Source organism: Populus nigra, chromosome 3 (genome assembly GCF_951802175.1).
Source record: "Populus nigra chromosome 3, ddPopNigr1.1, whole genome shotgun sequence".
NCBI classification, from domain to species: Eukaryota; Viridiplantae; Streptophyta; class Magnoliopsida; order Malpighiales; family Salicaceae; genus Populus; species Populus nigra.
Genome location: NC_084854.1, coordinates 10,325,884 through 10,397,972, shown reverse-complemented (window position 1 = coordinate 10,397,972; position 72,089 = coordinate 10,325,884). Strand labels below are relative to the sequence as shown.

The 72,089-nt window shown below is 32.1% G+C and overlaps 3 protein-coding genes across 5 annotated transcripts in view; all 3 read left to right on the top strand.

The window, feature by feature from the left end:
- Positions 1-4,004, top strand: part of LOC133689155 (replication protein A 32 kDa subunit B-like) — a 5,615-nt gene extending 1,611 nt beyond the window's left edge. The window contains exons 6-10 of the mRNA XM_062108932.1: positions 1,886-1,964; positions 2,105-2,182; positions 2,267-2,346; positions 3,569-3,634; positions 3,730-4,004. Of these exons, the coding sequence (XP_061964916.1) occupies positions 1,886-1,964; positions 2,105-2,182; positions 2,267-2,346; positions 3,569-3,634; positions 3,730-3,814 (388 nt within the window). The 3' untranslated portion in view covers positions 3,815-4,004. The remainder of the gene's footprint in view (positions 1-1,885; positions 1,965-2,104; positions 2,183-2,266; positions 2,347-3,568; positions 3,635-3,729) is intronic.
- Positions 4,005-17,783: 13,779 nt separating this feature from the next.
- LOC133688660 (AP2-like ethylene-responsive transcription factor AIL5) lies at positions 17,784-21,511 on the top strand. Its single transcript, XM_062108231.1, has 9 exons — positions 17,784-18,318; positions 18,429-18,822; positions 18,953-19,035; positions 19,414-19,422; positions 19,729-19,817; positions 19,931-20,004; positions 20,110-20,160; positions 20,267-20,343; positions 20,477-21,511. The coding sequence occupies exons 1-9, from the start codon at positions 18,177-18,179 to the stop codon at positions 21,193-21,195; spliced, it is 1,638 nt and encodes a 545-aa protein (XP_061964215.1). The 5' UTR covers positions 17,784-18,176; the 3' UTR covers positions 21,196-21,511.
- Positions 21,512-45,683: 24,172 nt separating this feature from the next.
- LOC133689198 (VIN3-like protein 2) lies at positions 45,684-50,957 on the top strand. Of its 3 annotated transcripts, none has more exons than XM_062108985.1 (5): positions 45,684-45,987; positions 46,208-46,287; positions 47,449-48,124; positions 48,836-49,155; positions 49,557-50,957. In XM_062108985.1, the coding sequence occupies exons 2-5, from the start codon at positions 46,269-46,271 to the stop codon at positions 50,732-50,734; spliced, it is 2,193 nt and encodes a 730-aa protein (XP_061964969.1). In that variant the 5' UTR covers positions 45,684-45,987; positions 46,208-46,268; the 3' UTR covers positions 50,735-50,957. The 3 variants fall into 3 exon arrangements, with proteins under 3 accessions (XP_061964969.1, XP_061964966.1, XP_061964967.1); XM_062108982.1 differs by having other exon boundaries at positions 45,684-46,015; XM_062108983.1 differs by having other exon boundaries at positions 45,684-46,015; positions 46,188-46,287.
- The last annotated feature ends 21,132 nt before the right edge of the window (positions 50,958-72,089 follow it).

Below are 72,089 nucleotides of genomic sequence, written 5' to 3'. Positions count from 1 at the left end.
GCTTTGTCGGACACTTATGTTCTAAAAGCTACTGAGATATTTGTTTAACTCGCAATTTTTGAATTTTTTGAATTACATTTATTTATCTTCCAACTGCACAACTTGCTCTATGTAATAATTCTCACTTTACAACGTTAAGTTTTTCCAGATTATCCCTATTAGGATCTTCACGTTTCAAAGTTCCATTACCTGGTCAAAGGTTCTTTCCTAACCTGTGGACAGTTGTTTTGAAAAAAATAGGAAAATTTGCGGTGTGATTCTTTAACATTAGTTTTGAACCATCTCTTTCTGATTTATTAGTCTTAAGGTGGGTCTTTCCATGGGTCGTGTTGACCTTTTGAGCTCATCTTTTCCTCTATATGACTTGAATTTGCACTAAAATGGCACGTTTTTGTTTGATTGAATGTACAGAAAAGCAACAGCATTTTAAGCATACTGTTTTATTTTGCATTTCTTTGAAGATAACACCCATAGTGTTTTCCCTTAACGAGTTTCTGAGATTTGTATCTAATGGAATACCTTTTAATTCTAATTCAAAGAAATTTGAGGGCAACCAGATACTCAATCTTTTGGTGCTAATTATACTGAATCAAGATGATTATTTGTTTTTTTGTAAAATTGTGGAACCAGCACCTGTCTCATTGCAAGTTTGATCTTGTGCATGCTCCCCCTATTCTTCCTGACTTGCTCTTTTTTATGGACCAGTCAATCAGTTTTATATATACAAACTATTTTCATGCATCACATGTTACAGCAAGCAGAGTATATTCAGTTGGGTGCAGAAAACCAAAAATCTTAATTGAACTTGGCTTCATTTTTATTCCCTTGCATCTAGTAGCAGTAAGTGTATTTTGCACCTGTAGCTTTATGGGAGAAGTCCAGTGAATATTACCTGCTCTCAAATCTGCAGTGGCAGCATTTGTTTCTTGAGTTGCAGTGTATGTAGATAAAACGATGCTGTTTGTTGTGTTGAATATATTATCCTTCCCCTGCCATCTGTACTTTCTTCAGGATCTACTGTTTTAGTTTCTCTTTCTTTTCTATTGTTAGGTTGGTGTGAGGTTGAGGTTGAGGTTGCATCATTTGGCAATTTCCTTTGAGGACCTGAGTTTAACTCATCTCTGAATTTTACCAATGAATCATGTGCGGGTCTCTTCCAGTTTTTTTTCTAGAGGAGCATAGATTTGGCTACATTGTATACTTGAGAGATCCCAACACACACACACACACACACACACTTGAGAGGGTTTAGTTTCATTTTTATTGCAATTATACTGAACTAAGTTCAGTGGTACAGTTATTTGCTAGCTTAGCCCTCCATAAACTGTGTGGTTAGGTGTCTTGATCAAGCAATTTCACATTTCTTGTCTGAATGAATATCCTTAGCATGATGTTTCCTTTTTAATACTCTAGTGGCTGACTATGATAGGTATTGCTGCTTTTGAATTTGGAGTCTGGTCAGGGCAAAAGATGACAAACTGGTCGTTTCACTATAGTTACCACTTCAACACTATTCTTTTGGCTCTCAAAACCTTTTCAATATTTCACATTTTAAAAATCAAAAGTAAAATTATTATATTCACTTATATAGATCAAAGTGAAGTTCTTGTGTTTGTTAGTATTAACATCAATGGACAAGATATTACTTTCTGGACATACTATTTCTTGGCTTAATTTCATTTATCTAAATTTTGATGAAAAACTGCCTATTTTGGCAAACAGGAAGCAATCACAGTAACACTTTTGTTTGTTCTATTTCCTAGTTAAACTATTTGTCTGAACAAAACTCATTTATTGTTAATTTATGCCACCGTTGTTTTTCAGACTATTAACGTGACAATTCTCTTTTAGAGTTTTAATCTCAAACTTTGGATGTGGTTTTCAGGCCTGTTACAGACTTTAATGAGGTTCCAAACCACTTCATTGAGTGCATATATGTCCACTTCTACAATACCAGGATACGGGTATTGGTCTAGTTATTGCAATGATGCTCCATTTTAATTTTTTTTTGTTTTAAGTATGATTTTGTAATTGATATGATATGGTAGCTTTGTTTATGTACTGCATTTTCACACTGAATGTGACCTTATGCTACTAAGTTCAGGGTGTCACTGCTCAGCCCCCAGTGGCAAATTCAACAAATACCTCTTTAAAGGGATACCAAGCTGCCCCGCCATATCAAGTAATCAATCTCACCCTGAGAATATTATTTTGCTCAATAGTTGAGTTAGCATTTTAGTGGCACTCAAATTTTCCTATTTTTCAGTCTTCTGCCTATTCCAGTGCCGATGGACTGAACAATGCTAGTCAGATGATATTAAATTTTTTGCAGCAACCTTCTTATCTGTAAGTTACATTTGATACCCTGAAATTCTTGAGTTTTTATTTTAATGAACGTTGCAAGACGAAATAGAACACAACCCGTTGGATATATGTGACCGCTCAGATGGGTGCCACGCTTGCACTGGTGCTGAGATTTTCGTTTCCCTTTTTTTATAGAACTTGGCTTGACTCGACTCTGAAATGAATTTTGTTCTCTTCTTAGTGTTGAACTCTCAATAGGGAAAGCATTTTTCTTATATTTCTACTTCTATCTGCATGCGTGCTTTTTGAATTTTTCAGTTTAACCTAGCACGTCATGTAACATTCTGGATGTGTTCTCTTGTTAATTGTTTATTTTTGAAATCTTTGGTTGAACACAGAACTTATGACGAGGACAATCTATAGGTAAGTGGTCAACTACTCATATCTACAATAGGGCCCATGATAATTAATAAGGGGAGAATAGTTGTAGCCTTATTGGAAACTTTCAGCTGTTACTAAAACTCCTTTCATTTACCCTTTTTCTTGTAACACATTACATACAAAATTTAACATACTTACAATTTGCAAGAAGAAAATCCAAAAAAGGAGAGCATGCCAATCCTTTGAACCAGCTTGTATCGATGAAGTTCCCTATTCAGAGAACATATAGTTAAGAAAACATTTGTCTATGATGGTCAATAGATGACTGGATAGAGAATGGAAATGTGCGCACTTGATAATATGCTCTGCATCCTATATTCCATTTACTTGATTTAATTATATGAAATTACAAGTTATGTGCAAACTCTAAAATTATGTTGGCATTGGTGGATAATGCGTTGTGATTACGTATAATTCAACATGATCTTCGCAAGGTGCTGTTGACCTACTAATTAATAAACTATAAAAGTGTAGAAATAAGATCATTCATTTTGTGGTTGATTTATAAAAGTTAGTTAATTCTCCTATGACAATATTCTGCATTTTTGTCTGCACAAATGTTCTGGCAAGTTCTTGTGTATGTGGAATTGATGCAAGCAAACTTGAACATGTCCTTATGCAGACATGCATTGTGTGTCATGCATGCTTTTTTGGATGTTAACAAATTTTGCCCCTTGTATGGTATCTTGGACTCAACGCACTTCGATTTGGTACACTAATAGTTTATCCATTGTTCAAGCTTTTTTCTTATTCATGCATTTGCTTTCATGCTCATTATATATTGTTTGAGAACTTTGACCCGTTGTGATCTTCAATTTTCTAGCACCACCGAGGGAGCTCACTATGATGCCATTGCCGGTCAGCTAAAGATTCCAACGGATAAGCTCAAGTCTCTCTCACTCAATCTCTCTCTCTATATCTATCTCTCTTACTTTGTTTTTTAGAGGAGAATGTGCTAACATCATCCTCCCTGGTCTTTGACAGGGAAGTACTACAGGTGCTTGTTGACAATGGCCTCGTTTACACAACTATCAATGATGATTACTATAAGTCCACAGTTAATGCTTGATATCTAACATGCTGCGTTTATTGTCATGCTGCTGTGTAGCGTCTGTGATTTGTTTATTGTCACTGATCTTTTTGAGATCCTCTGTCAATAAACTAATGCATCGTTGAGAAAAGTATCACATTTTGTTTAAGGTTGTCCATGGAATGTGCCACCGTTTGTTTACATGAAATGAACTGCTGTTGTGATGATAGTTTTATGCATGCTTTTCTCCCCCAACATTCACAGGAATGCAGCCCTCTTTTGCACTTGTCAAATGAAGTTCTCCGAAGTTCAGAAGCACAATCTTGGTATCGAACTCTTTTGTCCACTTGTTTTTCTACATTTGGAGGCGTGTAGCCTTGAGCTGCAACGAGCCCATTTTCATTCTATGGGTACTTCTGTCTCGCGTTCAAGTTCCAGCTTTGTCATGTGTAAATTCACCGACGATATCATTAAAAAAAGAAAAGGCAGACGACTTCCATGGCCCGAAAATAATAAATATTCGGCCCAGCTAGTAAGAGGCCCATGAATGATTATAGTATTTAGGAGGAGTAATTGTCTCTACAGGGACATAGCCGCACGTGTGTCAACTGACTATGTGTCGCTAAGTCACGTGCACTCACAATCCCACCGCTCACCTCGGCAACCGTGCAAGTTGTCCATCTAACCTAATAGAGAGAGGGCACGTGTATGTCTCTGACCACCCAGAAAACACATTGTTTAGCCGATGAATAATGCCACAGCTTCAATCAATCAAAAGGCCATCACTTCTTTCTTGTTCTTAAGAACAGGAATGCATTATTATTTTTCCTTGCTCAATTGAGAAATTATTTTACTAATCCGATCTCTCCTAACCAAACCAGCAATAGAAACATACAGATTTATGGACATGTCTTTATGGTAAGGGAATTTAAGTGTCTATATATTCAATATCTTTACCCACCAAGGTTTTTTTTTTTAAGTTTACAGTGAGTGTGCGGGTCAATTTGTGCGTACCTCGACTAATCTTATAGGTCCTGAAGTTAACGATCATGTAGGTCTTCAGTAATCATCATATGAGCAATCACATGACTCGAATATAAAAATACAAAGAAAATAAACTTTTTAATCCTAAATTCTTACCACTTGGATACTACCTAAATGATTACCCATCAAGCTCTTGTTTGGATTAAACTTGGCAATTACTCTGTTCGTGTCTGTACTGATATTGCAACTAAAATTTAGTTTTCCAGTTCAGTCAAATATATAAGCAATTTATACCGCGATTAAAGAATAACTGAGAATCATATATCAAAATATATGAATAATATCATTCATTAATTAAACTATATTTTATACGTTTTTCTCAGAGAACTCTGACAATTAGTAAAAAGGGTGGATTCTTCTTTTCTTTTCCTTTTGTTTACGTTCTTAAGTCTAGGGTAGGTCACCAACTTAAAGTTACATATTCAGAAACTTATAACCAAAAGGCAGTAAATTACGTCCTAGCTAGCAATCGGCACGTAAAGGGCCGCCAGTACATAAAATAAAATAAAAGGTACTGCGTAAATTGAAGCCTGTCGTCTCTCAGCAAAACCTTTGTCGATGAGTTCACAAGCCTTGACTCCATTCTGCAACACTGCAAGAGTCTGTCAACCGGGTGGTGCAGAATAATCATAACAAACCACACAAAAGACACATGCTCTAAATATAGAGAAGAACAAACAAAAGGCCTTCATCATATACAGAATGTAGAAACATTTAAATATAAGGAGAATTCAAGCGATGACAATAACAGTATCTGGCAATATGCAAGAGATTATAAGAAAGAAAAGGAAATCCCTCCAAATAAGATACAAAAGATGTCATGTGAGCTGTGATCATGAACTAATAATAAAAAAACAATAATGAAAGCTAAGCGAACGTGAGGAATCATTCGTTTCACTGACCACAAATCATACTTTATAAACATAGTTTGACCAGGAACATACATTTAGATGTTTCATCATTAGATGAGCTAGCTTTTAGTCTTACTGTTGAAGATGGGAACACACTCCCGCCGAACTCTCTGCCAATAATCTCCCTTTTAACTTGGAAAAATTGAAAACCACTCTCTTTTTGTGACTTTGCTTGGTGTCAAAGCATTTTTAACACTGTCCATCTAGCCGGGTTTTGAGGCCACCTTGTGATATTACCTAATCTTCTTTCATGTGGGTTTTGCTTGTCTTCCAGTTTTGTTAATTGGTTGGCTAGCTGCTTTGTTGTTTGGTCTGCAATGCTCTCTTAATCACTATGAGACAACCCTTCGTGTTACATGTGGACATGGCTTCCGGAGCGGTGGAGTGGGCAATTGTACAAGTGATGGGATCTTGCTTCGTACCTAATCTTATCCCGTTTGATGATATTTGATGTTTAAAACATTATTTAAATTTTAGTTTGGATTGGATTCATGTTAGCTTGTCTAGTTAATAATTTGCAAGTGAAATAACAAAATAAAATTATTTTGGAGTTTCTAGAATCTAGTGATATAGATTTAGAGTTGTTTAAAAATTTATTATAACTAAGAATATGATTTTTTTTAATTTTATCATAGACAGATTGTTATGCCGAAGCCATGTTAAAGAATTATTCATGGGGTATGTTTATCATGTTAAAGAATTATTCAAGTAAAGAACAAACAGGATTTAATACGATAAACATATTCATTTAAGAGATTTTTCACTAGTGATTCGTATGGGTTATCGTTAAATCATGGAGTATGTCTATCATATTAACAAATAATTTAGCTATAATTAGAGTATGTCTACCATGTTAAATCATGTTTGTTCTTTACATAATAGTTATTGATCATTTGAATAAAATTTGAAACTCTTTTCAAATATCATTCCACCTTAGTCAATAATTTCTCAGTCAATACTATATGAGAATAGATGAGTATAATATTCTCTATATAAGATAACTTAGTGATCTTAAGTCTAAGAATTATTTACACAACTATCACGTAAGTCTTTCCACAGACTTAGGTGATCTCTCCATATAAAATTCTTATGCGGGTCAATTCATGTACATGTCTTATGACAAGCACCTGCATATTTGTTCTGAATATCTCTTATACCGCACCTTATGAGAATAGTTGCTTCTTTTCATAAAAGAGAGAACATAATATGTACTAGTTTTTATGGCTATAATAAATGTTCAGTATTTAAGAGAGTATCGACTATAAATATTTTAGGAACAATGCTTTGACGTAATAGGAACCTTATAATTATAACAGCTTTATAATTTCATTTGTAAAATATTTTTGTCTCATAAATTTTATTTTTACTCTAGATTAATAAATTAAATATTAGATTCATTATTTGTAATATTATATGAATATTACAAATAATTAAATTAAATTTATAGTAATAAATATATATTGATATTAATATAATAATAACCAACCAATTAAACACACGATATATTAAACTAATAGTGCTATTATCACGATCGAATGTCATGGAGTGTTTGGAAAGCATTCGTGCTCGTGGAAAGTTTTGCGATCAAATTTTAACACAAGGAAAACACATACTACTGCTCGAACAAGCGGATATGGTTCATTATTTAGAGCAATTATTGCATATGGTAGTGGAAAACACCCGAACTGTAACACCAAGAATGTTCTCTTCTGTTAATTAGCACAATTCATTAGAAGGTGTGTGCTCCCATTTTCTTTTGTTTCCTTTTTTTTTTAATATTATTACTATTTACAAGTTGGAAAATGCAGGCTTCTACCGAAATATATAGTGCTTCCAACCTAACACTAGAGCTAGCTAGAACGCAAGTGAAGATCTAGTTGTTTCGGTTTATCAAGATTTCTAAAAGATGGTGATTAAATTCGCTAATTAATCATTTGCATGCAACCGTGATTGAGATAGAAAAAACTAGTTCCACATATGGTCAGGCAATTAAGAATATATATATATATATATATAAATATGATTGGTTCGATCATTAGACGTAGAAAATCAACTATTCATGACTTAATTTAGCCTGTATCTGATTTGAGTGACTAGACAATAATGGAATATCAGCATGCCCAGCAGAGCACCGCCTCGGCACCCCATCCATACTCTACAAAGATGCTAATCAAAATCATGGGTGCCTGGAATCTTTGGTGCCGAGTTGACACGTGTGGATAGCGAGTGAAACAACATGCTATCATAATGCACACGTGTCCTCTGAGCGACATGCAGGCATGAGGGTGCCATGAGCAAAATCTATCTTCTTCTTCTTCTCCTTCTCTTGGCAGATTGGTTAGAGGACAAATAACTCCAGTCTCCAGCGTCCAGTCCACCCTGCTACTGTATATTTTACTATTCCTGCGCCTGCCTAATTTATTCCGAAAGGTACGTGTCACTTACGTGAGAAACCCATTCCCACGCGCATCTCCTATTTGCCTTTGACTACGCTCCAATTTTACTATTACACAAAAATTGCCCTCTTGCTTTTTCAAGCAAACATTGTGATTTTTTTTTTAATTTTTCTGTTTAAGTATCTTAATTTTCATTTTTTTAAGTTTACGAATTTCTAAATCTTTTTTAATCAAGTATTTTATTTTTATGGTGACAAATACATCTTAACATTGTTGTTAAACTGATACATTAATATGTTTTTTTATTAACATGGGTGTTCGGATCAACTTGTGCGTACCTCGACTAATCCTACGGGCCCTGAAGTTAACGACCATGTAAGCCTCCAGTGGCCTTGAGATTTGTGAAACTCGAACTAGTGACATCTAGAAAGCAAACCTATAACCTAACTTGATGAGCTACACCCTTCAAAATTGATACATTAACATGTTGAAGTGTATGTTATGTATGAATAAACATTTAGCTTTATTTTTGTAATGACAAAAATATATCAGTAACATTTTCTCCATTTAAATTAACTAGCACGTGATTTGTAATGACAAAAATAAACTTTTATATGTTTAAAATATATATCTTTAGTTTTGAACTCATTAAAGTAAGCTGGTGGAAGTTTTTTTCTATCAAAATTTGTTATTTATATATAGAAGTTAGGCTTCCAAGTATTAAAACTATTAATTTCTTAACTGGAATCTAAGGTTCTCAAGTTTTAAGATTCTCATTTAGTTTTTTAATTAATTGAGAAAATATTTTAATATTTAATAAAATATTAATTATTAAACTCGATCTCAATAATAATCCAATCAATATTTTTTTCTGTGCTCTATAAAACAAGAGGATTTACTAGCAGCAAAACCCCTCGTCCACCTCGCTAAAAAGCTTGGGTTCGACTTGTTGTGTTATAGACCTTTGTCGGTGACAGTTCCACGCCCTACGTACAATTCTATTCGTGGAGGATTACTCAGTTTCTGCCCTAATATATATAGATGCTGCGAGGGTTCCTCCAAATACGTAGGGTATTGCAAGATTATTTGGTTGTTTTTTAAAATATTTTTTATTTAAAAATATATTAAAATAATATTTTTTTTATTTTTAAAAATTATTTTTGATATTATCGCATTAAAATAATCTAAAAATATAAAAAAATATTAATTTAAAATAAAAAAATAAAAATTTTAATTTTTTTAAAAAACATTTTTGAAACACAAAAATAAACATAATATATTGGTTTTTTTAGTTCAGAGTAAACTACCAGTGCTTGTGTCTTGTTGTCTTGTTTTTGTACGGAAAATATTTATTTTACTAACTATGAGATATAAATAAATAAATAAAAAGAATTGCATGATTTTAGTAGGAGAGATATCAAATTCAAGTACCATCAAATTACTGTTTTTTTCCTTTAAAAAAAAAAACAATTCAATGATCATAAATGCATGAGCAGCTAGCTCCTTCTCTTTGGTATGGTATTTCTTTTAAGAGATTCACGAATCAAATTTAATGGAGCCTCGTGCTGCTTAAAAACAAAAATGCTTCCCCGTGACCAACACGCTCTGCTAGTTGCAGTGGAGAAAAACCAGAAGCCGCATTCATGAGGCTGCCCGTCTGAGATATTGGAGATGAATGCCGGCAGGTTTTTCTCAAGCTACGAATGAGTGTACAGAAACGAAATGCCCTAACGAGATAAGAAAATAAAATTAAAATTAAAGTGAGAAAATCCTGCTCCAGAGGCGCGAGTTGTCCTTTGCTGGCCTTTTTCTTTCTTGTGATAATGATGAGTCAACAAAAATAAAATGAGAGGGTTTATTATTAGAGACAAAGACATGACACGCGGCACTCGTTGGGGACCAACTGTAATGATTCATTAGAATTAACACAAGATCCCCTTCCTTCATGGGTCACCGTGTCCCCCTTCTTCCCCCCTTGCCTCTCCACTTTCATACACCAGCTGTGTATATCTTTACACTCCATTTTCTCACTTATTTCCAACTCCTTCTCCTTCAAAAGTTTAATTTCGATACATTTGTAGTTATACAGAGCTAAGGTATATAGTTACTTCTAGATTGCTCCTACTCCAATTTTTTTAATTTAAATAATAAATATTCAAATTATGAAGAAATTTTTTTTTAGTGTTGTTGTTAAACTTCATCTAACTAATTAAATTTAAAAATAATTAATTTTATTATTTACCTAACACAAGTTTAAGATTAAATCACGTGAAAGTTACCATGAAGTGATCTGGTTAACTTGACAATTCAAATGCATCATGTACAAATGGTATAAACATGGTTTGGCTTGGAAAAAAATCAATATGATATTTTAAAACAATATTAAGATGGTGATATATTAGATCGATCTGGGCTCCGCGGCTTAACCTGCCAAACCTGTGACATATTTCATGGACTTTTTTTTTCATCTATATATAAGATGATGACCAAAAAATAGATGCTCATAAAATCAAGCATCAATTAAATATTAAGACGTTTATTTGAGACTGCAATAACCTTGTAGAAAGCAAACTGAAATAAATTATAAGACTAATTAAAAAACAACAAAAGATTGAAGGATAAAATTAAAAAAAAACATAAAAATATTCAATAAAACCCCAATATTCAATGATGAAATGAAAGACAATTGAAGGACAACAAAACAAAATTAAAAAAAAAAAAACTAACTTGAGCTTGTGGGCTTATGTGGCACAATATACCTGGGTCATCTTTTTTATTATTTTTTAAAAAGAGGATAACATGTTGTTCGCCCTTGCTTTTTCTATAAAAGAATAATAGGCAACGTGTCACCTGTTGCTGCCTAGAATTCATCCACTACTATAGTGATTGAAAAATCAAGGGTAGAAGGTTGCCCTAAAATTCTATTTTTTTTCAACCCATTTTCATGCAAAAAAACCTCCAAAACACCATAAAAACCCTTTATAAACCACCCAACAACCCCAAAATCTCTTAAAAAATTAAAAATCAAACGAATCCAAAAAATCCAAATTGAACTCGATCTATCATTCCTACCATGTTTAAAGGGGAAAACCACCTCCAACGAACACCTATATCAAGAAGAGGAACTCGTTGATATAAAAATTATTTTTTTATGGTTAGATTGTGGTCAACTAATAACTTGACTTTCTCTCTCTTTGTCATTATGTGAGTCTCTCTCTCTCTCTCTAACATATTGATTGATAATAAATAAAATAAATTTTTAGACCAAAATAAAAATTATTACGAAATGATCATATATCTTCTTCTTGTTTTACATGCTAGGCTTCTTTCTTTTATTTTTTTTCTTTCTAACATAATTTCTCATTCAATCTCATCTTCTTAGGTCATAAAAGAACTCAATTGAAAAAAAGAAAAAAATTAAACAATTAAAGGACAAAAACTAAAAATAAGGTGGAAATTAAGAAAGAAAAAGAAAGGAGCTTTATATTCCACAAATCAAGCCAAGTCTTTCAGTATTAGAAGGCAATTTTTGACAAGTGCATTTTGTTTTTGTTTTTTTATTCAGATCCTCATATATTTTGTAAGAATATTTTTTTAAAAAATAGGTTAGATCATATTTAAATGATCAACTAAATGTGGATCCGCGCTTCGTTGCATGGTTGGATTAATGTTTTTCATAAAAAAAATATATTTAGGTGTTGCAAACGCATTTAAAAAAAAATATGATCGGGTTATAGATTCGACTGGATCAAATAAGTTGGTTTTATTTTTATTAGATGATAAATAGAATAGGCAATGATAGTAAACAGATCATTTTAAAAAAATGATAACTTGGGAAAAAAACTTTTTTCAAAAGAAAAAAATGATACAACTCAATTCTTAGCCAATTAAATATAGAAGAACAAGTTGGGGTAAGAAAAGGAGGACACAAATGGCTCAGGTCAAACCGAGTTAACATGAAAAACCTGTAACCTAGGTAATAAGAGGCAACTCACCTGATTTAACCCACCAAACTCACGACCTAGATCATAAGATTAGGATAACCTGATATATAAGAAAATGAAGGAAATCACAATCCTCATTTTTCTCTTAAAAAACAATAACGAAAGATGACTTCAGAAAACAAAGTGATTTTTTTAGAAAAATGATGTCAATCTATGTTAATTTTTCAAACTCATGACCAGAGTCAATCGACCTTAAGCACCCTATCTGAAAAAACTATGAAGTTTAATCGTTAATCAATCAAACATTAAAGGGTGAAACAAAAAAAAATCAATTATACAAAAGGCTTCAAAACGAAAAATAGCAATTAAATTAACGAGGATCAAAACTAAAATTAAAAATAAATTAGAAGACAACTATAATTTTTTTTATCGAATGGTGGAATTAAAAAAAAGAATCAATTTAACAAAATGATAAAAAAATCAAAAGAGACGGGACCAAATTGAAAAAAGTAATAAATCCCAAATTAAGATTAATGGATAAAATTGAAAACAAATAAAAAACATTTACATAAAATCAAAGCAAAAAAATTAGAAATCAAAAGAATAATGACCAAATTGAAAAAATTAATATATCATAAATCTGGATTGGGGGATGAAATTGAAAATAAATAAAAATTGCACAAAAAAGTTAAGAAATAAAAAGAATAAGGAACAAACTAGAAAAAAAAAACAATTCATAACAAATTGAGATTGAAGGATGAAATTGAAAACAAATAAAAATTTCACATAAGGGTGAAGAAAAAAATAAAAAATTAAAAGAATAATGATCAAAGTTAAACTACCAATTGCTAAGAGGACAACTCTAAAAATTTGAACAGCCAAAGTGATTTTCGAGTGGATGAGAGAGAAAAGAAGGGGAAAAAAAACTTTGTTAGCAAACCGAGCCACCTCCAATGCTACACGCCGCCCAAAAAAAAGGACATTGTGAAGATTTCAATAATATGGTGGGAAAGAGTTTTTGGTTGCTAGGAGGCTCTACACGCTCCTCTAGAAAGGTACGGGCACCTTTCATGTACTAGCTCGTATATTGTATTTACTAATAACTTTTTTATTATAATATTATTTATGTTTATTATTCATGATTTCCCCCTTTGTTTTTGTTACTTTTTTCTTTCTTTCTATGGCTGAGTGGGTACGTGAATGTTTAATATTATGGTAGTTTTGTAGTTGTCGTTGTGGTTTAAAAAACTGAATTGTGTTTGTCAAATTAAATTGAAATTGTTTTTTTTTGAATTTTTTAGATATTTGGTTTAATAAATTAAAAAAATAAGTTTGGTTTGATTTTTTTTAGACCTTAGAAACTGAAAAACCTTAACCAGATCGAAAAAACCAAATTAGATAAAAAAACACATTATAAACTAAATGTCTACTAAACCAAAACTTGTAAAAAAATAACCCAATGCAAAGTTATATATATTAAATTAGACTTATTTGTTTTTTCAATATACAAAGTAGAAATGAATCAACTGGTTTGATTTTTTAATCTAATTTAGTTCAAAATCTTGGAAAAAATATTCAATTTGACTATTTTTTTAATCTAAACTAAACTTTTAAACCGATGCTCACCCCTAGAATGTTGCTTCTCTTCATTATGATGCAGTTTATGGACTTATGGTGTCGTTTATGTAAGAAACAATGTTTATATAAGATGTAACCATCTAGTAGGTGGCCCAGTGGTAAAAGCTTGGGACTAAGGGGTTTGGTTCCTCTGTTGTCTCAAGTTCGAGCCCTGATATTGCTAATATTGATGGCCACTAGAGGTTTGTCTGATCGTTAACTTCAGGGCTCGTGGGGATTAGTCGAGGTGCGCGCAAGCTGGCCCGTACACCCCACGTGAATAAAAAAAAATGTTTATATAGGATGGGCAAGTATGCAAATTAGATTGTGATGTCAATCTTGTAAAGCCATTGCAATTTTGTGAATACCTCTGCAAAACTTAAGATGAATAATGACTCTTAGTTTTATCTAAAAAAACATTTATAACATCTTTACCCTAGGGAGATGACTTAAAATGCTAAAAGAAATTTTTAGATTGAGCTTTCTTGCATGTAGGATATGATTTGCTTGCGTTCCTACATGTGAAATGAACTTTAAAGGTTTCTGCTTATCATCTATAGGAACATAATGACTTGGAATATATTTTACAATCTTAGCTGACAACTAATACATTACATTTTTATTTAACTATATTTAATTTAAAACAAAATCTTAAAATACAATTTAATTATGTAAATTTAATAATTGAGACGATGTTATTATGTTTTAAATCAATTGGCATGATGCTGGGATGTACTTAATTTGGATAGAAATAACATGAAATAATTGTAAAGTATGTGAGGATGTTAAGATGTTACTTGAATTTTTAAAATGATTTTAAATCAACTGGTTTGTGGCTTTATTTATTAATGTGTATTGTAGATAATAAAATTTTAGTTGGTCATCCATAAAAAGGAGATGTTGTTAATTTTTTTTAAATAAGATATAATAATAATGTTATTACCCTTTTTATACTTAATTTGATTAGATGATGAAGAAAAGGTCATTGGGAAGTAATATGGACAAGACTGCTACTAGTTTTTCTGGTAGTGCTTCTGATGACCATAAGCTGTTAGGTATCAATCATGACCAAACACATGCATCCTCTTTCAACCCCAAGCTTGTCAAGGGCGAGGCCAACTCGTAGCAGAGGTGTCCCATCTGAGCAAAATGTATTCACTAGAAGTATTTTTCTTAATGGAAGCCCGATCAAAACATGTGCGTTTGTTTTCCTTTCCTAAACAATACAAAAGTAAACAATAATAGATAAGTTCTTAATAATTAATTTCAATCAATAAATGAAAATTTAGGTTGACAAATGTGGAGGATACTCGCATGATAACATCAGTGATGAACTCGTTGATGGAAATGTCTTTATTTAAGTAGAGCTAGGTTTCTAAAAATCTTGAATGGAAGCCTATGATTGATGCTTAGTTCAGAAAGTTTAAAGTTAGTATATACATAAATATATATTTTTTAATTTTTAAGTTGTTTAGTTTTTTTATTTTAATAAACTAATTATCTTATGAAATTGACATGTAAGGAAAAATTTTATTGGGATAAGGCTGATAATGTTGTTGCTAGGAAAGTGTGAGAGAATCACAACGCCATTAAGTAAGACATGTTAAAATTTCATTTTTCATAATCTTAATCGGTATTTGTTTCTATGAACCATGTTGCGTGATTTCTGGTACAAGGTCCAGAAAAGGTCAAAGAAATATGCAAAAGAAAAGGGTTTTCTAGGCTAAGAAGACGTAGTCGTGTTGAGAGTTTTCAGACCTCTACACGTCTTGAAGGGTATCTAGGATGCTTATATTCAGCACGTAATGTCTGAGCATTTCTTGCAGCGGTTACAGTCTGGTGTGGAAAACTGGACCAAAGAGATTCATGTTCAATTACCATGCACACCGGTGGATCCATTCTGTTCATTTTGCAAGCAAAGTAGATGGTAAAATTCTGTTTTATAAGATATTTTTTAAGAACATTGTTGTGTTATATAAAAATATTCAATTACCAGTATGTTTTTTTTATATAGGTTATAATGTTTGGAAGTGATCCAAGACGGATGAAACTTTTTGTTGAAACCCACATGTGAAATGAGGACCGTTGAAAAGGAGTGCAACAACTCACTGATAGTCGAGCTTAGAAGTTTGTGGTAAGTTGGATTTCAATAATCTTTTTCTTAAGTTTTCTTTTTTTAATTTGATGACTTGTTTTTTTTTTTAAGAAACATATAATACTTGATTGCATGAGATATACGAGAATAATCCTTTGAGCCATCTAAAAATTGATTCAAATTTGTGGTTGAAGGCTGGATCTACCGATGGACCCAATAGAAATCAAATTTACAGTATCTTCAACATTATGACCGAGGATATATAGACAAGCTATAGTGTATTGAGCGTTGGTTCCTCACAAGCAAAATCGAGCCAGTAATCTTCGGTTATCTAGGTGATTGTACGAGAACAAGTTCAGGTTTAGACGACCCAGCTTAGTGTTGAGATAACTCAACTTGGGTATGAGATGACTGACTTGAAGGATAAAAGTACATGTCCTTAAGTAGCTGTTGACAACCCTTACTAGTACATGTGGTCAACCTCGTTAACCTTCTGGTTCTGGTAAAGATCTGCCTCCACCTACTCCTCCAGATTTTGTCCACTAGATAAATTGTATTAATAATATTTTTTAAATTAATAATAAAATTTTGTTTTTTTATTTAATTCTTTTTTCTTTTTTTAAATATTAAATACAATATTGAGAGAATTATCAAAGAAATTTTAATCAATTACGGAATAACCGATAAAATAAGCCCGTTGAAGATTTCATAGAGTTGAAAAAAAAATATTACAGGACTTATCATTGTTAGATGTAATTCTTTAACGGTTTAATTTTTTCAGTAATATGACCATCAATGAACTTACCAATAGTTCATTCTGTCGGTAATATGCTATAATCATCAGTGTATTTACTGATGGAATTAATGCTGGTAATTTTTTTTGTTTAGCGTACTATTTTCATCTGTAAACTTATCAGTGATTATATTACTAATAAATTTATCAACATAATATAAATCATTGACGATATGTTTTTCGATAATATTTTTCTATTCATGATTCAATTGATAAAGTTATTTTCAACTGAATCAATGTTTAAATAGTGAAAGAATATTTTATCGGTGATATATAATATTTTGGTAATGTGATTAGATGGAATAAATGATTGAGAACAAAAGAAGAATGAATATTTTAAGTTTAAATATGTAGATTGAATATGATAAAAAATTGCATCAATTTCATTGAGCATTAAAACTTTAAATAGGACAAACCTAGAAAATATTCAAATCTATAAAGAGGTACTCTTAGTGTTATCATCAATAAATTTTTTATATTAATTTTATACTAGTTTTTTTTTATAAATCTCAATTAAGAATTTCTATATATTCTTAAGGCTTTTCATTATATTTCCATCTAAACTGCATTTATTTTTTTAAAAAAAAGCAACATTATTTAGTAAGTAATCTAACGTTTCTGTCAAATAATTCTAAGAAAAATGTTAATCGAAAAAACAAAATAGTCTGAGAGTAAAATTAATATAAAAATAATTGAAGTATAAAATTAATACTACTCGTGACGAAGAAATCCGTACTTGAAGAAGCAATGGAGGATTGTGACGGAGTGCAAGTGATATTTTCCTTGGCAATTCAGATAAAATAAAAAATAGACTTAGAGGAGTGATGAAAGCTAATAATCTTCCTGAGAAGACAGCACAGTAATATGGAAATAGAAGCATAATACATGATGGATGATGATATGATCCACATCCTCCAAGTCGGGATATTATTATAAACGAATTGATGACACGAGCGGACCATATTAGCATGTGTTATTAATGTAGATCATCATCATCATCATACATCCATCATCATCATCATCATCATCATCATGTTAAGGTCGACCAGTCACTCACCTTCTTCAAATTTCAAGTAAAGGAAATGGCACTAATAATAATATCCGTAGTGTTGACGTAGGCATTTACTTTTGAAGAGAGATCCTCTTGTTATTGATAATGCTTTGGTCAAGCCATGAGAGAGAGACCGCCTTTGTCATCTCCATAGAAAGCTTGCACTTGCTGGGCTCCTCTCTCTCTCTCTCTCTCTCTCTCAATTCTACTCCATTTATTGTTGTTTCCCTTCCCTCTCAGTACTCTCGCAAGCACAAAAAAACACAAACCAAAAAAAAACTAATCCCTCCCTCGATCGTCGTGCATGCCTAAGTCTGTCTCTTGCTTGATATTCGTCTCTTTCCTCTTCCTCTTCCTCTATATTTGTGTCACCTTCTCTCCCTTACCACTACCATCAAAGCAAAGAAACCCCTTCTTTGACTCTCTCTCTCGTAAAACCTAAAACACTTGCTAACTAAGTTGTGTTGTTTCCAAAGACAAATAAAGAAAAGAGAAGCCCAATAACCTCTCTGTCTAGTACTGTACTCTCACCGATTACACCGCCAACAACATGGATTCTATTTCTCATCAGAACTGGCTAGGTTTCTCTCTTTCCAACCATCATCACATGAATAATACCATCAACATCCCTACCTCTTCTGATTCCTCTCACCTCTGTCTCTTCGAAGCCTTTAACACCACCACTACCTCAGGTCCCTCCCTCTCTCTCTCCTGATATCTTATTATTTTATTTTGCTCAAACTACGACTAGCTTTCTTTTCTGTTTTTATATTAACATTTTTTGTGGTGTTTATACATACAGCACAAGAAGTAAACGCAGTAGTAGCTGCTGGAAGAGCTACAGACATCTCTTTATTTACAGCTTCTGGACCAAAACTTGAGGACTTTCTTGGTGGTTGCACCTCTACATCACCATCACAAACACCACAACAGCAGCCACTGTGTGGTCAGTTCTCTACTGAGACACCCGTGACTACCACCGCTACTACTTTATCTGACAGTACTAGTTCTGAGATATATGACTCCGAGCTCAAAACTATAGCTGCTAGCTTCCTTCGTGGTTTTGCCTCCACTGATCATCAAAAAATCGATAGTACCCAAAAACATCAACAACATCTTGTTCAGGCCGAACATGCACCAAAGAAAACAGTTGAAACTTTTGGCCAACGTACTTCAATCTATCGAGGAGTCACCAGGTAAATAGTAGTTATAGACACCCTAAATCTTTAAGAAGAAAAGCAAGTGTATTTCTTCTCTTTTTTTCTTGAAAATAATTTTTAAAAAGCTGATTTTTTTTTTGATTTTTTTTTGTTGGGGTTTGTGTAGGCATAGATGGACTGGCAGATATGAAGCCCATTTGTGGGATAATAGTTGCAGAAGGGAAGGGCAGAGTAGAAAAGGAAGACAAGGTAATGAAAAGCTTTTCTCTATTCTATTCTTGAATATTTTTTCTTGTGCCCCTGTGCTGCGCATACCCTTAACATGTAGTATGCGAGATCTGGGATCGAGGCTCAGTGTGAAGTCCTTTGGTACAGTGGGGCAGAAATAAATGGTGAAAGAAAGAATATTGTCAAAGAAATGGACTGCGAAATCCAAGAGAAAATAAACCATTAAACTGTATAACTCAAAGACTTAGATCTTCTGGGATTTTGAAGACCATGTAGATTTTGTTACAGCGTGTGCATTTATAAAAGATTCTGATCTGCTTTCGTTTCTTTATGTGGCATGTACATGGCGAATGATTTCTGCTTCATGGAATGGAAAATTGATCATCATTGTCCTTGCAGTTTATTTGGGTGAATTCCTTTTCCTCTTCTGTTCTCTCAGTCTTATGATATTAAGTATGATTAAAATCATCATTATGTTTTACTTGACTCGAAGTATTTTTCCTTCATGAGTGTATGTATCATCATCATCATCATTATCTGCTACTTCAGATTGGACACTAGATTTTGTTCGCTGTAACTTAAGATTCTTTATTTTCCCATGAATATGTGATCAAGTTCAGAATCATCTATATATCTAGATTCTTATTAGAGTAGTATTGCTATTTTCTTTTAATACTAAATGCTTCTGTTTTTGTTTTTAATAATATTTTTTAGGTGGCTATGACAAGGAGGAGAAAGCAGCCAGAGCTTATGATCTTGCAGCTCTCAAGTACTGGGGTCCGACCACCACAACAAACTTTCCGGTGAGTGCTTTATAATATAATTTTTTAGATGCTGTGCAAGGGTATCCTTTTTAAGTGTTTTATTTTCCCCTCATGGAACTCTTTGATTTTGAGTTTTCTGTATTATACTTTAGGTTTCTAACTATGAGAAGGAAATAGAAGGGATGAAGCACATGACAAGGCAAGAATTTGTTGCGTCACTTCGAAGGTATTAAACATCTTTAAGCAAACCCAAGTATTCCTTTTGTTTTTTTTTTTTTTAGATTTTTATTGATGGTATCTCTTATCTTTTGTATTTTGTTTAATCTTGTAGAAAAAGTAGTGGTTTCTCTAGAGGAGCATCGATTTACAGAGGAGTGACGAGGTTTGTCATGTTGATATATACCCTCATTTATCCTATCTATTTTGGATATTGGAAAATATTCGACTGTAGAAAAATGATTGTATTTTCCTGCATCTTATTTGATCAGGCACCATCAACACGGTCGGTGGCAAGCAAGGATCGGAAGAGTTGCTGGCAACAAAGATCTCTATCTTGGCACCTTTAGTGAGTTTTCTAATCCTCCTTTCTGCCATCCATATATTGGCAATGGCAAGATTTCTCATTTTATATTAATGATTCCTTTGTTGTATCTTGTATGTACAATGTGATAATAAAGAACATTTCTTTGGTCAAACAGGCACGCAGGAGGAAGCTGCCGAAGCTTATGACATTGCAGCGATCAAATTTAGAGGCCTAAATGCTGTAACCAACTTTGACATGAGTCGCTATGACGTAAAAAACATAGCTAATAGCAATCTTCCCATTGGAGGAATATCCGGCAAGTCAAAAAATTCCTCAGAATCCGCTTCTGATAGCAAAAGCATTGATGGAAGCCGATCGGACGATCGAGATCTCTCCTCAGCATCCTCGGTAACCTTTGCTTCTCAGCCTGCAACTTCTACTCTTAGCTTTGCCATACCCATCAAACAAGACCCGTCAGATTATTGGACCAATATCCTTGGATACCAAAACACCACTACTATGAACAATGCCAAGAACAGTAGCAGCAGCATTGTTGATCCAAGCACTTTACTTCAATCTTCCACAAGCGGTCCTGCTTTTCAAAGCCCAACAGTTTTCAAAATGGACTTCAATGCAAATTCATCTGTCAATGAAAGCAACAACAGTGGGCTATTATTCAATGGTGGTTATACACAGCAGCAGATAAGTGGTATTGGTACATCATCACCAAGTTCAAATATCCCATTTGCTACACCCATCGCCTTCCATAGTAATGGTAATAGTTACGAGGGCAACCCAAGTTATAGTAGCTGGATTGCTCAACCTTTGCATTCTTTCCAATCTGCGAAGCCCAAACTCTCAGTGTATCAGACTCCCATTTTTGGAATTGAATGAGCTCACAAAAGAAATGCAAAGGGGAAATGAGAATCTGTGCAAGAATGAAAGTGAAAGGCCAGGTAGCTACCTAGCTAGCTAGCTAGCTCGATGTTGATGCCAGCATCCAATGCATTATGCATAGATGGATAACTTTTTTACTTTGAATAGATGAGTTGGGACTGACGAGCATTTCCACGGTAGCTGACATTAGTACTAACTGCAAGTTCTTTCTCAGTTTTCTGTTCTCTTTATCTCCTTCGCTTTTGCTTTTTCACTGACATGAATTTACATGGGTATAAAATGAAGGAGCATGAATATCATATCCTTTTTGCTATCTTTGATCTTGTTAGTAATAATAGATTATATATAATATGGATATGGAAGAGTTAATTTCCATCAATTTAGCACTTCCATTCAACTTTGAATACATGGAGTGGCATGTCAATATCAATTTAGCTCTTCATCTCTACCTTTCCTTCTCATATTTAGTTTTAGGGTCCTTTTAATATTCAGCACTATGAGAATATAGTAACAAATATTTTTAAAAATAATATTTTTTTATATCAGATCCAAAAATATAAAAAAATTCATTTTAAATAAAAAATTAAAATTTAACACGAACCCAATGGCCACCACAATCAAACAGGGGCTTAATTAAATTGGTTATCTAAATATTAAGGCAAATTTCAAAGTTTGAGGAAAGAATCCCGGAAAAAAAATATAAATATATTTGTTCGAAAGCCTTGAATGCTCCAAACACAGAAAGAAAAGGCAGTCTAAGGTCTTAATTAGAGGGAGGTTATACCTTGACCAAGAAAAAAAAAAGAAGGTGAGATAGCATAAAGTGAGATAACAAACTTTAACAAGATAATAATTCTCAATAGGACAGAAACAAAAACCATCTTCTAGGATATTGTCTGTAGGGTTTTTGGGCGTGTCCCTTTCCAAGCTCGAAAAAAAAAGAGAAAAAAAAAACCATAGAGTAGATTCAATTCAAAATTCTGTCCCTTCTTGTCTCTTACATTCGCTCTTGGATGATGCTGTCCTTTTGTACCTTTCGGCGATCTGAACACCCTCCCCACCACCGTGCCCCCTTTGACCACTGTTTTGACTCTATTATTTATGGTAATAGGATTCTTTCTCATCAACAAGGGAGGAAGCCCATGAACACTTTTTGGGTTTCGCTTAATCTAAGCACTGTTTTTGTTTTTTTAAAAAAAAAACTGTGGAAGAAAGTAAGTTTTCATATATGATTTAACCTTTTGTTCTTCCTGTGAAATATAAATCGATACATGACCTGCTAAACATTTCTTGCCACTTATCTTCGGTATAGTAACACAACAACAAATCAAAGCACCCTTTTCCCTTGAACTAACGCACGCATGATGGGTCTTCTGTGTTTTTAGCTTCTTCTCTTTTCCTTGATCTTCATCGTAGCTGAGTTCCAAATGGCTGGGTTAAATCATGTGATTATCTTCTGTAAACCATCAGATCAGTTATTCTAAGATGTTTTTAATTCGGTGAGAGATTGGTTCTAGCATATACGTGATTATAGTAGAGGATGATTGAAAGTATTTATGCCTTTCGTTAATTAATCCTCTGATATTCTATCGAGTAGTCTTCCCTGTATACTTGCTCTCGAGCTTTTCTCCGACAATCTGCAAGGCCCATATACATGTAAACTTTGTCCAGTGTCCAAGTGATTCACACAGTTACTTTCCTTTTATGGGGAGTAAATATTCGCATCGATCTTCAAATTAAGTTATTGTACTTTCATTGAGGAACGAGGACACGTCATAAGCATAATCTACGCCCATCCCTGTGAAACCAGCTCAATGATTAATTAATAATTTTTTGAAAGTTGAAGGTTTTAGTTGACAAAAATGAATACCGAAGGTATGAAGGAGGACTATCGGTACACACTGTTACAGTTCATACTTGGACGAAACCTTCCACTCTAAAAGAGATTAAGAAAAGAATAATAATAATAATAATTAAGGCATGAGTGTGGGTGGACTGCAATTTTTTTAAAAAAAATTTAATGTTTTTTTTAAAGAATTTTAAATTATTATTTTTTAGTGCTTTTTATTATTACAAGGTGTTGATATAAAAATTAGAAAAAAACAATATATAAAAAACATTATTTTAATGAATTTTTATGAAAAAAAGTATTTTAATTAGAAACACTAATTCCTTTCACAATTACCATAATTTGATTCAAATACTTTATTTGGATAAACACAAATAATGCAAACATAAAAAGGAAATTAAATTTCCATGGTCGAAAGCGAACAAATTTCGTCCCTTTTGGAAACATAAAAAGTAGAAAAAAAGATGAAATTAATTAACAAATGAAGTAAAGTGGTTGCATTATTGGACCTGGATTAACGAAGTCCTTTATTAGGCGTGGGAACAGTAAAGATCACTCAAGCGCATGTGATGCCAAATCTCCCGTAACTACTTCGATTTGGTCTCGTGGCTAGCTATAGCGGCTCTACCTAATACAGCTTAGCTGTATTTCTTCTTGAGTAGATCTCCTGTCCCATAATTCTTATGCTCTTGTCTTTTATACATACATCCATCAGTAAACAAATCCACTGTGCATGCTCTGTTAACGTTGTTGATAGATACGGCCAGCTAAACATTATTCTCAGACATGAATTCCACGTTTCATCTGTATAACATGTGACTAAGGTTCTTGAACAGGAAGATTAATACCTAAAAACAATTATTTGATCGCTCCCAGCTAAATGTTAGCGTCACAGCCATTTTTCTTAGATGAAAACAAGAGAGAGAGATATGCTAACTCTGAAGTCAGTATGCATATGTGATTTGGATAACTTGATGCACGTAAAGAGCAATCATCAGGCTTTCACCAATGAATCCCACATAACATAGAAAAAGGCTCTTCATCTTTCTTTTTGCCTGCATTGTTGGAACAAAAATGTCATTCTAAAGAGAAGATCGTGCTAGCTCTTGTGATTTATGTGAGCTTCTTCTTCTTCTTCATCTTTCTTGCTGACAAAAATGATAAATTTATGTATTTCGTTGAGAAAAATCAATTTTCTACATCATGATCTGCATACCCAGCAGAGGGATTAACAAATTGCAGTCCACACAAAGTACGTATATATCAAATGCACCACGTACAGCTTGTGCTTAATGTCTAGCTAGCTAGCTACTCGAGTTTGTCTTCAAAGCAAGGTCATCAAAGGCACATGCCATTCGCTGAAAAGGCTAGGGTTTCTAAAATGCAACAAGTATTAGTCAAATGCGATTCTGCAAAAGCTCCTTCCCTCGCCTTTTCTTTATCCTCTTTTGAAACCCGGTGGGGAGCCCTTTCCTTTATTACTGTTATTATTCGGTTTGAGCTTAGTCTCAATCCTTGGTTCCCTTTTGTTTGCCTGCAAACAAGAGATGTCGGCCACACCACCATGCTAGCTCCTACTATTTATTATAGCAACTTTTTTTCTTGACGTGTTGTTTGCTTTGACTGGGGACCCTTTTTTTGAATGCACAGAGGAGTGTATCTCAGCAAACAAAACCCACTTTTTTTCGTTTCTTATTTAATGATTATGGGATTAGGGTTCTGCTCTCTTGGATGTGAACAAGAAATCGTGATTCAAGGACACTCATTATGGCTTATTCCAAGCCTTTGATTTCTTTACGCACATACTTGTAATTATTATAATCATTAGTGAAATAGTTGTTTTTTCTATTAATCATATAGTAATGAGGCCTCACGTTCACGTTGACTAGACTGGCCGGGCCGGGAAGCGTGCGGTTGAATATCTGGAATTTGATTCTCTCATTTCTTCTTTCTGAAGAACTCTTTTTTTCATAGTCAAGATGCTGACCATCGATGTTTACAATTGCCATTGAAGCAAAGTACAGGTGCTCATTACCGTGTGGACGAGAGCATCGTGGGCTTGAGGTCGGGCTCATATACCTGTCCCTAATTCTTATAATTGAGCTTCAAGCCCCTTGATTGATAAGATTCAAAGAAAAAATAAAACCCTTTTAGTTGCTAATTATGAATTGGGCTAATTTCAGCCCAATATATTTTGATTGGCAATCAACTCAAATATCCAAATCACTTTAAAAATAGCATTTGCTTGAAATTGTAGTGAAGAAGCTTATCAGATTGTTAAAACCCGATTTTAAAAGAGTTGTATACAATTATAAATCTTATTTTTATATATTGAATATTCATTATCACAAAATTTTTTAAAAATTGCATTTTAGGCCTTTATATAATAATTAATGAAGCTAACATCATAAAAAAAGTGCAATAATCTTATTTAAAAACAAAGGACAAATTGATTGATATTTATGAAATAATACTTTCAATATAATTTTAATTATTTTATTTAAAATTAATTTTAATTAAAATTTCAAAAATAAATTTGAAAAAAAGTAAAAAGATACATAATAAGTGGCAAGGCAATTGGGCAAGTTAGTTGAGCCTCCACCCCTAGCCCATTACAAAGAAGCCTAGGTGTACATGGACCTGGTAAGTTAAGCTTGCGTGCTTGACCTTGTTGTTGTTTTTTAACATGGTGTTAGCTTTCTCTTTTTTTCTTTAAAAAAAATAAATAGACAATGAATTATTTGTTAGTAAAGATTTCAAACACTATAGGTGGCTAAAAAGTTGAAGTTCAAGTTTTGCAATCCCAATAACCCATTTTTCAACCATATGTTCGTCTCAAACTCCTAAAATATATCCTAAACATTTAAATAAATCTATTTTTATTATCTTAAAACATCTTTAAATCAATCAAAAAATAAAAAATTAAATCAAATAAAAAATCACTTTAAAAATAGCATTTGCTTGAAATTGTAGTGAAGAAGCTTATCAGATTGTTAAAACCCGGTTTTAAAAGAGTTGTATACAATTATAAATCTTATTTTTATATATTGAATATTCATTATCACAAAAAAATTTTAAAAATTGCATTTTAGGCCTTTATATAATAATTAATGAAGCTAACATCATAAAAAAAGTGCAATAATCTTATTTAAAAACAAAGGAAAAATCGATTGATATTTATGAAATAATACTTTCAATATAATTTTAATTATTTTATTTAAAATTAATTTTAATTAAAATTTCAAAAATAAATTTGAAAAAAAAGTAAAAAGATGTATAATAAATAAGTGGCAAGGCAATTGGGCAAGTTAGTTGAGTCTCCACCCCTAGCCCATTACAAAGAAGCCTAGGTGTACATGGACCTGGTAAGTTAAGCTTGCGTGCTTGACCTTGTTGTTGTTTTTTAACATGGTGTTAGCTTTCTCTTTTTTCCTTTAAAAAAAATAAATAGACAATGAATTATTTGTTAGTAAAGATTTCAAACAGTGTAGGTGGCTAAAAAGTTGAAGTTCAAGTTTTGCAATCCCAAGAACCCATTTTTCAACCATATGTTCGTCTCAAACTCCTAAAATATATCCTAAACATTTAAATAAATCTATTTTTATTACCTTAAAACATCTTTAAATCAATCAAAAAATAAAAAATTAAATCAAATAAAAAATCTTTCTCGATCCCGATCTAATTTTTTCATGAGATGAAAGTTCAAAAATACTTTAATGGTACTCCTCTCATTAAAAGGTATTCAATGACACCAAAATTAGCTTTTTTAATATTAAAATGTGATCAACTAACCACTTTTTTTTTTCAAATAATTTTTTTTTCAAAACTCAATGATTGAAATGTAAAACAAATAAAGTTTAGATAAAAAATAAAATCATAAAACTAAAGGATGAAAAATGAGTAAATGAAGAGTTTCTAGACAAAAATGAATTTTTTATGCTAATATGAAAAAATCCCTATTAGTTTTTTTTTATCATACTTCTTTTAATTCTTTTAAAAACTACAAATTTAATTCTTATTTCATGAAATTGATCTTTCATTCAATTCTAATAAAATTTCATCAAACACATTGAATTGTCAAGAAAATACAAATAAAAGGAAAAAACCAACACATAAAACATCACAAACAACAAGTAAAAAGATGGAATTGAAAAAAATTAAAGTTTGGATATCAAAATAAAAATAAAATAAAAAAGGTAGTGTGCATTTAACAATGATGTCCACAATTAAATAAAAAAAACATGTATAATAAAGCACAATAAGAAGCCGAACTGTTTTGGTGTATTGCTTTAATAAAAGTTAGGGTTAGCTAATAGATATCTTTTAAGATTTTTAATAAGAGTTATTTATTAATTCCAACCAATCTTTAGTATAGAATCCATTTTAGTTATAGAATTTATTTTGAATACTTCAAAATATCACTATGTAGAATAAATTTTATTTGATATCTATAATCAATATATATATTTTAATCACAATTAAATATATACCCGTTAACTTCTGGCCAAAAGGTATTAGATTCTTGGTAACATGCTCATTATTTAATACAACACCAATTTCACGTTCTTATTCTCACTCATATTCCTTGGAATTTGTCCCCCGAAAAAGGAAAAAGAAATACTCATGTGGTGTGTCGGAAAGTTAGTTAAAGTTCTCACAAGAATTCGATAATTTTGAGGGAAAATAAAAATCACACCATTAATAGTTCAGGTTCTTGGGCCAGGTCTCGGCCCAACAGCCCATGATATATAGATTGTTCTTTATCTTTATCTTATAATAGAGAATACAATTAGAAACTTAATTCAGAGCCAAACACATAATAGCCTCACAAATGGAACAAAGCAAAGTATGAGTACTTAATATATTGATCCCAAGAAAATAAAAAAGATAGAGAAGAAACAAAATTAAAAAAACTGAAAGGTAAAAGAAAGTAGTAAAGGAGAGCAGTAAAGGGGAAAAAAAGAGAGAAGAAGATTGCAGTAAAGCTATAAATTGCATAAAAATCTATATATATATATATATATATGGGGCTAGTCATCTTTTTCAGTACTTAAATGGCTTATTTATATTATTGCAATATTAGAATTTTACTTAAGCATTTAAATCTAATTATATACATATAAATCATACCAAATATAGAGATTACATGATAAATCTTAATACAAACTGAATTCTAGCCCATTAAGCATTATTTTTTCCAGGAATCCTAACTTAACATGTAATTAAATACTATAATTAATGTTTTAGGGAGGTTATTGCATGGAGATATGAAAACTTTATTTGGATATATGGAGACTTTGCGTGGATATTTTGTTTAGAGATATAAATTTTTTTTATAGAAATTAATTTTTTATTGAGAATATTTTAAAATCTAGCCTCATGTCATTTTATATCTTAATAGAGATTATATTGTACCCTAGTGTTTAGACAACTTTTCAACACTATCATTTCCATATATGTGATTTCTTTTTTTATGTTGTCTCTTTTATATAGTAGAGAAAGATATCTCTTTTCCCATAAAAGCTTCTTCATATTTCTTTTCATATATAATTATATTTTAAACCTTGATTTTATAAAATTTAAAATAACTTGTTTTTTATTTATAAAGATTTATTTTTTAATTATTTTGCATGTAAAAATCTACATCGCAATTATTTTAAACTAACAAAATTTTTTAAAATATATTTTAGCATTTTAGTAATTTTTATTTTTCAAAATACTTTTCATCTAATAAAACATTAATTGATTTTTTAGGTATTTTTCCATGGTTTTAAAATATTAATGTTAAAAATAAAAATTTATTTTAATATTTTATAATTAAAAAATAAGTTTTTAAAAAAACCGTATATCTCAATCCTGAACGCATGTAAGATCAACTAAAAACACATTTTTCTTAATTTGTTTTTAACTCTATCATAAAAGAAAGCTGTCAGAACTCAGAATATCAAGCAAAGTGTAAGATGGTGGCATAACCGTCTTTACACCAAAAATTGGAACTCGTGTCATGAGATGACGAAAGGAGCATTTCCTGGGCATTCCCTCATGACCCCGTGACTAGTCTGATAAGATGTTAGCTGGGTCGGTCCATTAGTTATTGCTCTACGTCCACTTTTTTTATTTTTATATATATATATATATATATATATATATATATATATATATATATATATATATATAACTAAATGATTCTCCACACATATAGCATTTTATTTGATTTCCACTTTCCTTATTCAGATTCTTAACAGGAGGAAATGATTAATAATTTGTTGATTGTGATGTTTTAAGTTAAAAAGGGGTCAAATTTTATCAAAATGCTGGTCGGTAAACAAAGTTTTGCTGTGTTTGGATCGTCATGCAGTGTAACAATGAAGCATCATCTACTTGTTCACTGTTACTGTCTTCTTGTCATTTTAGATTTATTCCTGTCATTTTTCATGTCTTTTCTACCTTGTTGTAACATGTTTGGCAAAATCCCCCCCCATCGCGACAATTTATTAATTTGAAGATTTTAAGTTGTTGTTCGATGGATCATCGTCAACTCTAAATAATTTTGGGGCTGCAGCTTTTTTTACGGGACTAATTTCTAGAAATTTTAGAATTAATAGTCAAATAAACATCTAATGACCCTGAAGTTTATGACATTTGAACTGGTAATATCTAAGAAATAAATTTAAAACCTAACTAGTTAAGTTATATCTCTTATGTTATCATTTGTTAATACCTATTTTCTCGAACAACCTTTTCAACGAGTCTTATTTTTTAAGGCAATAATGTTGATTTTATTTTTGTTTTTGCAAATAGCCTTTTATTACGGTTTTATATTTTAAGGGATCGACATCAAATCTTCATGTATAGACAAATTAACGATTGTTCTATTTTTAAGGTTTAATGTTAAATTCTTTAAAATTCTTTAAAATATATATTATAAATAATTTTAGAAAATAATTAAGATAGTTAATGGCAATAAAAAATAGATTCAGAAAAAATTACATGGTAAAGAATTTTTTTTTGGTAAGAAAAGATTTTGTAAGGGTGATGTAATTATTCTTTTAAGTATAATTAACTCCTTACTAATCTTTGAAATTAGTATTAATGTAAAGAATTTCTAATTTTCTCTAATTAACAGCCAACAACTTTAATTTTCCACATTTTTTTTTCATTTTATATTAGAGAGTCTCATTTATGTCCAGGTTAAATAACATGGTATGAGTTTGATCCGAATTTCAACATTGAGTATGTTTCCACCTTTTTCAGATAGCATTATTTTTTATATTGAAAAAAAATTAAGTTGGTCAACAGTTTAGCACGGGTTACCTACCTAATATAAACTAAAAAATTAATATAAATTATATCTAACCCACCAAATGGGAAGGCATAAAATTAAAAGGTATGAATATCCAGGTTTTTTTTAAATTACAAAGAAGGTCTATATATCTAAACTAAAGCTCTCGAAAAATTATTGTAAATATCAAGAAACTCCACTGTGGGTAAGTAATTATGGTTCAGGCAACAAATGAATGCAGGAAAGCCAGAAAAACGATATACCAAAAGAAATTGTGCTCAGATTATTATTTTGGTTTAGGCAACAAATAAATATGCTGGGTCAGTATCCTAAAGATCTCCATATGATTAGCCCAGAACTCGGTGAGCCCAGGATCCAAGGGCCGACAAGAAAAACGATTAACAATTTCGATCGAAATGGCCAATTCCATATTTTTCTTTTGTTCATAAATATTATCAAATTATTTATTTTAATTTATTATAACCAAGCCATGAAAGTCGTTTGGGTCTCTAATAATATGAAGCTTGCAATGAAAAAGCTGGTGGTTGTAGCTGTAGAGGAGGGAGGGGGAGCTAGTGATTGCGATGAAGTGGGAGATAAGTGATGATGGTGAAGGTGATGCTAATAACCTGAGATAGTGGGAGTATTATAGTGCGTAGTTGGATAAGTCTACGTGGTTTATATGATATTTATAGAATTTTAGGAGTTGAAAGTATATTTTTAGAAAAAAGAAGAAGCTAAATTTGATTGTAAAATATTTTATGATGAAGAATTTTCATATGAACAAAACAAATATTAAGCTTTTTAATTCTATTGCTAATTACTTTAAACGTCGAAGATTTCTCGATCTTTTGAACATAAGATCTCTCTAAATGAGGTTCACCTATAGCTATAATTAATGAAAATCTTTGCCTTCATTGCATCCTGGCATCGATGAACAGAGGAGCAGATTGAAAACTCATCGAGCGCAAGGAAGCAATGGCCAGCTGTAATCCTTCCTCAGCAAGCATACATGAGTTTCCAAAACTTTGAAAGCTTTTTTTGGGAAAAGCGGACTTGTTTTGTACTCAAAAGAACACTATAATTGCTTGCTTCATGCTCTCTGATTGCTAACTTTCAGTTAAAAGCAAGTAGAGTACTCACGACTTTTCATGTTTCTTTGTGATGCCTTGCACGCTAATGACAACGAAAAGGATTCTAGCAATCAGTCTTTCTATTATTAGCATTGCGATAGTTATTATGACTGTAATTTGAAAAAAAATTATTTTATAAAAAATATTTTTAATTAAAATTGGTTTGAAAAAATAATTATTTGGTTAAAATTGTAATTGAAATTGAGGTTAAAAAAAATAATTTAATGTGTTTGGTTAAAAATACTTTTGAAATTGAGGTTATAAAATAATTTTAAAAAATATATATTAATATTGATGGTTTTAAATTTAAATATTGTAGAATTAATTACTCCTATTACATCATGAAATAAATAATACTTTATATAAAATATTATTTATTATTTCATTAAACTATTTATAATTCCATTACGTACAAAATTCATCCGATAAGGACTATAGGTTTCATGGTTTTTTGAGCGTGCAACAAAATCAGGTAAAATATCATCAGAAACAAAATTAGAATTGCGATCAAATTTCACAAATGCTACGTCATCATGCGATGTTCTTTTAATTTATGCAGTGTTATTAAATAATATTAAACATTAGTTTTTTGAGTAAAACATAATTTTAAAAAAATTAAAAATTTTTTACCGGGTTAAACGCAATCCAATGAATTCTGCTCACGTGAATAGTGCAAAAAAAATTCACCTGGCACTGTTCACGTGAGCAGTGCCAGGTGAATGTTTCTCGCATTGCAGGTGAATTATAATTCACCTGGCATCACCTGGCATGAGCACTGTTATGAATAGTGCCCATGTAAATAAAGAGAAGCAGCTAGAGAGAAGTAGCTCCCAGCTACTTTTACAAAACCCTGGTTTGATAGAAAAAATTATGGGGCCCACCAAATAAAAAATTGCTTTTCTTATGTTACCAAACGCTTAGTTTACGCGGTTTGCTTTAAAAGCTAAAGCTACTGCGTAAACAAACACCCTCATGTTCAACAAATTTGGTGCATTGAGATGGTTCATTTTAAAAGCAAATTTTGACTTTTTAAGTAAAAAAAACAATGGTTTCATTAAAAAAAAAACCCAAAGCCAAACTCATAACGAATCAATCTTGTCAAAAACCTAAAAACCCAAAATTTTTCTATCAAAACCAAAAAAAAAACCTAAGAACATGAAAAACAAATGAAGAATATCAAGAACTTACCCAACAAGATGAATTAAGATCCAAACAAAATATTAAACAAGCCAAGACATGGGCATGTTGGAAATCAATCACTAAAAAATAATCAAACATCAACAATTATCAACCAATAATCATGATTTAATCAAAATATATTTCAGTGCAAAAACAAAACCGTAAGATTAAAAATAAAAAATCATGGTTATTGATGCGAAATAACCATTGATTAACCAAACCTTATGAAGTTGTTGGTGCAAAGAATTGAATCAAAACTAATTCAAATCATGAAGTCAGGGTAATATTCTTCCTAAGAAGAAGAGCAAAAACCCAAAATTTTTCTATCAAAACTGAGAAAAAACTAAGAATACAAATAATAAATGAAGAACATCAAGAACATACCCAATAACATGAATCAAGATCCAGACTAAATATGAACAAGCCAAAGACCTTGGCATGTTGAAAATCAATCACTGAACAATAATCATGCATCAAATATCAACAATTATTAACCAATAGTCATGATTTGATCAAAATAGATTTTGGTGCAAAAACAAAACCCTAGGATTAAAACTCAGAAATTATAATTATTGATGTTAATTAACCCTTGATTATTGATTAATGAAACCTCACAAAGTTTATGGTACAAGGAATTGGACTAAAACTAGACCAAATTATGGAGTCAGGGTAATGTTCTTCTCAATATTACGAAGAACAAAAATCCAAAATTGCCCAGAAATACCTCAATTACTACCAAACCCAGAATTTTACCTTGCAAGCCTAGAAACCAAGCTTTTTTCATTCACACAAACCACATTACCATTGTTACACATGATTAAATAAAAACAAAAAACAACAAATCATAGAAAGCATGCATGAAGTTTCAATTTCTAAAATTGTTAAACCTAAACAGCAAGCATAATCAACAATTTAGAATTCAAAATTGACACTTTAACACTTCACAAGACCTAATCAAGACCCGAGAGACAATAGCATGTATTAGCAAGCCTTAAAAAAAATAAAAATAAAAAACTACGACCATATTTGTCAGATTTCTAACCTATCATATTTCATAAAAAAACAATTATCCAAGCATTTTCTAAACATCTAACAAACATTAATAATCAAATTAAAGCAGAAATAATCAATAAAAAAACAACAATTTTTTGTACATTAATCAAAACTAAAGACATTATAACACCAAAACAAATTCATAAACATCTTTAAACATGTAAAACAAGCTAGAGGTATGTCTCATGGACATCATCTACAAGGTTATAACAAGTTTATATCTTCAAAGCTCATTAATGACTGTTGCCACTTTATGTTTTTCTTTCGCAAAATTTATCTTTACCATACGCAATGCTTAAGAAATCTTTGTGCTAGGCTCTTGCACCTTTACACTTAGTTTTCTTATCAAGATTTTCCTACCCTGTTTTCTTTTTTCCTTTTTTTTCCCCTCCATCTCCTCTGATTTTTCAGGGGGGTATTTATAAGGTTTCAGGCTATGATTTTTATTAAGGTTGATCAATGTTTAATCCTCTAATTGAAATGAGGAGGGTTTTGAATGGTTTTAAAAGTTGAAAGTTATGTACTTTGTTGGTTTTGCAATGATGGTTTTACAACAAACTTGGTTTTAGAGATTTTGGTGGTTTTGCTAAACTTGAAAGCCAAATAGTTGTTTTTTGACCTTCTAATCTTGAGAGAAATGTGTTCAGCTCATGATAAAAATCCATTGAAAAGGTTTAAGGTGTGAATATATAAAAAATCTAGTGGTTTTACAAAATAAATGTCACAGTCATAGCTGACTAAGTCAACCACTATCAAAGGCTTGTCGGAGCAACTCCGATGTCATCGTCATCATAGGTCATCTAATATTGGTAGATGGGGTGCACACCTTTCATTTGAATCCAACCTTGCTCAAGTCATAGGTCTTTATACTCATTTGTGTGAAGATACCAACTTGATCAACATAGAATTGCCAAAGACAAAGATGAATAGTGGATAGATGACATGATATCTGGTCTCTATTCCAAACGATACATTTTAAATATGAACCAGACAACGTGTTGTCTAGCTAAATATTGAGAAATTAGGGCTTTTAATTTGAAATATGGCTCAAGTTCAATTTACCCTTGCCAAACTTAATTGTTAACCCCAAAGTTTAGCGTCTTTTCCAATTCAGTCATTGATTATCAATTTGTGCATTTTGAACCCTAATTGATCAACAAACTACCAATATTATTCAATTTGACCCTTGATTAAACCAATATTAGTCCCTAAAGTCCCGCATCTTTTACAAATTGGTCATTGGTTTTGAATTTTTTCAATCAAGTCCTTAATTGTCCATTAAACTTTAATATTTATACAATTAACCCCTGATTTGACCAAATTAACTTTTTAAAATTTCAATTTAACCCCAAACATCAATCTCTCCCAATTAAAGCTCAAATTGAACTCTAAAACTTCTTGCAATTATACCCTCAATAAATTCAATTAAACCTTGAAAAACTCCAATTGAGTTTTTAAACATGTAACTTTGAATTTTTCTTCTAAAATTAATTTTTTCTTGTCAATAGAGCCTTATCTGTCCATATTGGAATATTACTTTTTCTAACCTTGGATATTTTTATCCTCCCCAACCAGTCTTTAGCAATTTTCTAAGTGTTATTCATGATCTCTCCACTGATTTTATTTATTTATTTATTTGTATTTCCTTTTTTTAATTTTTTAATTTGTTCTCTTTTCTAATTTTTTATATGTTTATACGGGGTCCTAAAATAAGTAACTACATATGCCCTCTCTCTACAATACTTGTTAAGTGCTTTGCGTAATAAGTTTATAAGGACAAACAAACTATTCTGCAAACCTAATCTTCTCAAAGCTTTAGTTTAGTTGACCTTAACTTTGTCTTCATAATGATCCCCTTCAACTAGAATTATGATTCAATTTTTTTTGTCAGGAGATGAATTCTATCAACTTAACAATTTTTATTTTTAGCTTAATTGACTTGAAACCCTGAAGCCTAGCAATTCCTTTCAAGTAGAACTTTGGTTTCAACTATTCCTGTTTAGAAAAGAGTTATGTTGTCTCAGCAACCTTTGTTTACATCTTAGTCGACCTAAAATCCTAAATTTTAGTAATTCCCTTCAAGTATAACCGTATTCTTATAGTTATTTTCATGTGCAATTATTTTATTGTACAGTTATGTTATCTCAACGACTCTTAATTTTTAGCCCAGTTAACCTGAAATCTTGCATGTTAACAATTCCCTTTAACTTAAACCTTAGTTTTATAGTTACTAGGAGAACCATATTCTCACATCTCTTCTCCTATATAAATGTTTTTCTAATAGAGTCTTGTCATCTCAACGACTCTTATTTTTAACTTAGTTGACCTGCAATCATGTATCTCAACGATCTTTTTCAACTAAAACTATCCAAAGGCATCTTAATTGTTTTGATTGAATCTGAAATATTTTATTTGTAAGGCTAATTCCTTTTCTAATTGTAGGGCTAACTTCTATCTTCTTGATTTCCCAGCTCAATGATAATTTCTTTATCAATGTTTAACTCATTCAAGTCTCATTTCAAGGAATGTTTCCTATAAAATAAAACATTGTACAATGATTTGGGTTAGATGCATGTATCCTTACCTAATTTGGAAACATAAGTCCCTTTTTTTTCCTATGAGCTCTTTGTTTTCTTATATGAGCTTGATTTTTTGCTTGAATTTTACATTCTCATTCTATAATCTTCTTTATGTGCTGCGTTTCTTACCCCCTTCATTCCTGGGAAAAGTCTTTAGCTTTTATTTCTTGTAGGGCCCTTTTTTGCTCCATTGAATATGTGGTTTGACATTACTCTCCATCATGTTTTTATCAATGCTTTAATTATCTTTTTCATTTTAAGGGCTTTTTGGTTTTGTTTCAACACTAAAATCCTTTTTCCAAGAAAAAATCTTTAAAAGACTTGGTTTTGTTCATGAAAATTAAAACTTTCAATGTATGTATCAGAACTATGTTTCAAGCAATTCTCCTGAAGGTTTTATTAGTTTTAAAGTATGGGTTGTCTTAGGTTAGACTTTTACTGAAGGTGACATTTTGTTCTAATTTTCAAATAGGTTTCAAGCATTTACTTGAAAATATGTATAGAATCAAAGCTTGCCTTCCATTAGAATTTACATTTTCCTTGCATGAATAACAGTGAGTTGCTACTCATTTTATCACTTCACATGAAACGTAAGATAACCGTTTATCAACTCAGGTTGTGTGTGCTTGATTAGAATAACTTTTAAACGCATGTAATGTAGACTATAGCTATGGGCTATGAAAGAAATGGATGTTTTGAGGCTAAAAAATGTGTTTAAAGACTTAAAATCACTTTTTTTCCTGCCTCTTTTCTTTTGTGAAGTCATTTTATAGACTTCATTTGGATAGATTATCTTTCTTGATGAAAAGTCTCACTTTAGGATCTTTGATCATTCTTATGTTATTTAGTTTTGGAGCATCATCAAACCATCATTTCTTTTCTTTTCTTTCACTTCTTTCTTTTTTCTTTCTTTTTTTACCTTTTGTTCTTCTTTTTTATGATGATGCCCCCTAGTGTTAGGTTCTAACTTTCATAGATCCATGTATGCATTTCATCAATTTGCTCTGTTTACTTACACATTTCTTTTTTTCCCTCAGTGTTGGGTGTGATCCAAGTCTAGTTTTTTCTTTTCAAGAATGCAATCAAGATTAAAAATGGGACTGTAAGGGATAACCTCTTTATGATGTTAGATAAAGATGGTCTTTCTTCATTTCAAATACATATCGTTAAGATTTGTTTTTTAGAAAAAGGATTTCAAATGCTTTGAGATCATATAATTTATAAAGAAAGGTTTTTTATACCAAGAATCCGTAGCCAAATTTACTTTATTACTTTGAAAGAAACTAAATATATGATACATAGTATATCGTTATAGAATCAGAATTCATGGGTCTAGCTAGATCTTTTCCATCCATTCTATCCAGCATTAGAGCTCTCCTTGAGAAAGCTTTCTTCACTATGTAAAGACCCCTGTAGTTTGGTGTCGATTTACCTCGGTCCTTCTTTGGTAAGTGCAATATCAACACTAGATCCTCTTTCTGGAACACTCGAGGTCGAAACTTCTTATCATATGCTTTAGCCATTATTTTCTGGTAGAGTTGGTAATGACAAAACATAGTTATCATTTTTTTAGTTATCATGTTTAGCTGTTTATATCTCACATTTTCCCACTTCGTTTATTCTAGCTTAGAATATACCAAAACCTTTAATAATAGGATTTTCATTTCTAGAGGCATCACTATCTTTATTCTATATACCAAAGAATATAGGGCGGCTCTTGTTGAATTTCTGAGTATTATGCGGTATGCGTAAAGGGAAAATGGTAACATTTTATGCCAATATTTGTAGGTGAGTGTCATCTTCTGAATAATCTTCTTAACATTCTTATTAGCAACTTATACAACACCATTAATTTCGGTCTATATTGTGAGGAATTAGAACACTTGATTCTCTATTTATCATAGAGCTCCACTATCATATTACCGTTGAAGTTCTGAGCATAATCAATCATTATCTTAATTATTCAATGGACCATATCGGTATATCAAATCCTTTTTTACAAATGTTTATATTATCTTTTATGTTATATGAGCATATGAATTGGCTTTTATGTATTTTGTGAAGTAGTTGATAACACAAGGGCAAATATATGTTGCTCTTAAAATTTATTAAAATTTTATATTTTAAAATCTTGAGCTAAACTTTCGCTTGAAAACCAATTACTTTTGCATTCATTTTATTGTTTTTTTTTTTTTAATTTTTGTAAAACTCAAACTGCACTTGAAATTAAAGTTGTTGCCTTCTTGCATATTTAATCCGAAGCACAACTTCCTATTCCTATAAAAAACAATTTTATTGACAACGCATACATTAAAATGATTACATTCTCCATAAGCACGAGAAGAAATACTCGAACAGTTCCAAATTACGTGACCTAAACGGAAAACAAACCTCAACTGAGCCAATTAAGTCAGAGACCGTCCATGCATGACCTTACGCCTTATCCTTATTTTGTTGTTGTTGTTTTCTGGAGCAGACGGTGGCTACGATTGGACATATTTGCCGTCCATTTCACATTGGGATTTTGAGGCATATTTTAGTAGTGTTGTTCATGTGCTCCTATCAAATCTGGACATCATGTGTATGTAGTTAATTTCTCGTGCCATCATGATGCATGAATTTCTAGTATTGTGTTCCTTAAAAACCTCTAAAAACAAATAATTCAGCAACTATTCTTCTCTCCTCCCAAGAAAAACCCCACTTCATATTCGGATTCTCCTCTTTGTTTCTTTTTTACGCGGAGGAGGAGGTCGAGATTTCAACTAGGATTGCAATATCATTCATTAATTATAGGGACATGGTCTCCTGGTATTGAGATATTTAAGGATCATTGCTCAAGCATGCATGAGATTATTCACCCCCGGCCCATAAGTGGGTTCCTCGTCATCAAAACTTTCAACTAGTATTTGTTCTTTTCTTCAAGTATTTTCTTTCCTATCATTATAAGCGGTTGAACACTCCTTTTTGCATCAACAAAATGCAAGTTGGGCTGAAGATCCTATGTCAGTATGGCACATCTTCTTCTGTCTATTCATATCATAAATATTCACCATTACCGTCCAAAATTGTTCCCAATAATTGTATTTTTCACGAACTCTCTCGTGGATATTCAATGAATTGAGAGTGTTTTATAATTTTATAATGGGGACGTAGAGTATATATGCTGAATAAATCTTTATGAATTCCCAGCGTAAATAGTTTTTTTTTCCGAATAGAAAAGATCGAATTTGATTTAATGTATGAGAATTGATGTGGATTGAGAAATAGAACATAGTCTTGATATGCAAAAAAGCAGCACCATGTATTCTGCCGTAAAAGAAAAGCAGGTTATTGACCCATCCATCACCTACCTTCAAAAGTAGAAAAAAAAAAAAAGAAATTATTGCATGCTGAATTTTGGAACTTCTAGACTGTCAAGCATGGTTTCCATCGTGCGTTTCGTTTTCCTTTGTCTTCGATAGTGGGGGATTAACTGAAGAACTTGATCGTCCACCTCTGAAAGTTTTAATCCTTAATTTTTAATTATGAGACTAATTAATTCTTTATCATCAAACCGAGCTTTTTATTATTATTATAAGATAAAACTCAATAACTTTAAAAACTTAATTCTTAATTATTGTTATTCAAATCAAATATCTAGATTTTACCAAACGTTATATCATGTTATCCCTAACATTCTTGAGAAAGACATGGAGGAAAGATAGAACCGCCAAATAGTGTACACAAGAAAAGAAAACAACAGTATCTTTATATATACACATTATAGATGCACCCGCAGTAAAAAACAAAGTTATTAACTCAAGTTAAATAGATTAATTTAAATTAATTTTGATTAATTTAAAATGATATTATTTTATTTTTTAAAATAAAAAATCAAATCAAATCAAATCAACTCTCATTTAAATTTTAATTGAATTAATCGACTCATAAATTGACCTATCAAATTGATTGAATTTAAAATATTAACCTGACATATCAATATTTATCTCAATCGATGTGATCAAAATCCAGGCGAGATTATATATATATGTGTATATATATACATCGATCGAGATAAATATTAACTTATCAGATTGATTAGATTTGAAAAAGTCAATTCTCATCAAATTTAATGTAAAATTCTACTAAAATAAGATTTCAGGTCATTAAATCACTAAATTAACCCATTAAATTAGGTTAAGTTTAATAATACTGGTGAAAAAACTATATCAAGCTAGACACAAGAGAGTGATTAAATTCTAGCTCTAAATCTGATCTAATGTTTGGAAGTGTAGTAATTTTTGTTTTTTTTATACTTTTTAAAAGTTCATTTTATTTGAAAAAATATAAATTAATTTTTTTTAGTTTTAATATGCTAATGTTAAAAATTAAAAACAAAATTAATAAAAATATATTAATATATTTTTAAATAAAAAACACTAAAAAAAAGAAGAAAGTATACCCCACGTAACTACACATCCAAGAAATTTAAAGGTATAGTCACGCTATCAATAACCCCGGTCCATCTCAGGCCTGCTCGAAGTTCCCAATAACGCAAGTACAAAGTTGAATGTCAAACACAATTGGGGCTGTTGACTTGAAGCCGATAATGGTTAGACGGCCGTCTGATCAAATGATTAATCAGAGCATTAGGCATGCTAGAAATCCAGGTGGCAAAAAACTAGACGTCAATTGTACCATCCCTAACAAAGAACCTTAGCCATATCGATTCATATTTTGATGTTGTTCTCTTTGACAAATTTTATTATGTCGGCGCCCCCTTAGATTATCTCCTTTATCTCTCATGGTCTGGTCTTCTCGTGAATCGTTAGTTATATTAATAGTTGTTAAACCAGCTCATTACATTACATGTAATAAATAATAAATTTTCAAAAATTATTTTATTTTATATTGAAAAGATATTATTTTTTTTTTAAGTTGAAGTATTTAAATCAAAAAATTTTTATTCTATATTAAAAAAATACAGTTTTTTTTATTGTTAATATAAAGTATATATATTGATTGGCTTCCAATTTCATATTAAAAAAATAAAATATTTATACAAGTATTTATATAATGAATTTTAATATGAGCTAGTAACCAACAACAAGTAAAACTATAAATAATTTATGAAAAAAAATTATCATACAATAGTGATGGTGGTGGTGGTCAACATGACAATGACAGGGGAGGTTATAATAATATAAAAAGTTGATATACAATAAATATAAATAATTTTCTATTTTTATTCCCACCTTCTCTAGTGGATTTGAAACCATATTTAATTTTCATTATCATTTCCACTCTTCATTCCATTCTCACTTTATTCTTTTCAATCAAACACTTATAAAGTGCAAATAAAATTTTCATTTCCATTTCTTATTACTAAAAGAAACACCTACAAAATTAGTTTAATAGTTAAAGAGTTATGTTTCATTCTTTAAATCTTTGGATTTAAATTAAGGCTAGTATTTTAGGGTGAAGAATGAATTTTGATTTTATTTTTAATTTTGTAAATAAACTTATTGTTACACACGTTAATAAAAATCAAACCCATGATCTCCTATAAAGAAATAAAAAACCATTATCACTTTAGCTAGAATTTCATAAGTTATTGGATATACTAGCTATTTCACTTTCGCTTCATCTTGAATTGGATAAATTTTTCTTTCAACACAAAAAAAATTTATGATTGCATTTTATACGTGTTTTTTGACATAAAAATCTCAATTATAAATTTAAAAGTTTATGCACACATTTAATTAAGTAAATTAGTAATTATTTGTGCAGTTGAAAAAAATTATGAAACTCGATTTCTAACAAACTGAAGTTAACTATTCAAACTTGTAACTCGAGTCATGGACTTAATCAGGTTCAATAATTTATTTTTTAATAATTTTTTATTTACCAATTGATAAAAAAAATAGACTCTCATAAAATTAAAAACTAACTAAATATCAGGGTGTTTGTTTGAGGTCATGGTAAGCGTAAAAACATCAAACCAAAATAAATTACATTGTCTAATTAAAAATTAACAAAATATTAAAGGATGGAATTGAAAAACAAAACTAATAAAAAATCAATGAAGATCCAATTGTGAAGGATCAAATTGGAAAAAAAAAACCAATAAAAAAAGAGAAGGCTAAAAAGGTCCAAGCATGTGAAACCGGGGTAACCCACGTGTCTGGACCAATTTAATTTCTTTTAGAAAAGCTAAATTTAACAAAGAATAAAAAATAAAAATACTCGAGGTAACTAGAGATATTTTCAAATTCAATGAGAAATTCTATAGAAAGTAAATAAAAAAAAATAATAGAATTCATTCTTCAATTAAATAAATGTTGAAGGATGAAATTTAAAAAACATGAGTTTAAAAAAAAAACAAAAAAATTCAAGTTAATCTTCTAAACTTGGGGTGATATTCAAAACTCATAATATGTGAAATATAGATCAAGTTTGATAAAAAAATTTAATTTTTAATTAATTTAATATTAAAATATTGCTTTTTTTTTATTTTATAATTAATGAAACATAATGAAAAGATGATATTAATTTAATTGTTTTTATTTGAGAAAAACAAAATGATTGTTATAATAATAATAATAATAATAATAAAACCCCGTTCTCTAGATTTTCCATTAATATTTGGCTCGACATGGTTGTAGAACGTGATTGGGAGGGCCCTACGTCATTTGTCTAGGCTCTTGAGAGTCTTGTGTTGTTTTCTAGGAAAAATATTAAATTAATTGTGGTATATAAGGAAAGACAAGCTTCGTTTACGACCATATGGAAGCAGCGGCGATGTAATGTAATTGAGTCTTTGAATAATATAGCTGTTTTGAAAATCATGCCAACGTGTTAGTGTGTGCTTAGATACTGTTTGGTATTGTGTTTGTAATTATATTTTATTAAAATTAAATTTTTTTGTACTAAAATTAAGTGCGGTTTGTATTTTTTGGATCGTTTTGATGTGCTGATATCAAAAATAATTTTTAAAAAATGAAAAAACATCATTGACATGCATTTCGGCATGAAAAGCTATTTGAAAAGCACCCGCAACTACAATATCAAACACACTATTAATTACGACCATTCAACAGCAACCAATAAATTGACTCTCAACTTCACCACCCAAATGGCTACAGTCTGGTAGTAGGCCGGAAGGAGCAAGAGATCAAGAGGTTGAAATGCGTTCGTGCGTGCGTGCGTGGGGAAAGAAGCTGGGAAGCTTCAGGATTATGATCAACATGATATAAAACTGGATGGAGGGGAGATGAGCAAGAAAATTAAAAAATTAATGAAATTAAGAAAATTAAAAAAAATAATTAAAAAAACTCAATCATGAAAAAAATTGATTAAATCGATTAAAATTTTAAAAAAACCGACTGGTTCGATTTTAGTTTTATAAATATGAAACCGGAAAAATCAAACCGAAAAAAAAACTAAGCCAAATTAAAAAAAACAGAACCAAATTAGAAAAACCGAGCCAGACAAAAAAAAACCAAGCTAAACTGGAAAAAACAAAGCCAAATCAAAAAAGCTTGTTTTTGTTCTAAAATAATCGAACTGAAACCGATCGATTTGAACCGATTTCAATTTAATTTTTTTTTAAAAAATCAGTATGATTATTTTTTTAATATCATGATTAGTTTAGAAAACAGACATATTCATTGAAATCACCATATATTTGTCCTTGTATAAAAAATGACACCGTTTGTCACCTTTTTTGCTTTTTAAATAATTCTAAATTTAATTTGAGTTTATTTTTGTGTTTTATAAGTGTTTTTTTTAAATTAAATTTTATTTTTTTATATTTTTAGATCGTTTTAATATGTGAATGTTGAAAATAAATTTTAAAAAATTAAAAAATAAATTATTTTAATATATTTTCAAATAAATTTTTTTTAAAAAGCAATCACTAGTATAACATATACTTTATATCTTTTAATTATGTTTCTTTAACCATTTTTATATTGGCATCACAGTACCAAATAGAAACGTATCCAATTTATCTTTTGATTATGCTTCACGAACCACTTTTACGTTCACATCATGTATCAATGATTGTGATTCTCCTGCTTGTAATATAAAAATTTATATTTCATGCGGTTCTCACATAATATGCGAGCAGGAATTCATTTCTTCTTATTATATGATAAAAGACATTGTTAGACCGACTGGGATTAATTTTTTTACATGAAAAACTCAAGATTCTAAAACATGTTGACTTTCATATTCTTTTTTTTTTTTTAAAAAAAAAGGGACCTCTTTGCAAATAATCAAAATGAGCACCTTGGGGAAGAAAATCCAATATCTCCTTTAGGAGATTTAGGGCAGTTAATTAGCAACAAAACTACATTCCAGCAACAATTAAACAATGCTTTAGCTCTTAATAAATTAACTTAGGTCAACTTCTTGGGGAGGTATGCATCTTTGTCACAAATACAAAAACCTATAGTTTATGAAGAAATATTTCAAAAAAAGAAAAAGAAAATAAAGGTTGTAGCTTTTTGAGGCACCATGGCGATGGAGAAAGAGAAAGGTGTGTGTTAATTATTTGATACTCATACTTGTTGGTTTCTTCAGGGGATTAAAATATGCACAATGCTTTGAAGTATTCCACTTTCCCCTCAATTATGTTATATATCTAAAGAAAGAAATCATTCGAGATGGGAATATAATATAGAAATGGAAGGAAGGGCTTCTTTCATTTGCTGAATGAGGAAAACCACCTACCATGGAAAGCATCACTATTATTTATTTTGCGAGCAACTTCCTCTGGGCTGGCTAATTTACCCCTTTCAATATCGGTGCAGGCAAATCCTCCGAATCCCCTCTTCTCATGGCCATCATCTCGGATACCCAAAAAAGGTCGTTTTTATGAGATAATTTACACTTGATCACTCTCTAGCATGGCCAAAAACATCACATGTTAGAGGGGATTGTTGCTGCTGGGATGCCGATAAAAGAATATGACACCGTTGGCTTTGGGGCTCTAAAGGCATGGAACACAAGTCAAAATATCAACATGTAATGTTCTGTTTGTTCCCATCTGCGATCCAAGTGTTTTTTTTTTTTTTTAACTGCGGATAGAACTTGGAAGATAACTTCCATAGTACAGACAACCTTGTATTATTAGTTTCAATAACAGGATCGTGTTTCATACCACGTTATAAAGTATGTCGCGTTTAGATGTAAGATTCAATTTATATTATACACATCAAAAATAAGAATTCTGTATCTAAAACATTTTACTGTACCACGACGGGATGCTGTCAGTCGTAAATGATGGCATAATTCCCTGTCTTTTACTCGCACAAGCAAGAATAAATAAATAAGAAGGGAAGGTGGTTGAGAGGGTAGAAAAAGAAGATGGCATGCACCCGCTTTACATAGCGTATCTTCCCCCACAGGACTATTTACTTGTTTTTTTTTCTCCTCTTTTTATTTGCTCCCTCCCTCTCTCTCTCTCTCCAGCAAAAACAACTCCTCCTCGAATCTCCTTTCACTGCACAGCTTTGGGGTCCTGAAAACTAAAGGAGGACCCATACGTCCTCACTCACCATATTAAAAACTGACCTATAGTCCTATACTGCACAGATAGAGAGAAAGAGAGAGAGTAATAATAATAATAATATCTCTCTATCTATTTTTTAGACATATATAGAGAAGAGAAGAGCAGAGCAGAGAAGAAGAGAAGAGCATGTCTATTTATCCATGGATTCGCTTGTTGTGGTAGAATTTCCAAGTGCCCTTTTCTTGGGTATCTTTGCTTCCCTTCCCGTTCACTCTCTCTCCCTATCACATAACAAATACACAGTTTTTTTTTCTTTTATATGGGTTTGTTTTATTTTTATTTGTTATATATACAAAGTTTCCGTTTTTGGTTTTCTGTGTTTAGCTAGCTAGTGTTGTTTTATGTGATGGTGTGTTAGGGATTTTGTCTCTTTTGCAGGTTGGGGTTACGTTGGTAATGTGATGTGCTAAGTGGGTTTTTGTTCTTTGATAATTCTACAATGGATTTGCCTTTTGAGGGTAAGTTTTATTGTGTTTTGATTTAATTGTGTTGGATTTCATTCTTTTTTGAGGTTTTGGTTTGGATTTGGGAAGATTTGTGATGTGAGCCATTAAATGTTTCTCTTGTCTGTTGTTTTTCATGGGCTAAAGTCAGAATCTTGCTATGGATTTGTAATCTGCATGGTAATTAATTTGAAAAAATTTTGTTTTAAGATTTGGGTGTCGATTAGTGTTTCTTTTCTTGGGTTTTTTATATGTGACGAAAAAATTACAGCTTTATGGACGCTGGTTAAGAGTAGTGGTTGAACTTGTGATCACCAGTCTTTTTACTGATATTCAGTTTTATGTTTAAGAAAATAGACTTTGGTGGGTGAGTTTTCAAGGCTGGTAAACTGCATTTTTGTTTGATTCTATAATGAAAGTGGTTTCTTTCTCTGCATTATGTAGAATCTGAATGCATTTATATTGAAGCAGCAAGTTTATATATTATATAATGGATTGTTATCTTTCGGGCACTCCACTGTTTGAAGTAACACTTCCAATGACTCTTGTGAAAAGCCCAGAGGCAGAGACATTTCAAAGTCAAATCAAGATTTGTGTGATTCTATAATTCACGCGTGTATGATTGGTGATTTTAATTAATTATATCAGAGCATTCTTTGTGAAAGTGTTTGATTATTTGATGTAGTTGGAATGTCTCTTTTAATTTCAGTCAACTATCTTGTTGTATGTTTTGATGTAGCTTATTGAAAAATGGTAACAAGTTGTTTAATAGTATCGAGAGAAAGGAAAAGAAATTTAGATCAAGCTTTTCAAATGAGTCTCCCAACTGGTTGTTAATGGAAACATGCTGACTCCAAGCTGGTTACATGTGGTTGGTTAAGCAGTCTTTCATATAAGATCATCATTTTCTCTGCTTTCTTCTGTTTTGACATATAAAGCAAATTGGTCTAAGTCATTCTAATTTACTGCAAATTTAAGATTTACATTAGTTTATAATGCAAAGCATGCTTTAATGTGTTTTTACATGCAGTTTGACATTCTACCTTTGCTCCGTTTTTTTTTATAACAAATATAGCATCGTGTCTCCTTGTTCTTTGATTCTTCTTTTAACTAATCTAAAGTCTGTTCTGAGACATATTTTCTTTCTATCTTTGTTTTCTTTCCCATGCGACATAGGAGGTGCTCTTGATCCGTCAAAATGCAGTAAGTTAAGTATGAATCAAAAGAGAGAACTTGTCTATCAATTATCAAAGTGGCCAGGTGCATCTGAAAGACTACAGTCATGGAGCCGTCAGGAGATTCTGCAGATCCTATGTGCAGAGATGGGAAAAGAAAGAAAATATACAGGCTTGACAAAGTTGAAAATCATAGAGCACCTTTTAAAACTTGTATCTGAAAAAAAATCTGGGGAATGTGAGGCCTCACCTGATCTCGAGACCAAAATATCTGCTGCATCCATTCAGGGAGCTTCCAAAAGGCAGAGGAAAACTGATAACCCCTCTCGGGTACCTGTTTCATTGAGCTGTGTTGCAACCAACAATGGGATCAGTGATCAAGGCAATACTGTATACTGCAAAAACTCAGCATGTAGAGCTACCTTAAGACCAGCTGACACATTTTGCAAGAGGTGTTCATGTTGTATCTGTCGTCAGTACGATGACAACAAAGATCCCAGCCTGTGGTTAATTTGCAGCTCAGAGCCTCCTTTTCAAGGTGTTGCCTGTAGCATGTCATGCCATCTTGATTGTGCCTTAAAACAGGAAAGTTCTGGAATAGGGAAAAATGGACGTCATGGTAGACTTGATGGGAGCTTTCGCTGTTTTTCTTGTGGGAAAGTTAACGATTTGCTAGGGTATTTATTCCGTCTCTCTTTGTATTTTGGCATTTTACTTCTGTTTTTTTTTCCCTCGCTGTTTGGCATGTTTGCATTTGGTGGGTATGTTTCTCTTTTGAGACAGTTCATACTGGTGTTTGGTAATTCTTGGAGTACTTTCAGCCCTATGTACCGTTTTCTCCCCTTCTTCATCAATGGAATTCTGATTTTTAAACAGTTTGTGGGTATCATGACACATTTGGTAGCAAATTAAGTTGCTGTTTTTCCTTCCCTCCTGCGGAATCATAGCTCTTTCATGTATTCCACATCCATTATCAGAGCTATAGAGTAAAACTATAGTTTCCACATCATGTTTAACAGACTAATTCCTTAGTGTGAGACAATTTACTTTTTAGTTATTGGATTTGTTAAATTGGTTATCTTTCTTAATACCACCTGCTCTATCCAGCATGAACATCCACAATAGTTCTGACAATTGTACATGGGCTATGGATAACACATTCTTCATGCAACCTGAGAATTATGTCTGCCATAAATTTAGTGCAAGTAGCAAATGTTCGACCAGATGTACTGCTAGTCTTGGAAAATCACTGTATAGAACAATTCCTGATATGTCATGTCCTTTGCAAAATCTGATTTTGAATGGCACATGATATTGACACAAACATAAATTTTGAATTTGAAAGATAAAGTTTTGATTAATTGTGTTGGTCTCTTGAATTTATTCAGATGCTGGAGAAAACAATTGATGATGGCTAAAGATACCAGGAGGGTAGACATTCTGTGCTATCGTGTATCCTTAAGCCAGAAACTTCTGAATGGGACTGAAAAGTATCAGAAGCTTCTTGAGATTGTTGGTGAAGCTGCAACGAAACTTGAGGCTGAAGTGGGTCCTTTAATTGGTTTACCTGTAAAGATGGGTAGAGGTATTGTTAACAGGCTTTCTTCAGGATCAGAGGTTCAGAAACTATGCACTTTTGCTTTGGAGTCACTGGACAAAATGCTTTCAAACACCATTTCACATCCATTGCCTGATCCGAAGATGCAAGGTAACCGTTGGTTTTTGTGTTTTCTTGCTGTGACATAAGGATTTCACCGAGAAAGAGCAAAATTAGTACAACTGGAGAATTAAGCAACCATCTCTAAAACACAATGCATTAGAGAACAGTGCCAAGGAGCACATGTCATCGAAACATAAAAAAACGAGCACATTCCAAAAACTTTGCATGTGTTACATGAAGCATAATATATTTACTTGCTGCAAAAAGTTAGATTTTTATCCCAGGACTGGTAATTCCAGAATGCATCATGGAAACATGGGCACTTTTGATCATGGAAAGTTAGGTCGTTGCTGTTGGAAATATTTTCTGTTGTCCAAAATGCTGGTTTTTTGAGGTATTGACTCTTAGGGAAGCATTAATAACCTTTAGGTGTTCTCATGTCTCTACAGATTCAAACATGATTGCTCCAATCACAGTTAACTTCGAAGATGTACATTCGACTTCCCTTGCCTTGGTTTTGGGTTATGAAGATTCTTCAGCTGATGATATTGTTGGTTATACTTTGTGGCATCGTAAAGGTCATGATCTGGATTATCCAGCAGAACCTACTTGCAGACTGTTCTTGCCAAATACAAGATATGTTGTCGCGGGTCTATCTCCAGCCACAGAGTATCATTTTAAAGTTGTTCCGTTCAATGGTGTAAGAGAATTGGGTACGTGTGAAGTTCAGTGCTCAACCGGAATGACTCAGGAAGAAGTCCTAAACTATTCAATAGTAGAAAGAAGTCAAAGCCCAATTACCAATTGTAGCAGCCTCTCTAATCCGTCTTCTGTGGAGGATGAAACAAATAACAATCCACCATGCAATGATCAGATTGTCAATCGAGCAGACAATTATCGTACTTGTTTGAAGGACAGTGATAAAATTGTTTCTGCCAACAAGTCCAATGGTGCTTTAAATTTCTCTGGCACCCTTGCAGATGCAATTCCCTTGCTAGATGAGGAACATGCCACACAGGTGGTAAGCTCCAAGCTCAATTCTGATATGCAAATGCTTGATAAGAAGCGCTTGACAGAGGGTCAAATCATTGAGTTAATTACCAATAACGGGTCAGATGCCCCTGTCCAGACTGCCATGGAATGCATGCCATTTGTGAGCAACTCTGAAGCTAGCTTGCCCATTACTCCCTGCAAACTGGAAATGCACAAGGATGGGCAAGGAAGAAATGGAAGATTTAAATCCAGTGACAAAGACATAGTAAATGGGTCTGGAAAAGGGGAGGAGCCCCAAGATGGCAGCACTTCAAAGAAGAGAAGTGGGGAAAGGCGAGACGAGGAGTGCATGGCAAATGGTAATTCAGATAGGGACTTTGAGTATTATGTGAAGATAATCAGATGGTTAGAGTGTGAGGGACATATCGAGAAGAATTTCCGGCAGAAATTCTTGACTTGGTATGGCTTGAGGGCAACAGAGCAAGAGGTAAGGGTTGTGAAGACATTCGTTGATACCTTTATTGAAGATCCTGCTTCTCTAGCAGAGCAAATCGTGGACACCTTTTCGGAATGTATTTCCAGCAGGAGATCATCAGTTGTGCCATCTGGGTTCTGCATGAAGCTCTGGCATTGACAAATCCTATTATGGTTACTTTGACTAAGATCAAATTAAATAGCCCTTGTGCACAAACCCGCCAAGGGACTGTGTGGCAGTAATTCTTTAATTAGATCCCATTAAAATTCTTCATTCAGACTATCATCATTCACATGTATTATCAGTATTTGTCATTCTTATATTGCAAGAATGTCAGGATTCATTAACTTTTATAATACAGCATCCATCTCATTCAATAGAACAGTTCTATAAGCAGACATACTGATAAAGAGCATGGCAATGGAACCAGACTATATGGTGCTCTTTGCAAACATGGAGTGTATTGGTTCATTTAGGAGGCTTTCGATCCAACTAGGTCCTCAACATGGTTCAAAAACTTGTTCTGAATGATATGGCCTGTTATAAATCCTACAGGCGTATATGACTTGATTGTCGTTCTGCTGGTGTTGGGTGATGCATTATTGTGTAAAGATTGATATGTTTCTTTACATGCTGAGGCCTGAGCTTAATAATGAATAGCAAGCTAAACCGTCCAGTTTCACCTGTAACTTTTGGATCTTCAAACGAGACCATAGGGTTGCGGAGTAAGCTGACAGTCTCTTATTATTGGATGGTCTGTGCTGTTTTGATGGTTTCCTGTGCAGCACCATTGGTGTCCTTTTTGCCTCAATTTTGTAAGCAGTAATGACATGAAACAAGACTCTCTTTTTCTTGGCATACAGGAAACTCTTGTGATACCCATTGGTGTCTCACTACTTGCCATACTGAATATTCAGACCCGTAGGGTTACGCTTATGTCCTCAAGTGGGGTTGCAGAAACTCAGTGGAACCATTAGCTAGTGGGTCCCAAACTATTTCCTGATGCCACGTGTGTATCTACCACGACAAGAAGGTAAAAGGAACCCAATGGTGATATACCATCTCAGATTATATAACAGTGAGCGAAGAATATTTGATAGGATATGATTATTATTAAAATGTATTTAAATTTAATTTGAAATATATTTTATATTATATAAATATATTTTTAAAATATTTATATTTTTTAATAAATTGTGATATATTCATACTTTAATATGGATATAAAACACATATTCAAATAATATTTATCATTATATATATATATATATATATATATTAACTATTTTAATTTTTATGGATCAATAAATAATAATAGATAGTAAATACCCAAAATTTGATGAATTGTTTAAAAATATTTAATTTTTTTAAAAAAATATTAAGAAATCCAACCAGTGTACCATTGTAATCCCTGATACCAAAGCTATAGAGCTTAACAAAACTCCCCATCACCTTGTAACCATTGTCTCTTCCCTGCGACACCGTCTTAACAAACCACACACCACTCCACAGACATCCAAGCAAACTCCTTTTGTCCTTTCATTAAACCTTCACAAAAATATAGCACTATTGACTGATTGTCCTCCTACCACGACAGCCTCTATCTATTTTGGAATCTTTTTTAATAAAATAGTTAGTACTATAATAATAATTACTTTTTAAATATTTTTTTATATTAAAATACATGTTAATAATATTTTTTTATTTTTTAAATTTTTTTTAACATCAATATATTAAATCGATTCAAAACATATAAATTATATTAAATTTTAATAAAAAAAATTTAAATTTTTAAAAATACGATTCCAAATATGTTTTAAGCAAAACGTTTCAAGAGAATGTCTGCCGGAATCTTTGCAGCCCCTGCTGTGGCTGGTTCTGGTTACCATGGCTTAAAAGCACACCCCACAAAGAAGTTGTTTTCTAACATGGATTCTATTGCATGGACTCAATTATAATTTTAACAAAAAAATATATAAATTTAACTAATCACAACTAATCATATTTTTTTAAAATTTATTTTTTCAAAATCACAACCATAAAAACTACCTAAAAAACAGTCTTATTTGAAATATATCAAAATAATATTTTTTTATTTTTAAAAAATTATTTTTGACATCAGTACATCAAAATGATCTAATAATATTAAAAAAATATTAATTTAAAATAAAAATAATAAAAATAAAATTTAATTATAAAAAAACACTTTTAAAACATAAAAATAAATAGAAAAACTTCTTGTATGAAGGTAATATGATTGAACATGCATGTCATCAAAGACTGCTTAATTAAATCTCTTGTGGTCTTTGTTTCCTACTGACATGCAATACTTGTTAATCAAATAGAAGTGGAATCCAATCAACAAGAAGAAATTTGAGGCTCTGTCTTACCTGACTCTTTCTGATGATTCAATTGCAAAGGAGATTGATTACATGATGAAGAAAGGATGGATCCCTTGCCTTGAATTTGATGATGTAAGATAAAGTATAGATTCCATCTACATGCATGATAGACAGCCAAAGATTAAGTTTTTCTTCTCAACTTGTATTTAATTTAATTTGTGTACTAGTAGGGGAGGCAGTCTTTGATCTAGCCTCTTTATTTAGCTAATTTAACTTTGTTCAATGTTATTAGACGGGGAGCATGCATCGGGAGCACAGCAGGATACTACGATGGAAGGTGCTGGACATCGTGGAAGCTCCCTATGTTTGGATGCACCGTCTCCTGATCTCAAGTCCTCCATGAAATCAATGAGTGCAAAAAGGCATATCCAAATGCTTGCATCCGTTGCCTGACATTTGAAAAACAAGCACCAGGTTCAGTGCATGGCTTTTTGTCATTCAAAAACCTAGCATCTAAAACAATAGTTTGTGTCAGATGTCAAAGAACCATCTCAATCCAATAGCTTAAGCTGTTAGGTGAGACCCCAAGATATAATTTATAATTTATATTATTCTCTAACACACCCCCTCAAGTGAAAGCTTTTTGGACTTCAAACTTGCACAGGTCCACATTACCTTGTGTTTAATTTTTATCAAATAAATAGAGATGGTGAAATTCGAATTCTTGACCGCTTGGTCATCAAGGCTCTGATTCCATGTCAAAGAACCATCCCAACCCAATAGCTTAAACTGTTAGGTGAGGCCCCAAGATATAATTTATATTATTCTCAAACATCAGAGTTATCAAAAATTTTCTGTTGTTTCTCACTCTTGAGGATTCATTCCATTTTCATGATGCTCCAGTACTCCGATTTCACATACCATGTAATTGATAAGCCCTGACTAGCCTAGCTGTGAGATCTTGAATTAAGATTTTGCTCGCTTGGTGTTTGAGCTAGAAATGGTAAAAATATTGGGTACTGGATCGAATTGAACGAGGGAATGGGGTAGGTAATGTACATGATGATTTGGGAACTCGCCTACCTGATTGGCAAAGGAGTGTCGCCCTTTGTAGCTGGGGGTGATTAGCAGACCATCCCTTCAGTTGTCATAAGATATAAACCTGATATCGTCAAACAGTGGATCGATCCTCTTTCTTCTGTACTGTACTCTTTGGTTGCCAGATTTCGTCAAACAGTGGATCGATCTTCTTTCCTCTGTGCTCTTTAGTTGCCATATTACAGGAGATCTTCCCTGCAGTAGAGAGCACTCATTGTGTTTGTTTTTGCTCAATTGCAAATGAGACATCAGTCTCTCATTGTTGCAGAATAATAAACCTGACAATTCTGGGTATACGTGACTCGACAAAACACAACACCATCTAATATCAGTGCAGGAGCACATGGGAACACGAACTAAAAATTGAGACTAATCTTGCTTAACTGCCCATCTGGACACAAATTGAATCAAAGACTGTCAGAATAATTATTCAGTGGTCGTAAATACCATTATGGAAGAATGCAGTCATCAATTCGTATGAGCATCTATAACACAAAAATAAGTCTAGGCGCCAAACCCTCACCAGTGTGGCACTTGGGGCCTTGGGTTCAAAACCAATCTTCATGCTCACAAAATACCACTCATTCCCTAGCCAAGAAAATGACAAAAAATGGTAAAATGATTAGAAAAGAAATATCCACATGATATCCATCACTAATGTACTCCATTCATTAGAGTGCTGGCCTGCAATTTCTCTCACTAGAAAACCATCCCACAAACAAAAAGAATTAGCTGCCTCAACAAGTCACTATGGTCCTCAAGGCATTGCACTGTCACAAGCAATGGCATTTAGAACAATAATCTGAAGTCAACAGATTCAAATGACAGGATCATTTCATTTTGCAAATACGTCTCCACATTAGGTCATCAATCACAAAGGCCATGTCTAAAGCAAGCCACTCTGAGTACTATTGAATTTGAAACCAATAATTAATAAATCAGAAAAAAATATCCATACAAAAATCTCATTTCATGTTAAAGCAGAAAACTCGAGTCTTACAAGGTTTTTCATCAAGGTCTTACTGGAGGAATCCAAGCATGATAACAGCACCAATGAGTCACCTCGTGCTAAAAGACACTTCGCATCTGTCAAAACAAAGAAACAGCGATCAGGAAAAAGTACAGCAAAAAAAGAGTTACCTGTTCGTTCTTAATCAATTTTTCTCAACACGTGCACGCCAAAGATGCAATCATGGTCACAAAGTTTAGGAATACCAAAACACAAACAAACAAAAAAGAAAAAAAAGTGGGAAAGTGCTTTTTGAGTGAAAAAAGAATTGATAAATAGATAAAATAACATGCATCATGACAACAGCCTCGGCATACATTAATAACACCTCATTCACATCAATGGAGAGACAAACACTCATTGATAGGCATAATCAAAATTAAACATTCAGATACAGTTATGCAACAAGAGAAAACAAGACCTTGGATCAGTAAACGAGAAAAATGGCTCAATTTGAAAGGACCAGGTGCAGTTGGTTTGAGACAGATATGAACCAAGGCCAAGGAGAAACCACGATTGCTCGAGCTTGCAGCAGGTATTGCACTGGAAAATAGAGCAGTTGGTATTCAGATAAAATACTCATGTGGCTGTCTTCTATGATGATAAGTTACAGATTAAAAACCACCATACATTTCATCCACACCGTCAGCACTTAAAATCTAACCGCCAAGTATACAATACAACAAACATGACTCTTGTCTACAAAGTAAGACAATTGCAGGTCACTTTTTTTCATTCCAGCATATTTCATCAAAATGGAACTTAATGTCTTATGGATAAGAAACATCCAATCAAAAATATTATATTGATGCTATGCTCTAAGAGAAGAGAAAGCTCTCCTCTTATTTTCACTTTGTTTTCAGAGAGAGAAGAGGAAGTTTAATAATTGAGGCAAAACCTATTCACAAACTATATACACCCACAACAAAATTTCATTATATATTCTGAAAATTGTTTCATTATTGTCTACTACAATAAATTGAACTTCAATCTAGATTTCTCCTATTGAAATTCCATTTATTTACCAGTGCATGAAGCAATTTGAATTTGAATCAATCTTTCTTAATCAAGTCTACATCAAACAAATCAATAACAAACTGCACTCAATCAAGGCCACTTTTAGGTTTTGTTTTCCTATCTGATATTGGGCTTTGAAGTTGCACGCAGCCATTGCACCAAAGCTTTAGTAGAAAGAAACAAAATGTACACCACCCATCATTAAGAAGTTCCTCTTAAGATATTCAAATATCTCAATGCAACCTTAAATACACAAGTACAAAGAGTCATTACAAGAACCTGAGGAAGAATAGCAGGCACAAGCACTCAAGCAGTTCAAATTACCGAGAAACTTTCCACTATTTTCACATTATCATGGTCCAACTTCCATATTCCTAACCATGTAGAAAAAACTTAAATGCAGAACATCCATCCTAGCAAACCAAACAAATTCAAGATTAACTTTAATACGTGTATTTAATACTTGTATGCATGCGGTATGTTTTCATCACCCAGACCAGCATCAAACAATACGTGTATTTAATACTTCAAGTTTCATAAATTAAGAACATCAAAGGAAGGAATTACTACATTATCCAATCCAGGTTAAAAAAAAAAGAAGCAAGAAACCAGCACAAAATCCCTCCTACATAACCTCCAAAACGAAGACAAAAGAGCGAAAAATCAATGAAACCTAAACAAACAGAAAATTAGTCAAAGTCCCACACCTTGTGAAAAAAATATCAGTGATTCCTCTCGAGGGGCAATGGCCGATTAAACCCTCCTTTACGATTCATATACTGCGTAGGCTGCCGTTTCGTAGCAGCTCTAACTCTACTAACATCCGCACCAGGCACCGGCTTCCCTTGAGTCGAATCAAACCCTGTTGGAATCCCTAACTGCTTCATCATCTCAGTCTCATCCTCATCCATCAAACCCCCCTCTCCCACTCCTGCATTATCATTATTATCACTCTCTTTCTTCTCTAATTGCTCTCTCGCTATCCCATCAACAAAATCCGAAACTGCCGCTCTTTGTTTTTCCCTCTCTCTATCGTCATCGCTCTCATGTTGGTGTCGCTTCCGCGGCGGTGAGGGGATGGATTCCTCTGTGCTGCAGGTTAAAACTGTAAGCCTAAAGGTATAACAATGGAGGAAAGATGGAGGGGGAATAATAGAAAGAAACAGAAAGATTTAGGGTTTGTTTGGCAGTGTGTTTGTGGTTGTTTTTTAAATAGCTTTTCGTGTCAAAATACATGCTAATGATGTTTTTTTATTTTTTAAAAATTATTTTTGATATCAGCACATCAAAATAATTTGAAAACACTAAAAACATATTAATTTGAAGTTAATAAAAAATAAAAAAATTTTAAATTTTGTCAAAAACACTTTTAAAACGCAGAAACAAACAGGCCCTTATACACTTAGCGTGTGTTAAGAAGAGGACAGAAAAAGAGAGACGAGAGGAACAGGGAGCGAATCTTGCATTACTATTATATTTCTTCTCAGTTCTGTTTCAATCATTTAGGAATTTATAGACAAAGCTTTTTTCTTGCTGCTGGTATTTTTTATTTTATTTTTATCTATATAAAGATATATAATTTATTTTTTTTGTTGGATGTGGTTTGTATTTAGAGAGTATTGTGTGTGTGAAAAAAATCAATCGCATCTTCAAGTCATTAAAGTCAAACACACACTTAAATGAGACTATACAAAACGTAGTTGTGGTGTTATAGCAACTCCAACCCATGAGCTAAATGAAAAGACAAATATATTTTAGTTTTTATTTTTTTCATTTTTTACATTCCAACAGAGCAGCTAAACAAATAGTCATTATGGTTATTTGTTTACTTGGCAGCTATTTTTATATTTCATTGTAAAAATAGCCAAAATAATAATTGTTAGCCAACGGCTTTTTTTTTATTTTCTTTAAATATAAAAGAAATTTTCTTTAAATGCATGAAGAAAAAACTTGTAGTTTTAAAATTTTGTATTATGCCTCACCCTTCTCTCAAATTTAGAAAAACATGAATTAATTATTCTCTGGTTCATTATTAACATCGGTTGTGTTAATTAGCTGAAATTAAAAGGTATGCTTGTTTAAAAGCTTTTTCTATTTTCTCTTTTATATCTCTTGATTTTTTAGACCTTTTGTTGTTAATTTAATATTTGTGATGATTTTTATTTCTTTATTATTTTATGTTTTTAATATGGGTTAAGGAAGATAATTTTTATTTATGTTGTTATCTTTGATAAAATTGAGAGAAATTAATAATGGTAGTTAATATTGATAAAAAGATAGAGTGACATATTTAAAATTTATTTTTGATTGTCTGTTTTAATTTGAGGTCAATTATATTTTATCTTGTTCAAAATGCAATTAAATCAGTATATCGATTCTCTTTTAGTTCCAAAAAATGGTCAAATTGTTATGTTAGAACAAGTAGGAGGCAATGCTTATTATTAATTCGCATGTTTGAAAACTACAAAATTGCTAGACATTGAATGTAAGACTCTCTTATAAGGTTTTAACTTGAGTTTTTTTTTTTTTAATGAAGATGGATTCAAATTTTCCAAGCTCTTTTACCAACTTTCTTATGAGTGAGTCAGAAGATATTTTCTCTTAACCAAGTGGTTCTAATCAATTAATTAATAACTTAACATGCTCGAATTTAAATGTCCATTCGGCAAAAAAATCATAAAGAAGTAAAAATTTCTCACCAAAAGAGGATTGTTTACTTGTCTCTGCATGGCTAAATACAAGTAAGGATCCAATTATAGGAGTTGAACAACAAACAAAATAGTTCTGGGCTCGCGTACATGCTTACTTTGTAGAGAATGGAGGAAACTTGAATAATCGTTCACAAATAAGCATCTCAAGTAGATGGCAAGAAATAAATAGAGAAGTCGATAAATTTGTTGGATTTGTTACTCAAATTGAAAATCGTCAGCAAAGTGGAATGCCCGAAGAATCAAAGGTAATGTTAATATTCATTTCTATGTTAAATTGTTTAACACATATTTTAACATTATTTAATTAATTTATTTTTTTACCAGATTAATGATGCTCGGCAAATGTATGCTTCTTGCGTTGGCAAACGATTTCAACTAGAACATTGTTGGGTTATCTTAAGAAAAGAACCCAAATGGCAATTTGAGCGTGCAAGTCAACATCAAAGGTCAAACAAGAAACAAAAAAGTCATGTCAATACAAGTCTGGCTTCATCAACTCCATCTACCCCTGATTCTGTTAGTTTAAGAGAAGATAGTGAACCATTAATTTATCAAGATAGACCAATCGGTCAGAAAGCTGCAAAGGAACGACTTAAACATAGACAAGGAAAAGATAAAGTTGAGGATGTAACTGTAACGAATCTCTTACAACAATTCAGGGATACTCTAGTTGAAATTGAGGATCAGAAGAAACAAGACAGGAAAATTATGTTAGAGCAACAAGCCATGATGATTCAACAAAGTCAGAAGAAACAAGAATTGGACAGGATTGAGAAAGAAGAACAAATTATGAAAATGGATATTTCTAATTTGGATCCAATTTCTGCAGCGTATTTTCAAAATAGAAAGTTAAAAATTATGCAAAAGAGGGGTTTTAATTTTTAATTAACTTTGATTGATTTATTGTAATGTAATGTATTTTTAATTAAATATATAGAAAATTCTTGGTTATTTTAAATATATTGTTACGAAATTGATATCAATTCATAATACTTTTTTGAAGTTCCTCTAACACTTAACAATAATAAGTATGGTTAATTAACTTAAAAGATAACAACCATAATGAAAAAAAAAACATAAAAAACTTGAAAATTATGATAACATAAGAAGTTCAAATCTAAAGATTCTACTCATTGCCATTTGTTCCCACAAATGTTCAATCAAATCTTCTTGTAGTTGAGAGCTAGTTGCTCTATCCCTAATTTGATTATGAGTTTGAAAAAATTATGTAGTTCTGGTATTTCACCATGTGACACTGATATAAAGGAATTGACTTCATGTTCATGGTCAAATCCAAGGTTCATTGCTCCTTCATCCTCAATAACCATATTATGCATTATTATGCAAGCTTTCATAATATATACAAGCGTTTCTTCATCCCAGTATTGAATAGGTCCATATACAGTTGCAAAACGAGATTAAAGCACCCTAAATGCCCGCTCCACATCTTTTCTTGCAGACTTTTACTTGCTTGCAAAATATTTTCTCTTTGCTCCTAATGGTCTTGGGATTGTCTTAATAAAGGTTGACCAATTAGGATAAATCCCATCTGCTAAATAGTATCCCATTGTATATTAATGCCCATTAATTGTATAATTGACAGGAGCAGTACGACCTTCAGCAAGTGCAGTAAAGATAGGTGACCGATCAAGAACATTAATATCATTTAATGATCCAAACATTCCAAAAAAGGCATACCATATCCAAAGATCTTGTGAAGCCACCGCCTCTAGAATTATAGTTGGTTCACGACAATGACTAGTATACATCCCATGCCATGCAATTGGGCATTTCTCCCATTTCCAATGCATACAGTCAATGCTCCCTAACATCCCTGGAAATCCACGCTGCTCTCCAATTGATAATAATCGATAAATATCGGCCTCGTTTGGTGCCCTTAGATACCAATCACCAAAAACTTCTACGATTGCTTTGACGAAAGCTCTAAGACTTTCTATCGCAGTGGTTTCTCCAATTTGAAGATATTCATCAGTAAGATCTACAGGAATACCATATGCAAGTATTCTATGAGCTGCAGTTACCTTTTGAAGGCAAGATAAACCAAGAACACCAAGAGCATTTGTTCTTTGTTTGAAATATGGATTATGAGCTTCCACTGCATTTGCGATCCGAAGAAAAAGACGACGACTCATCTTAAATCTTCTTCGAAATTGACTTTCAGTGAATTTAGGATTTTCTGCAAAATAATCATTATATAACCTTAACTCACCTTCCTTTCTATTACGATTGACAATATTGTGACAAGGAATAGAGCCACGACACCCTGTTCTCCGCCTTTGATTATTCGATTCTTCTTCAGTAACCACAACAGTAGTAACTTGAAAAGCAAACACAAGAGTGTCATCATCAAAATCAAAAGCATCATAAAAATTAAAATTAGAATGATTCATGATGAATTTTAATGAAATATAACAAAGATTGGAGAGAAGAAAATGATGAGAAAAAATGTTAAGGTATATGAGAATATTTATAGATGGATTATTTTTTCGAATTGTAAAATCTTAGAATGTTGGTGGTAATTTTTTCAAAATTTAAAATTTTAAAATTTAAAATGTTGGCGGTTATGTTGGCAGTCATTTTTTCAAAGTTTGAATTTAAATTTACTTTTAAAAAATTAAATTTTTAACAATAACATATAAAACTTAAAATTAAAAATATTCATATAAATAAATTTTAAATTATATCTTTTAACTTTCATATTACTTCATTAATTTTATATTACTTTTATAAATTACTCATATTAATTATATAATTAAAAACATCATAATTATATTATATATAAAACATCTAAATTAGTTATATAATTATATTAAAATTAATTTAACATGAAATATATTAAAATATAAATGGCTTTTCTAAATAGCTTTTTACCATTGGAATGCATATAATAAAAAAGCTATATTTACACTATTCAAAAAGCTATTTTCTCCATTTGGCTCTTCAATATAACATTTCTTATTGGATATGCTCTTACAATGGGTTTAAAACCGAATCATGTTTTCCTCTTTGTTTATTTTTTACTTTTTAGTTTCCAGTTGTGACAATGCCCCCTCCATAACCTCAACTTTGTCCTAAAGGTGAAACTCAAGAAACCTCAAGCAAAATTCCTCAGTATATTCCCAAGTTGTTTTTGTCAAGGGTAAGTTTTTCCATAAAACAAGAACTGGGATGTTGCAGCATTTCTTTTTTTAACCATTCTTTTATTGCTAATTTGTTGTGGTTGCAGAAGGGACATATCCAAAGGAGTGGGAAGATCATAGTGGATAGCATGATTTCCTAAATGTTTCTTCATCTAGGACACGTGAAAGATATGATTAATTGCAGCGGTGGCAAGTAATTGTAATTCATAAGCAATTGTCCTAATTTTCTTGATAACTGGGTAAGGGTCGTAGTATTTTGCTAATAATTTATGAGAAACTCGCTTGTAAACTGATTGTTGTCGATAAGGTTGTAGCTTTACATAAACTAATTCCCCCCCACAGAGAACATTTTTTCACTCCTTTTCTTATTTGTTCGCTCCTTTTCTTATTTGTTCGCTGGGCCATTCTGTTTTGAGATTGTAGTAGATTACTTCTGGTTAACTTGAACATACCCTCCCTTTGAGTTAAGTATTGATCCACAACCATCGCTGGCGAGTCCTTAGGTGTATAGGGAATGTGAATTGGAGGCACAACTCCATATAGTATCTCTTAGGGTGTTTTCCTCATTAAAGTGTGGTAATTCGTGTTGTATCACCACTCGCATAAGCTCAACCACTTTTTCTATAGTGTTGGTATAGTCCCTATCATGCACCTTAGATATCCTTCTATACATTTATTGACCACCTCAGTCTAGCCATCAGACTAGGGATGATAAGCAGTGGAATACTGTAAGTTGACCCCCTGCTACTTAAGCAATTCCTTTCAAAATCAACTGAGAAAGATGTTGTCTTTATCGCTCATAATCATGATTGGCATTTTGTGTAGCTTATAAACATTCTCCATAAAAGATTTAGAAATTATAATGGCATAATAGGGATGAGAGAGGTTATAAGGTGTGCATATTTGTTAAACTTATCTACCACCACAAAGATTACTTCATTTCCCTCATGATGTTAGTGGAGATTGAAGATAATGGTAAGGCATATAACTTTTTACTAGAAATCTTGGAAAGAGCGTCTACAACAAGGTTGTCTTTGCCCTTCTTGTATTCGATTTCATAGTCAATACCCAAGAGTTTAGTTAGTCATACCTGTTGTGCTACATGGATAGTTTTTTTATCTAATAAGAACTTGAGGCTAGAATGATTTGTTTTGATTAGAAATCGTCTTTCCTGTAAGTAATGTTTCCATTTTGTTACAGCATAGACAATAGCTAACAACTCTCATTCATATATAGACAAGGCTAATTGTTGTGATCCTAAGGCTTTTTGCTCACAAAAATAATTGGATGCTTCTCTTGCATCAAAATGACGCCTATGCTCACTCCTGAAGCATCTGTCTCTACCATAAAATTTTTATCAAAGTTAAGCAATACTAGCATAGAAGGTTTAAACATCGTGTGTTTAAGTTGATTGAATGTCATGGTAGTAGTGTTTATCCATCTGAATGAGGTTCAATAATTGAGTAAAGGGTCTGCAAATTTCACCATATCATTTCACAAACTTCCTATAGTAACCAATTAATCCCAAAAAATCCCTAAGCTATTTGATGTTTGTAGGTATAGGCCAATTCAACATGACTTTAACTTTATGCAAGTTTGTTGCTACTCCTTTTTTAGTGATCACATGTCCCAAATATTCCATTTGACTATTACAAAAAACACACTTACTTTTCTTTACAACTATTTAATTAGCACATAACAGTTCAAACACCACTCTAAGATGATATAAATGTCCAGTCATGTCCTTGTTGTAAACTAGTATATCATCAAAGAAAACAAGAATGAATTTCCTCAAGTAATTCCTAAAAATGTCATTCATTAAGCTCTGAAAAGTGGCAGGTGCATTAGAGAGCTCAAAGGGCATGACAAAGAATTTGTAATGACCATTGTGTGTTTTAAAGGTTGTTTTAAAGATATCTTCTGAAACCATTCGAATTTGATGGTAACCTACCTTTAAATCAATCTTAAAAAAGATGGCTGCCCCTTTCAGTTCTTCTAACAGTTCATCAATAATAGGAATAGGGTACTTATCTTTCACAGTCAACTTGTTGAGAGCTCTAAAATCTACACAAAACCTCTATGTCTGGGGTTTTTATTTTAACGAGCACAACTAAAGAAGCAAAAGGACTATTACTAGGTTACACAATTCCAGCCTCCAATATTCCAGCCTCTAGTGTCTCCAATGTATCTTTCTATAACCTCGAGTATTTATAAGGCCTCAAAATGGCAGTTTGGCTTTCATCCTTCAAGGGTATCTTGTGATCGTGCCTCTTGACTGGTGGTAACCCTTTAGGATCACATAAAATGTGTTAATAGGCTTCCAGTAGAGCTTGTAAGGGTGAATTCTCTTTTTCCTTGAAGGGATGGTACATCTTATGAGTATGCAGTTTCGGGCCAACATTCTCTAATTTCTTAAACTGCAAAGCCTAACCTTTGCTAGTAAGGTTTCATTGGTTAGCAGTCAATTTAGCTCTTCTAGCCTGATGGATTAAGCTAGTTTAGGATTGTCTCCCTTCAATGTTACTTCTCTACCCTGCCACCAAAAAGGAACCCACTTGTCTTCATAGTTGGACAATACATTTCCTAATAATTTCAACCATTGTATGCCTAAAACCATATCATAATTCAACAATTTCATAACAAAAACATCGGGCTGGAACTTAACACCCTACATCTTTCATTATAGGTTCTTACACATGACTGCATATGGCATGATACCTCAATTAGTTACTTCTACTTTCATAGACTTGATTGGGGTTAGAGGATATCTCAGCTTGCTAACCAAGTTAGAGTTGAGGAAATTATGAGTGCTACCTGAGTCAATCAAAATGAATATAGGACATTTGTCTATCTTTTCATACACTTTAATTATGTGGCACCTTGTAATACCTTGTATTGCCTGTAGTGATAAATAAGGAAGAAGAACTTCCACATTCATTGTCTTTATAGACTCCCCTTCCTCTGAGTTTTCCTCATCATCTTCTATTATACATAATGAATAAAACTTCCTGTTTTTGCATCTATGTATAAGTACAAACTTCTCATCACACCAAAAGCATAAGTCATTGGCTCTCCTGTCATCCATTTCTATGATTCTACTAGGTCTGGTGGGTTTGTGGGTGGGGTAAATATTGGTGTTATTGATTGGTGGTTTTGTAGGCGTAGGTAATAAAGCTGCGGGGAAGGTTTAAAAGTATTAAGGGTGTGATTGAAGTTTGGTTTGTTTATGTTTGTAGGGTAGGTAAATTTTGCAGTCTATAGATTGGGACTTGTCTGAGTTTGAAGTTTTGGGTAATGTGGGGTTGTTTTTCTGTAGGTGAGTGTATTGTCATGTAACTTGGCTAGGTTATAGGTTTTTTTGAGAGATTTAGGCTCGAACATCTTCACCAAATTCTTAATCTCTATTTCTAAACCCTCCAAGAAGAACACCAAGGCCTGTCTCTCAAAGATTTGAGCTATTTTCCATAATATGTCAAAGTCCTTAATGTAACCTTCTAATTCACCTTCCTGCTTGTATTTAGTGAGCTCCTCTAAATGATCATTTTGTTTGCCAAACCTACAACACAGAGCATCCATATATTCTACCCGTGAAACCTCTTATCCCTCCAAGTTTCTTGTAAAGTTATGGTGCTAGTAAAGGGCCAACCATCTAAATAATATGAGACTGACTTTAGCTTGTCAGATTTAGGTATTTCTTCCGAATCAAAATATTGGTTGTATTTGTACAACCATTTATGTACGTTTTCTCCTTCAAAGGTAGGGAAATCTCTTCTAAGCTTGCGTGACCTGTAAGAATATTAGGACCCCTCCCTAATTCAGTCTTGGTTATTGGGTGATGTAAGAGGTTGGGAAACACGGATGTCTTGGGAAAAGCTTGTCTTACCTGCTAGAGTTTGCAGAGTATGTTTAATGGAAATTTGCTGGGTAGTCATTTCTTTCATCATGGCCTTAAGTTGAGCAAGGTCATTCGTTTGGTTAGCAGCTTTTAAAGAATCATCCAGCCTTCTTACATTTTGGGACTTGGTTTTTTATGGCATTTTGCTAGGGTCTAAAGATGTTAAGCTTTGACACCATTTTGCAGCAGGTTAAAACTGTAAGCTTTAAGGTATAACAATAGAGGAAAGATGAAAGGTGAAGAATAGAAAGAAACATAAAGATTTACACACTCAGCGTGTGTTGAGAAGAGGAAAAAAAGAGAGAGACGAGAGGAATAGGGGGCAAATCTTGCATTATTGTTATATTTCTTCTTAATTCTGTTTCAATCATTAGGGAATTTAAAGACAAAGCCTTCTCTATTTCTATTGCCAGCGTGGCACCACATACTTGGCCATTCTAGCTTAACTCGTGCTTATTTAAATGAGATTGCACAAAACACAGTTGTGGTGTTAAAATGGGTTTAAAACTGAATCCCGCTTTCCCCCATGTTTGTTTTTGACTTCTTCATTTCCAACGGTGACATTCTAGTGGCGGCGACGAGGAGACCTGTTAGACTGGTCTAAAGAGCGAGAACATGAGCGTGTGCAGTCTGGTGAGCGAGTGCTTCGGGTATGGTCTTTTTTATCGCGACGTCTTTCTCGGTCTCGGTCTCCTATGGCTAGGGTTTGAGGGTTTGGAAATTGATTTTTACGGAGAGTGTGAGGTTTTAATAATTGAAGTTGATGAAGATTGGAGTCAGCGCCCTTTAGTTATTAAACCCGCACGGGGTTTACGAGGTCAAGGTAATAGATTTCGGGTCAGGTATATTAATTTGGGTTAACTTGAAAAAATAAAAAAATATATGTTTAAAATTTTAATATCTTGTATGGAAAAGTTTTAAAACAATACATGTTAATATGGACAATAAAAATATATGAAGTATAATATAGTTATTCCATGTTGAAAAGTTAAGAAATAATCATTATGAATGTAGCTATATATAGTTATCCAACTTCGAGAATTTAAGAATCAATATATGTGGATTACGAAACAATGAATGTTAAAGTAGGCTATTAAAAAATAAAAATTGTGAAGTGTATTATAGTTATCTCGCTCTGAAAAGTGTAGTATAGATATTTAACATTGAAAAGTTAAAAAATAATCTATGTGGATATAGATTATATATACTTATTTCACATTAAAAAATTTAAAAATAATCCATATAGATGTAGGCTATAAAAATAATATGTAGTGTAGTTTAATATAATTATCTCACTTTAAAAAATTAAGAAATAATGCATGTGGATATAGATATTATAACTATCCCACAATGAAAAAATTAAGAAACAATTCATGTGGATATAGTCATATATAGTTATTCCACATAAAAAAACAATACATGTGGATATAATCAATATAGTTATCTCACGTTAAAAGTTAAAAAATAATTCACATTAAAAAATTAAGAAATAATTCATGTGAAAATAAATTATACGTAATTATTTTACATCAAAAAGGTAAGTATTTATCAATTAATTTTATATTTTTTGAATTTATTAAAAAATATAAAAAAAAAGCGAGTCTCACCTGAGTTATGCTAGGTCACTTGACTTTCAAGTTTACTTAACGGTTATTTCAAGTTTGACTTGGTAAATTACAAACCCTAGTTTATATAATTTAAAACTTGGTCAAAATACCGAGTCACTCAAATCTTGAATTAGTGCACCAGACAAAGCCAAGTTTGATAACCATGCATCTGACTCCCAAGTGAGGGGCATAAGGAAATCAATGAGTGAGGGTTTATGTGGAATTCAACATCTCATTTCAAAATCTTAATAATATGACATTTAAATCAATAAGAAATATGTCAAATTGTGCATATTTAAAATTCTCTCTTTTTTTTTTACATTAAACTATCATTTTCTAGTTTTTAAAAATACTTGATTTTGTTAAATTTAATTAACTCAAAATTAAGTTTGAAGAAATTTGATACATGTATACAAGGTAAAAGAGATTACATATTGAATTGACAAATCTTATGTTATAAAACTTATAGTATCAAGATTTTTTTTTTATTTCAATTTGTCACATGTATTTAAGAAAATTTTAAAAATCAATATATATATATATATATATATAATTTATTTACTCATAATTCCCAGAACTTTTTCATAGTTTCTTCATTACATGCCTCAATTTCATGGACACCGCAAAATAATCAAGTTAATTCTTATTTGATAGTATATAATTTTTTTTCCAAAATTCAAATACTATTGTTCGTAGATACTCTTCAACTTAATAGTCTTAGACCTCCATTTAAGCTTGATAATACTAGTCATAAATAGATCATTCGTGTTTAAGATTATAAACAGATTTCATATAATGTTACAAAAAATATTTCAAATCATTGCTACTTGACTCAAACCTATTCGAAAAAGATCAACAAATTTCAAGGAATTTGAAAAGGAATTTGGTAATTTTCATTATTTCAATGAAGGCCAATGTTTTACTTTTGGTTCCAACAAGATTTCTTACTAACACATTTGCTTATCAGTGACTGAGAATATTCTTGGAGTATAAACATATAAAATATATTTATTATATGTAGCATGTTTCATTTTACCTATCATTAATGATATATTTATTTTTAAAAACTGACATATTTATATCTTTATAAATGTATTTTTTATAAAGTACCATAAAATAACAATTTTTTCCAGATAAAATGAAATTTAGGTTATGTAATAAGAGACAAGTTTTTTATTCTTTAGCCTAAAAAATATATGGATATAAAATAGGGATCAAGTGAAAGGAAATTAACCAATGGTAAAGTCGAGAAAACTCCTCATTCTTCCTTATATTTTTTAAAATTAAATACTTTTAAAATTAAATATCTTAAATGTATTAGACAAGTGTTGCATGTAAAACTTAATTAACGATTCTATGATGCGTAATAAATATGTTTATAACAGAATCGTAAGACTTAATAACAAGGAAACAGTACCTCCAACCATTAATGTTCCTCACGTCTTTCTTGCTCTCTTTTATATATATTTGGCACTTCCAAACTCTACTCACTCTATATAGATGGTGTAAAACTTAAGGGAATTGAGTAAGTGAGTATGAGGATCAAATAACAGTATTTATAGCCAAAGCTTCCATTAAGCTTTAATGGCTATATGTCCCACATAATTAGTATATCATAAGTAGTTACAAGTGAACCACTTTAAGAGCTCATAAATATGAATATTACATCCTTAAAGTGAACCACTTTAAGAGCTCAGAAATATGAAGGTTACGACCTTTAGAGTGGACAACTTTAATAGTTCATAAGTGTGAATGAGAGTTAGAGAGTCATTTATAATGACTCTATGAGAAACGATCAACATTCTCCCACTTGGTCCATATTTGTAATATAATGTTTCATCTTAAACCCATTAACAATATGTTATAATAATAAATACATGAATCATGGCAATAGGTCCTTTAATTGATGAGCATTATCTTCCATATATTACTATGTATTTATTTATTTAAACATTATAATTTATATGGCAACAAGTTCTTAATGAATAAACCCTATGTTTATTCTTGGTCCAACACAAATGAATTTTTCTCAAAATCAAATTAAAGTGCACATAAATATAAGAAGAATATCAAAATAGTTAGGAAAATAACATTGTTCAAACAATGTAAAATTACATAATGGAACCAAGTCCCATATCCACTACATGATCCTTGAATTTCAATGGTGGCATGCCCTTAGTCAAAGGATTAGCGATCATGAGTTCAATGCTGATGTGCTCAATAACCACTTTCTTTTCTTTAATATGTTCTCTTATGGTTAAATACTTAATGTCAATGTGTTTACTTCAACTTCGACTTTTGTTGTTCTTAGCCATAAAAACAACAGTTGAATTATCGCAAAACATTCTTAATGGTCTATGGATAGAATCCATAATTCTAAGCCCAGAAATGAAACTCTTAAGCCATATACCATGTGAAGTAGCCTCAAAACAAGAGACAAACTCGGCTTTCATAGTGGAAATGGTAGTCAAAGTCTGCTTAGCACTCCTCTACGATACAACTCCACCAGCCATAAAAAAATATATATCCTGATGTTGATTTGCGTGAATCAATATAACCAGCAAAGTCAGAATTTGAGTAGCCAATTACTTCCAGATTATTTTTTCATCTATACATAAGTATATAGTCTTATGAAGGTACTTCATCACTTTCTTTACAGCTCTCTAATGGTCTCAACTTGGATTACTCTGATATCGTCCTAACATTCCCATAACAAATGCAATATCAGGTCTTGTACAGACTTAAGCATACATAAGGCTTCCGATAACAGAAGCATATGGAAAGTTCTTCATTTGTTCCCTTTCAAGATCGTTCTTCGAACATTGATTCAAACTGAATCTATCACCTTTCATAATAGGAGCTACACTTGGAGAACAATCCTTCATTTGAAATCTCTCTAAAACTTTATTAATGTAGGTTTCCTGAGACAAACCCAAGATACCTCAAAATCTGTCTCTATGGATTTTAATGCCAATAGCATAAAATGCCTCACCTATATCCTTCATATCAAAAGTTTTAGAGAGTAATTGTTTCACCTCATGCAGCAAACCCTTATCATTGGTTGCTAGCAAAATGTCATCCACATATAATACAAGTAAACAAATTTTACTCCCACCGACTTTCTGGTATATACATTGATCCATAATGTTTTCTACAAAACTGAATGAAGAAATTACATTATGGAATTTTAAATACCATTGGTGGGATGCTTGGTTTAAACCGTATATAGATTTCTTGAGCTTGCAAACCAATTGCTCACCATCACTAGAGGGGAATCCTTCAGGTTGCTTTATGTAAACCTCCTCCTCTAGATCTCCATTGAGAAATGTTGTTTTCACATCTATTTGTTGCAACTTTAAGTCAAAATGGGCTACTTATACCAAAATAATATGCAAGGAATCTTCCTTAGATACAAGAGAGAAAGTCTCTATGTAATCGACTCCTTCTTTCTGAGTGAATCCTTTAGCAACGAGTCTTGCCTTGTATCTCTCAATGTTGCCCAATGAGTCTTTCTTTGTTTTGCAGACCCATTTACATCCAATGGCTTTTACACTATTAGGCAACTCAACAAGATCACAGACTTGGTTAATCTTCATAGAATTCATCTCTTCCTTCGTAGCATTGTACAATAATTCTGTTTCTTTACAACTCATGGCTTGTGAAAAGGATTCGGGATCATTTTTGGCTCCAACGTTATAATCATATTCTTGTAGATACACAACATAATCATAAGGAATTGCTGATCTCTTTAGTCTAATAGATCTTCTTGATGTTGTACCATCATATTCCTGACAAGTATGTGGTTCAACTCGTTGTTCAAAAGTTCTTGGCAACTTTTGAACTACTTGATCTATTGGAATATTGTCAGCAATTTGTGGAACTTCAATGATTGGTTGTTCAACATTAGTTTGTACTTGAGGGGTGTTATAAACAATAATCAATCTATCACTTAAAGTGGAAGGTTGAGATTCTGAATGATTATTCTTAGAAACAATGTTTCTGGTTTGATTGCTCTCATTGATCAAGTTATTTTCAAGAAACTTTGCATTTCTTGATTCCACAATCCTAGTAATGTGAGATGGACAATAAAATCTGTAACCCTTAGACCTTTCAGCATATCCAATAAAATACCCACTAATGGTCCTTGGGTCCAGTTTCTTTTCTTATGGATTATAAATTCTCACTTCAGACAGACATCCCCAAACATGCATATGTCGCAAACTCGGTTTCCAACCTTTCAGTAATTCAAAAGGTGTTTTGGGAACAACCTTGGTTGGAACTCGGTTTAATATATACACTGTTGTCTTAAGTGCTTCAACCCACAAGGATTTAGGAAGTTTGGAGCCGTTGAGCATACTCCGCACCATGTCCAATAATGTTCGGCTTCTTCTTTCTGCTACACCATTTTGATCCGGTGAACCAGGCATAGTGTATTGAGCAACAATCTCATGTTCTTGAAGAAACTTTGCAAATGGCCCAGGTGCTTGTCCATCCTCTGTGTATCTACCATAATATTCTCTATCTTTATCTGATCTCACGATCTTAATTTGCTTACCGCATTGTTTCTCTACTTCAGCCTTAAAAATCTTGAAGGCATCTAATACTTCGTTCTTATTATAAAGCATATAAAGATACATGTATCGAGAGTAATCATCTATAAAAAAAATGAAGTAT

Excerpts from the sequence above, each read along its gene's own strand:
- LOC133688660 (XM_062108231.1), top strand. The coding sequence starts at position 18,177 with ATGGATTCTATTTCTCATCAGAACTGGCTAGGTTTCTCTCTTTCCAAC. Across the intron at positions 18,823-18,952 it reads ATCTATCGAGGAGTCACCAG|GCATAGATGGACTGGCAGAT; the intron begins GTAAATAGTAGT and ends GGGTTTGTGTAG. Across the intron at positions 20,005-20,109 it reads TTTGTTGCGTCACTTCGAAG|AAAAAGTAGTGGTTTCTCTA; the intron begins GTATTAAACATC and ends TTAATCTTGTAG.
- LOC133689198 (XM_062108985.1), top strand. Across the intron at positions 48,125-48,835 it reads AAAGTTAACGATTTGCTAGG|ATGCTGGAGAAAACAATTGA; the intron begins GTATTTATTCCG and ends GAATTTATTCAG. Across the intron at positions 49,156-49,556 it reads GCCTGATCCGAAGATGCAAG|ATTCAAACATGATTGCTCCA; the intron begins GTAACCGTTGGT and ends ATGTCTCTACAG.